The sequence below is a fragment of the Meriones unguiculatus genome, chromosome 11 (genome assembly GCF_030254825.1).
Source record: "Meriones unguiculatus strain TT.TT164.6M chromosome 11, Bangor_MerUng_6.1, whole genome shotgun sequence".
NCBI classification, from domain to species: Eukaryota; Metazoa; Chordata; class Mammalia; order Rodentia; family Muridae; genus Meriones; species Meriones unguiculatus.
Window position 1 is genome coordinate 15,489,716 of NC_083359.1, and position 67,890 is coordinate 15,557,605.

The window sequence follows — 67,890 nt, forward strand, 5'->3', positions numbered from 1 at the left end:
AGTGCCTCGAAGCTCTCTGAGGTTTAGGCTTTCCATGGTGTCACTGACATCCAGATTCTCAGCACTGCAAAATGTGCTGCCAATTCGTCAGGCCCATGCCCTTCCAGACCACACACCCATCCCAATCCCAGTGCTATGATGTGGGGCTGAGGAGCTCCCTAACCAGTCACAAGAAACAGGAGTGTACTGCTACACCCCTACACACATGCACACGCACATATGTGCACATACACAGAGAGAACAGTCAGACCATGGAGACCTCCTTCCCATAGATCTGAGGAAGGGAATGCTTCCTTTTGTATCCCATTCCCACCTCTGGTCCCTGTACCCATCCACAGGCTGCTTTTTCTCCACATCAGTCCAGATCATTCTGCTACCCTTGGTCTCCAGAGGACACGAGGGGCAGCAAGCACCACACTCCCACGACACCTCCACGCCTTGCACTGTCACCTCATCGGGTTTGTACTCTTGACTAGAAAGAACTTCTTGTACCAATGTGTGCCGTTCCAATCTCTCACAGAAGGAATCTGGAGCACCTTTTCTTTGGCTGCCCTTTTGCTGTTTCTAACTTAGTCACCCCACGCAAACTTGTCTGGCCTGGCACTTCACAGACCAGGTTAGCATTGTAAAGATCCATGTGCTTCTGCCTCTTAAATGTTGGGATTAGAGTTGTGCACCACCAAGCCTGGCTCAGTTGTTCTTGTCCCCGTCAGCTTAACATAAACTGGCCTGAAAACAGTCATGTGACTCGGCTCATGCATAAATGCTGCCACTGTTCGTATCTGTGAGGTACTGATAACCTCACACCATTTTAATCCCAACTACCCTTTCTGACAACAAAACCAGAAGTTAGGGAGGAAGACAGCTCTGTGGCTAAAGTATGAAGGCCAGACATGGCAGCACATGTCTGTAATCCCTGTGCAGAAGCAGGAGTCCATGGAAGCCTGTGGCTTATGGCCAGTTAGAGAAAACTGTCTCCAACAGGGTGGGATGTCAGCACTGGCACCCACAAGGATGCTGTGGTACATCCATGTGTGAATACGCACATGTAAACACACAAATGAACACTGGGAAGAGTTAAATTTGACAATTTGGTTGTCCACAAAACCTTCACGGCCTCACACATAGCACTCAACACACAACACTGTGAAGTGAGTTTTAGCAGTCTACATTGGCAGATGAAGTTTTCTTCCAGAAATATTTTAATAAAAATTGGCCTTTTCCAAGAAACACCCACTGCATGTCCATCAGTAAAAGAGAACCATAACAAAATAGAAAATTTACCATATGGCTATGATTTAAAGAAAAAAATGCAAACCCTGGAGCACATTAGCCAAGTCCGATATTCAAGCCAAATCCGTCTTAGGGCCCCATCAGGAACCCAGACAGACAGCAGAGTAGAGCGCGGCACACAGGGCCACTGAGGGCAGAGGCCTCGCAGAAGCACCTTCCTCACAAGCCTTCCAGTCTGAGGCGTGATGGAGGATAAGGCAGAACAATGTTAACACAACACATACACGTGATCAAAAAAGTCTACAGTTCCCCCACATACTCTGAATCTGAAAACAAATCTAGAATCTTTATTACTTTTCTTTAAACAATTGCCAGGACCAGAATCAAAGATAAATAGAAGGCACAGTTTTGCTTGGTTTTGTTATCAGATTTGGGCATTTGTTTTCTTGTGGGGATTTTTTTGTCCTTTTTGTCCTTTTTTTCCTTTTTTCTTTTTTTTTTTTTTTACAAATACAAATAAAACATGAAAAACTCTACCTCAAAAAAATCTAACAGTTCAACAAAAGTCTTTAGCTGTGTTCTAGACATTGACAGACTACATCACAATTTAAAATCCAATGGTAAAAACGGAGGTTTAGAACTGTTTGGTAATCACATGTCAAAAGAACAAAGTTCTGGAAACACCTTTTATTCGGTTAGCCACACCAGCAGGGACCCAGCGGCAGTCACCAAAAAGGCAATTTTTCCACACCAGAAAGGAGTCGTGACTCTTGATAGATAATATGGATTTTTCCTGCTTCCAAAATGTTTATCAAATCCTGTGTCTCCCAACAAATGAACATCCACTGTCAGTGAAAACTGAGACACGCTCCTTTGCGGAATGGCTGTTAAATTCCGGTCGGTATACGCAGCGTGAGCAGGAAGGTCAGTCTTTCCTCTTCTTTAAAAATCTATTCCTCCTAAAGATTCATTCCGGAAAACTGGAAGTGAAGGACTAAAAGGTCAGGGGGGAAGGGGGGTGGGGGGCACACACCATGAACACAAGAGAAATTAAAGTTGTACAAACTCCAGCAGTTTATAACAGACTACTCCGAGACACCAAAGGCTGGTTGAAGGAATTCACCATTCTGCAGGAGTCAGGGCTGTGTGCTGTGTGAAGATCTGGGCCAAGCAATTCACTGCCTTGGAGTTGTAATTCCCCTGCCCACGCCAAAGCCTGGTTTCTGCACCATGCCTCCGCGGGGAGGGCCTCTCATCCCACCACTTGGCCCACCACGGGGGCCTCCGGGTCCCCGAAGGCGGTTGTCCCTGCGGTCACCTTCCCTGGCAGCTCGAGTCTTCTTCTCTTCCACATTCAGACGGACCGCACCTCGGAACATGATAGGCTGTGAGGACCAAGGAAAGAGACACTCAGATTGGCCCCTGACCACAACTATCAAGTGAGCAAAGCCACTCTGAAGAGCAGTCTGTAGACTAGCCTTCACAGACCTGCTGAACTCACTAAACAACTTTCCATGTGACTAGTGCATGCATTATGTGGAGAGCTCTTCAGGAAACAGAAAAGAGCCAATTGAAACCGCCCTGAAGCACATGACTCAGTGTGCTAAGAACTAAAGCAAATTCAAGTAAACAATGATAGAACAAAGCCTTCACAGCTGTGGGGATAAATCCTCACCTTCTTCTCACTTAGCCAAAACACTGGTACCTCTCAGTAAAAACGTCATAAAAATGACTTAAATAAAACTCCTAGGGACTAGCAGATCAGGGATGAGAAAGTAAGGCACTTACAGAAGAATGAACCAGGGCCTCCTGGCTGGAAAGTGACACTCAGCTACACTAGTGTGTGATCACACCTCCGTCACTCAGTAAGTTAGTGCTAAGCGCGCACGCGCGCACGCACACACACACGCACGCAAGCACGCGCGCACACACACACACACACACACACACACACACACACACACACACGACTGGTATGTACAGCAAACTTTTCTTGGCACAGCAAGATGGAGAAAAGGCAGAGCGCCACCGGCAAGCACAATTTCTAAGTCAACCTGCAGGGCCAGAAGCCTTGGAGTTATCAAGACAGACAACTCAGGTCCGGGGAATGTTTCCTTACTCCTCTCACTTCTGAAGGCACTGCACACACATACATACATACATGCAGTGTAAAAAGCACACACATAAAATAAAAACAAGTCTTCAAACACACACACAAAGAAAGAAACGCAAATTTGCTCACCCTATTGTTAAGGACCTTCTGAACAGGCTCAGAATCATCAAACACAACAAAACCGAAGTTGGGTAACTTCCCGCCACTGTTAATGCGCAGCTCCACGACGTTCCCATAATCTGCAAGTGCAAAGGGCTCATAACTTCTCTGCAGAGACCCAGCTCACCCAGCACTCAGTTCTGCATCAAACAATGATGGGCTCTAAGTTTAAAGTGCACACTTGATTTCAGAGGTGTCATATTTTAAAATATTCAAAGCAGGGCTGAAATGTTCCTTTATCTACCTGTATGTACACCCGAAATCGGATCCCAGTACAGATGGTCATGAGCCACCATGTGGCTGCAGAGAACTGAACTCAGTCTGGAAGAGCAGTGCTCTTAACTGCTGAGCCATCTCTCCAGCCTCTCAAATGCTCCTTAGATGATTGCTAAGTACTTCAAGCTATGGGTTTTTGAATTTCAGAGGTTAGGGAAAGGACCCAAGTCTAAAAGACAATGAATTTCATCTCACATGCTTCTTAGACACCACCAAGGAGGAATTTTATCCAGCACTGCAGCATGCCTGCATGACAATGAGGTCAGGATGGAATTTTCCACTTGGGTGTCACATTCATGGGAAGTGCCAGTTATTTTGAAGTGAACGATCAGCCCAGAACTCACTGTTTGCAGAAGCGGAGCTTATGGGAGCACAGTATTAAAACAGACCATTAAGTCTCTGTTCCCTTTTCCCTTTTACTAGAAGACCTGACATTACACCTGTGCCTCCACTAGGTGGCGCTGCCTAGGAACGCAGGGCCATATGGAGACTCGGCACCTACTTTGGAAAAAATCCTTCAGTTCCGACTTGTCAACCTCATGTGGCAGGTTCCCGATGAAGAGCTGGTGACTGTCAGGGTGCCTCACCATCCTTCGAGGTTCCACATCTCCTGGTTCACCAGCCTCTCGGACTTCAGAGACAAAACAGACTCAGGGACTCTTCACATACAAGCTTCCCTCCGCCCAAAACCAAGTCCTCCCACTGCACCAACCAGGCCTCAGATAAGCTCTCATCCCAAACCACCCAAAGCTGGAGAAGTCGCCGGAGCTCTTACTTGGCCGGGGTCCCCTCTGGGGGGGGATATTGATCCGCTGCTCTCGAACTCTCTGATCTCTCTGAGGCCTTTGCGGTGGAATCTGAGAATCAGGCTTAGATTCTGGTCGGGGCTACGAAAGGTTACAGATTACCCGTTTGAGAAGCCAAACTAGCTTATCTGAAGCTAATTTCCTTTTAAATTTTTAAAATTGCATTTTTTGATGTATGAGTGTGTGTGTTAGTGTCTGCGTGTGTACACGTGTGACAGGCATGTGTACACGTGACAGTGAGTTCGCTCATAACCATCCCAGTTGTCAAGCTGAGTAAGAAGCAGGTGCCTTTATCCCCTGGGCCATCTCACCAGCCCTGTCATTTGTTTTTCACTTTTCTTTCTAATCCTACGTGTGTATGTGTTTTGCCTTCATATCTGTGAACCACAGATAGGCCTTTTGTTAAAGAATGCAAGAGGGCATTGGATCTCCTGGAACTGGAGTTATAGATGGTTGTGAGGCACCATGTAGGTGCTGGGAATTGAATTCAGATCCAGAGCAGTAAGAGTTCTTCATCACTGAACCATTAATCCAGCCCCAGCCACCCACAAACATTTTTTCAACCTAAGTGTGGGGGGGGGGGGCAGGAAAGATAGCTCAGAGTTAAGAACACTGGAAGTTTTTCCTAGCTGTTAACTACGGTCACAGGGAGTCCCTATGCCACCTGCTGGCCTCCAAGGGCAGCAGAAATGCGTGCATCTCCTGCAGAAGCCAGAAGACAACCCCGCATCCCCGAGGACGGAGTCACAGACAGTGTGAGCTGCCACATGGAAGCTGCAAGAGCAAGCAACGCTCACTCGTAACAGCTGAGCCATCTCTCCCACCTCCTATCAATTTTCTTAATGTGTCAAGCTAGAAAATAGCAACTCTGGGGCTGGAGACATGGCTCAGCAGTTTAAGAGCACTGGCTGCTCTCCCAGAGGACCTAGGTTCAATTCCCAGCACCCACATGGCAGCTCACAACTCCTGTCCCAGAGAATGTGACTACCTCACAATATAGGTAAAATGCCAATGTACATAAAAAAAATAAAAATGACAAAATAGCAATTCTGTCTCCAAGGAGGTGAAGACAGCCCACGACCGGAAGCTCCCTGGCTGGCCATGGCCAGCCTTACCTAATCTGAAAGCTCCAGGTCAAAAGACACCTTGTCTCCAAAAAGAGACTAAGTGTACAGCTCCCGAGGAGCAGCATCTGCGGTTGGCCTCTGGCTTCCACATCCAGGCACCAACCTGCACGCACACCCTCGCAGGAAGTGCCACTCTACCACCACCCTGCGCAGTTTGCCGCTCATCCATCCATCCCTCTTCCCTGTACACCAGGCTCCCTCCATTCGCTAAACCTATTGAGTCTCACTTCCAAAGCATAGTTAAATCTGCCCAAAGTCCTAGATTCAGATCCTTACCTGTGAAGGTGGCACCTTGACCACATGAGGCGGTGTCCCCGTCACTGGAACAGCCCCACTGGGAGGAAGGTTCTTACTAGTCACAGATGCCCAAGAAAAGGTCTAGAGAAGAACAGGACATGTCAGAGCTGTTAGCACGGGGCCATCAACCTTTGCTTCCCATGCATCTCTGCATCACTCACAGCCAGAGTCAACAAACATCTGCCAGCTCACAAATGGAGTACTTAAACTGTCCTGAAAGCAGCCAAGCATACTAACCCTGTAATCCCAAGACTTAGAGGACTAACACAGGCCCGCCTGGGCTACACAGTGAGACCATCTCGAAGTCAACCAAGTAATTATAATGAAGAAAACAGATTTAAAAATAAACTAGCAGATGGCCGGGTGGTGAATGGCATATATGCCTCTAATCCCAGCACTTGGAAGGCTTAAGCGAGCAGATCTGAGTTCGAGGCCAGCCTGGTCTACAGAGCAAGTTCCATGACAGGTAAGGCTACAGAGAAACAAAGAATCAAATAACAAAAACCAAAAATTAAATAAATGAACTAGCAAAGAGTGGGAATGTGGCTCAATTAGCAGCTTTGCATAAAGCCCTGGGTTTAGTTCCCAGTGCCTTATAAATCAAACATGGTGACACAAAACTACAGACCTGGCACTCAGGAGATGAAGGCCAGAGGATCATGCTCAGCTTTATATGGAGCAAGGCTGGGGTACGTGAGAATCAGTCTCAGAAAGAACTCTGTAGCAGCCAATGCCCGCACATGCACACCCACTCATGGCCTGGGAATGATCTTCAGCACAACAACAGATAAGAAGACAGCAATACAGTACTAAGCCCCAACAAACCATACCCTCAAGTCCTCCTGTGCTGGGGCCACATCCGCTGGGGCCGGGGAAGCGCTCTTCTGCACGTCCTCAGGAGCAGCTTCCTCCAAAGCAGGCTCAGGCTTGTCCTCTTGGATGTCAGGCACAGGTTCTGGCTCTGGCTCTGGCTCCGGCTCTGGCTCCGGCTCCACAACAGTCTCCTCTAAATGTTCCTCCAAGTCGTTACTGTCATGGGAGAATGAGAAATGTTGGCCTGTCTCTAAGACTCACCCAGACACTTTAAGCCATTCAGTGACTCCAGAGAAAGTTCTCAGGACAAGGGCTTGTTTGGTAAATTCTGGTGAACATAAGGATCAGAAAAGAATTGAGTGGTTCTCATTCAGTTACTACTAATCAGCTCATTTACATATATCAAAGAACCCTTGTATAGAATGGGCTGAAGAAAGACCAAACTCTGAGGCCTGGCACATGCCCAGCAAGGCTAGTGAGGACAGCTAATCTCAAAATACTCAAGACAGTAAATGATATCTGTGGTGAAATACTCTTCCCTCGAAGCCCAGAGTGGACAGGTCTGGTCGACCGCACCTTGATAAAACACTTGAAAGTAGCTCTGAGCAGGAGTGACACATGGACTACCCGTCAACAGTGCATGTTTCTACCCTAGGAACAGGGTGTTCGGTAATACAAAGAACAAAAACCTAAGACACACCACACTCATTGTTTGTGGTCATGAGAAAATAATTTTAACTATGGGGTTTTACTTATGTGGCCCAAAAACATCCTTTTAAAAAGATACTTTTATGTCTATGTATGTTTCTCAGTGAGGCCAAAGAACACATCACATCCCTGCAACTGGAGGTAAAAGAAGTTCTAAGCCACCATACAGGTGGTAGGAACTAAACTCAAGTCTTCTCCAAGAGCAGCCAATGCCCTCACCACTGAGCGCTCCCCCAGCCCCCAGGACAGCCTTAAAATTTATTTGCGTTTACTTATTGTGGGGAGGAGGGCTGGGACACGTGTGTCCTAGCACACAGGTGATGATCAGAGGATGACTTGAAGGGAGTCCCAGGAATCTAGCTCAGGTCATCCTGAGTCATTTCAGCTTTCTCTGAGCCGTGTGCTGTACTGAGCTAAAAATGTTTCATTTACTTAGTTTACGGGTTTGAAATTTTATACTCTAGTTAAGTAAACTCTTCTGACACGTGTGCACGTCTGCAATCCCATCATCTGAAGAGCTGGAACACGTTCCAGGCTAGCCTCAGCTAAGGGTGAGATCCTGTCTCCAAAACAATTAGTAACCTGAACCAGAAAAGTACCTCATAAACATTGAAAGTTTTCACAGCACATCCTATAAAAATAAACAAGTATTGCTATTTAGTCAGAAATAACACAAGTAAAATCTTTTCCTAGAAAATTTCCATTGTTTTGTTGCTTTGCTCTTTAGAGACAGTCTCATTCCAAAACCTACTCATAGCAATCCTCTCCCCTCAGCCTCTGGAACACTGGGGTTACAGCATGCCCCCCACACCTGACCTATGCAGTACTGAGGATCAAACCCAAGACTTGGTGCATACTTGCCTACTTCTCTACCCGCTAAGAGACACCCACACCCTGCTCATCTCCTGAAATTAGTCTCTCCAGCTCAATCTAACTTCTTGTTACAAGCCTGGGCATGTATAGAGAAGTTTCCTTACCTGACAGTCTGATCATAGAAAGTACCGGCGTCATCAGGCACCACCTCTGGTGTCTGCTGTCTTTCCTCAGGTTCTTCTACTTCTTCCTCAGATTCTAAGAGAGGAAGAGATGAAAATAATACAACTGGTCTAAATCCACAAGTTCCTCACTTTACAGGTTCTACTACAGACACAAAGAAAAACATAGTGAAGAAAGCAGGACTTTAAGGGGTTAAAATAAGCATTTTAATTAAGAAGACAATCTTTAAAAAGGAAAAGGCTCTAACTCAGTGTAATGAGCCAGCTTCCTGCGTCTGCCTCCCCACCATGACAGCCCTTATCCTCCTTTAACTGTGAGACAAAAATAAACCCTTTCATCCCGAAGTTGGGCTACTTTATCAAAGCAACAGAGAGAAACTAAGGCATCTGCCACAGGAGTCTGTGAATCTGGGGTGGGGCTGGGGGAGGCTACTCTGCACTGGGCCCACCAGCCTCACATCTGTGTTAGCTGAGAAAATCAAGTACACAACAGGAGTGAAGAAAGAGCACCTGTGTTTACTACAAAGGCCAGCCTTTGCAGCCAAGCAAACTGCGAAGCTAAACAAGCTGGCGTGTGAGTTCAGTCCTTGCCACACTGCCATGGCCACATGGTTCTCACCAGAGTGACAGGATACTCTCCCCTGGGCCTACACCCCAGAGAAAACAGTGGGTCTGGGGCTCTAAAATCTACACCCTCAAAAGTGACTCTCTTTCCTAGGGATGCAGCCAACAATAACAAAGACTGATGTAAAAAACAATTTCTTCTCATAAAGAAAATATCAGACTTTGTGAGGAACATTGCAGAGAAAAGCTAAGAGACGAATAAAAGCAAAAGCCACAATCTTAGATCATACATCGGCAGCAGGCCCTCCCACCTGCTGTTAGCTGTGGTACCCAGCCTACAGGATGGAGGACTGCACCTAACAGGTCTGACCCTACACTGTGTCTGCCTTTTGTCCAGCCGTCGCCTACACTTTTAACAACAGAAAGCTCTACGACAGCATTCCCTGCAGAGCAAAGACAGGAACCTCTAATGCCCAGCCTACAGAACTGGGGTTCCCTAGAGGAAGGACTCATGCCACTCACCAGCTCAGTACAGCACAGGTATGCCAGTAACTAACCATTGACATTAACTAGGGTATTCCCTGCAGACCTTTCATGCACTGGCAGTTCATAAACTACACAGTGTAACAAGAAACCTTCGCTTAAGTCAATCTGGTGTCACTTACAAATTCCACACAAGTAGCCACGTCTACAGCTTCACACTTACCCTCCTGAGGCTCTGTGACAAAGCCACCAAAGACCTCATCTTGGTATCTGAAGATGTCGTTGTGAACATAGAACTTGTTGGCAACAGAGCCCTGCAATGTTAGCAACAAGTTTTCAGTTATTCAGACTTATAAAAAAACCGAATCATGAGCATTCACTGCTTCCTGCTTCTGATGCAATGGAGCCAGCTGCCTCACACGCCCGCCGCCTGTCTTGGTGGACTGTACTATCAGAAAAAGCGAACCAAAGCAAACCCTTCCTTCCGTTAGAAAACAAGTCACTACACTAGTAGTTCTAGCTAAGGGAGATTGTGTCCCCAGAAGACATCTGGCAAAGTCTAGAAACATTTCTGTTTCACAACAGGGGCTGGCCTCTGATAACTACTGAGGGAAGAACAGAGAGTGCTGTCAATAGCACGATGTCATCTGTGCCAAGATTGAATGTCCTACTGTGTGAAATCTTGCTTGTACATTTGTGAAGAATCACATAATAGTCATCCTTACCAGACGGGCACCCACAGAAAGAAAGAAAGAGAGAGAGCGAGAGAAAGAAGGAAAGAAAGAAAGGAGAAATAGAGAAAAAGGAAGGAAGGAAGGAAGGAAGGAAGGAAGGAAGGAAGGAAGGAAGGGAGGAAGGAAAGAGGAAGGGAGGGAGAGAGGGACAGAAGGGAGAAAGAAAGAAAGAAAGAAAGAAAGAAAGAAAGAAAGAAAGAAAGAAAGAAAGAAAGAAAGAGGGAGGGAGGGAGGGAGGGAGGGAGGGAGGGAGGAAGGGAGGGAGGGAGGGAGGGAGAAAAAGAGAAAAGAAAAACAACAGTCTTGCATAGAATGCCAAAGACAACCTTTACAACCATTTAGAGGCATTGTATATAGTCTCAAATCCAGCAGGTCTTTAAAACACCCTCTTACGTAAAAATATAAATCCAAGTATTCATGGTGGTATAACTCAGAGATTTCTCATGTGTGTTTAGACACACTTGAGCACAAATCCAATCATCTCATTTATTGTTCAATTTCTAAAGCTGTTCCCTCATCCACAAAAAAGTGTGAAATCAAAACATACCATAACACTTTCTGTATTGAAATGATTTATGCAACAATACATTTTCTTAAGAGATAAATGTTTCCCTTGAAAGACAAAAGGGACCCATGATGAGCCTGAAATTAGCAATATAGGCTGGGAAATCCTCCCCATGTGGAAGTCATCAAGTCTTTGGTCATCATCATCTTCCTCCTCCTCTTTGTTTCTTCAAAGTCATCAAGTCTTTCTTCTTCCTCCTCTTCAAAGACATCATCTCTTCGTTTAGTGTGTGCTGGCCTTAAACTTGCAAACCTCCTAACTCAGCTTCTCAAAAGCTAGAATTTCTGGGCTCAGCAGTTTAGAGCACTGGCTGTTTTTGCAGGAGACCCAGGCTCAATTCCAGGTACCCACATGGGGCCTTACAGCTATCCATAACTCCAGTCCCAGGGAACCCACTGTCCTCTTCTGGCCTCTGAAGGCATTACATGCATGCAGACAAAAACACCCGCACATATTAACACAAATATAATATATATTCCCCCCAAGACAAGGTTTCTCGGTGTAGTCTTGGCTACCATAGACTCACTTTGTAGACCAGGCTGGCCTCAGACTAATAGCAATCCACCTGCCTCTGCCTCCGAGAGTGCTAGGACTACAGGCATGTGCCACCTTGCCCTGGCTTAAACTTTTTTTTTAAGGTGGGAATTGCATGTATATACCACCATGGCTGGCAAGTATTTTACACTTTAATGTAAATCTTCTTTCACAAATCTTGACTACACTCTCCATGGTGGTACATACCTGCAATTCTAGCACTTGGGGGAAGCCAAGGCAGAAGGTTCACTGATGTCTAGAACAGTCTGAGCTATACAATGAGGTTCTATCTCAAAACAAAAACATCCAAAGGTATTTTTTTTAAAGATAGAGATAGTAATTGTACTGTCCTAAGTAGTTATTTTTAGGTGAATGCTGGAGAAAACACTTTTGCAACAAGTCCTTAAGAGTGAATTCATACTTGTGCAGCTTCCTGGCCCTGCTCTCCAAAGAAGTCACAGGAGATGCCACCCCTTAGCTTCCACCAGTGTTACCTTCAGAAGCCTAACTACAAAGAACCATCATTGAAAGGAACACACAGCTAACTCCCGAATGAGGCTTGAGCAAGGCCAGTACCAGCACAAGGGCTGTGCCCACACCAAAACAGGACAGCATTAAGGGTTCACACTAACTAGATCCAGGACATGAGGGATATGGCAAACAGTTATTAATGAATCATAACTCACTAAATATACTATAAATGAATGATGGGGTGGGTGGATTATAAGATAATGCCAGTGAATGAACACAGGGTAGTGCATGAGATCAGACATTCCCATCTGTCACCCTTCCATTCAGCCAAGAACCTCAAATGAAGACCAATATAATAGCATACAAAACTCTGTTGAAGAGCAGCATGTCTATACAGGAAGCAGAGATTGGTCACAGTTTACAAACCAGATACAAAAACTACCTGACTATGCAATGGCAAGATCTGTACATATGTTTTACCTAGGTTTCCAGTCACTAAATGGCATAATGGCCACTAAATGATGGGTAAAAGAAAAACACACGAAGTGTGAACAATATGTGACTGTGCTCTTCAGAACTGTCAATGCCAAGCAAATAAAAGTCAGATACTACAAATGACAAGGACCAGACACACTACCAGAGCAACACAATAGACAGTTATATACAGAATCCTGGAACAGAAAAAACAAACTACTGTGCACAATACTCGCATATTTTCTGAAATTTAAGTATGGGTTATTGAGTGAGTTATACTGAACAATATTTCCTGAATTTGATAAAAAGAGGATGCTTATGAGACAGAATTCCTTGTCCTTAGGAGATGCCAGCTGAATGGATACAAAGTCTCCTTCCTTTCAAATGGTTTAAAAGGAAGACAACTCCCAATAATACATCTCTCTGGGCCGGCAGGACACCACAGCTCCAGGACAGAAGAACAAAAAAACACAGCTCTGCCCCTGTGGCCATTCCTACAACCCTGGGCAGCCAGGAATCTAGAGCCTACACAGCTTTTAGTCTGTAAGTGCTCCATCACTACAGACCCAACAGCCCACATGCAACATACCTCAGGAGCAAGGACAAAGGTCTGCATGAACCTCCGAAGAGCCTGGTTGTTGTTGGACAGTAGCCCCATCACTTGGACCACCACCCCATCATTCAGAGTGGCGTGAGCATCCACGTGGCGGATCTTGGTGTGGCAGTTGGTGAAGTTTTGTGACATCACTTTCCTGTGGATTTCCTGAGGAATGGAGGCAAGAGTCAATCCCTCGGGAACTCACCAGTTCAGAAACTGAAACAGCAGCCGCCAGCGTCAAGAACAGGCCCTGACTGATCCTCTGGCTCCTCCCTGTGTTCTCACAGATCTGGTCCTTGACACTCAGCCCTACCTCCTGCTCCTGTGAGCAGTTATTAGCAGTCTCAAAGGAATCTGAAGAGCAATATAACAAGCACACTGAAGGGAAGAAACCTGTTAGGTACATGCCAGCTCATCTCCTAGGAACCAAAAGCATGGCTGAGAGGGAGTTTCTAGACCTAGGGTAATGGTGGCATGAAGACCAATCCTAATCATGGACCAACCCTCAACAAGCTAGGGTCCTGTACGGTATAAAAAGGGGAACTAAGCACCAGCACTCACCTCTGCTCCCGCTGCCACACCTTTCCTACCTTGGACTGTGCCCTCAAACTGTGACTCTGAACACCCTCCCTGCCCAAGCTGCTTTTGTCAGATATTTGTCTCAGCAATGAGAAAAATCAACACAAAATTTAGACAACATCCTGCTTGAAATATAAATAAATAAATAAATCCATGGCTGGTGAGGTGGCTGAGCAGGTAATGGCACTTTGCTATGGGCCTGAAGATCCAAGCAAGACCTATAAGATGGAAGCAAAGTGCATACCGTGACAGCCACACTCACCCCCAATAACTAACTGATATATAAATAAATAAACAAACAAATAAGTGGGCATAGGCTACTTCAGAGCTGGAGAGACGGTTCCATGGTTAGGAGCTCCCACGTCTCTTGCTCTTAGAGAGGACCTGTGTTCAGTTCCCAGCACCTACACAGCAGTTCAACCACCTGTAACTCCAGTTCCTGGGAATCCCGAGCACTCTCTGACCCCCTCAGACACTAAGGCATACAACAGGGTGCACAGACATAGATGCCAGCATAACACTCATACACAGAAAACAAAATAAATGTATCCTTAAATAAAAACATTATTGACTGTGTGGCTCTAGTTTCAGTGTTCACAACTCAGCCCCTTAAAAACAACTGTCCTGGAGCACTGGCTGCAGCTTTGATTCCCAGCACCCACATGGCAGCTCACAACTGTCTTTAACTCCAGTTCCAGGGGCTCCAACTCCCTCACACAGACATACATACAGGCAAAACATATACAATGTACATATAATAAAAATAAATAGATAAAAAGAGCTAACTAAAACAAAATAAATTTAAAAAAAAAAACTGTCCTACCACATGTATGTGTGATCCAAGCACTTGAGAAACTGATGCAGGAGAATGACCAGACATACGTAGCAAGTTCCAGGACAGTCAAAAACATGTATCAAAATAAAATATGTCTCAAACAATAAAAGAACCAAGTTTAGAACTGATGTTCCTATGCTGAAGCCAGCTATCTAACAGAAAATGTACTGTGGCAACACACAGGCATTTCAGCTCATCAAGGCCTTACACAGGCATCAGCTCCCCAGGCGCCATTAGGCAGGAAGCTGCGCCCTCTGCTGCTCCACAGCACCCACCTTCTGCCCGTAGACCGCATCTGCTGGTTTCCCGTTGGAATCCAAGCCCCCGTGGGCGTAGGAAGAGTTCTTTCCATAAAATCTGTACAAGAGAAGGCAATTTACTTCTCATCTTCAAGGACCCGAAGAGCAGGGACTTAGTGTTCAGGCTTGGTACCTAGCCACCTCACTGGCAGACTCACAGCAGGGACTCTGCTTATGTTTGTACACGACAAGTCCATTGCACACGCCAGAGCGGGCACAGTCTCAGTCAATGAGGTATGACCATGAGTGCAGTTTTCAAGTCCCGACTTCCAGGTTTCAGGGTGTGATGATCATGTTGGCAAGGACCTTGGAGTTTGTCAGCAAAGCCAGGCACTTAAAATCAAAGTCAAGTTCCTGCTTCGGCTGAAGACAGCTGCCCTGCCACCGCCCTGAAGAGTCTGTGCCTTCCACCGAGGAAGGCAGCAGGCCGTTGTATTGTGCCTGGGTGCTATGCAGCTGACTCAATCCCTTTAGCTTTTCCTCATCTACACACTCAAATACCCTGTTTTCATTAAAAGGACAGAGAGACATACAGCAAAATACTAACCAAAGATCATGACAACAATGGAGGTCAGACCAATAGACCGTGAAATAAGTGAGCCCGTGCTGTTGCTGTCTATCTATCCTGTTTCCATCCACCTTACTCCCAAAGGGCACTAACTTGCTACTTTTTTCTTTTTTTTGGAGACAGGGTTTCTCTGTGTAACAGCCCTGGCTGTCCTGGAACTCACTCTGTAGACCAGGCTGGCCTCAAATTCAGAGATCCACCTGCCTCTGCCTCCTGAGTGCTGCGATTAAAGGCGTGCACCAACGCGCCCAGCACCTTGTACTATTCCAGCTATTAAAAGGACTCACTTTGGCGGCCTCTGCTCTCTCCACCGCACCCTTGACGGGAATGGAAATGCAGGAAAAGGAAGTCTTGGGATAGAGCAGCATCAGCAAGACAGGCGTGTGTGCAGGCTCTTCCAGCTCCAGCCTGGGTTTGTGCTGATGCAGACTCTGACACCACAAACTTAACTAACTTCCAAGGCAGGGAAGAAAACTGACATAAACCCCAGCAAGAACTAAGAAAAAGGAAGAAGAGTTAAAATGTGCAGAGACCGTTTCTGCTGCTCAGAGGTAACTCCAGAGAGCTGTAAACCTGAGCGCCAACAGCTACAAGATAAAGCCAGCTTCTGGACTGCTTTACCAAGAAGTGGTCCAGAGAAGCAGAAACTGTTCCAGAAATAATAAACTTCAAAAAAAATATTCCAACCTGACTAATGTAGAAAATATAATGCTCTGACCCAGCAAACATATCTTACAACTTTGTGTGAAAAAGCATCCTAAGGCCAGCTAACTTTACACACTGCAACATTAAAAATGCAAGATTCAAGCCACCTCCCTAGCGAATTAATACAGCTCTATAAAGCACATCCATGTGTGCTGGGCATGGAGGACACCTTTCTCCCAGCAAGGCAGAGGCAGCAGACCTCTAGGAATTTCAGGCCATGCCGGAGCTACATAACACGGTGAGATCTGCGTCTAAACCTTATTTATAGGTGCTTACGTGAAGAGCCACCCCACAACACCCCTCCTTGGCATGTGAGGGCACACCTGTGCAGCATGTCCGGGGCCTGGTTCAGCAAGGTGTAGTACTGTCGCACAAACTCCCGCCCGACCAGCAGGGGACTAGGCTTCTCCATAACCATCGCTTTGGTCGAGTCAACCTGTAAAACAATACCACAAGTCAGTCGACCAATCACAGGAGCTGCGACTCACCCCGGGCTAAGAAAACCAGGCACAGCGTAGCTTCAGCACTCACTCTCCAGCCACCCTGGACCTCGCTCTGCGGGCCAAGGACGGCATCAAACTGCGAAGTCTGCCCACCTCAGCCTCCTAAATGATGAAATTAAACACAACCACACCCAGTAATCTTAAAGGAACAGACATCTTAAGAACAAACTAAATGCAGTTTTTACACCCCAGTGTATTGTAATCAGATGAATACATGAGGGAAAAAGGTATAAAATACTCCAAATATTCAGTTCTTAAACCAGAGATAAAACCCCAACAGTGCATACTTCCAGCACGAGGCAGCCCAGTTATTAAGTTCCTAGGCAGCTCACTCAAAGGGCTCCGCTCCTCCTCCTTCTTCTCTTTCTTTTGGGACAGCTATGGCTATCCTGGGACTAACTCTGTGGCACCAGCCCTTGCAGCGCTTCTCTGAGCCCATCCTTGCTTTCACAGCTGAGGCGCAAGCACCACCACCTCAGGAGACGCAGCTGATACCAAACCACTTACCACATTCTCTAGTCTACATGGACCACACAGTTCTGCCAAATTTAAAACAAAACAAAACAAACAACACCAAAAAAAAAAAAACCGAAAAACAACAATAACAACAACAAAAAACTATAGGCCAGGTGGTGGTGATGCACGCCTTTAATCCCAGCACTTGGGAAACAGGCAGATCTGAGTTCAAGGTCAGCCTGATCTACAAGAATGAGTTCTACAGGGAGTGGAGAGAAGGTTCAGTACTTATCAGCATGGCTGCTTTTCCAGAAGATGACGTGTGAAGTCCCAGCACCTACACATGGTGCCAATCATCTAGCACCCTCTTCTGGCCTCTAATAGGCACTGCACACACACCTGCTCCACATACATACATACTGGCAAACACACGTGAAAGAAAACTGTAACTGGGGTGGTGATGCATGCCTTTAATACTAGCTCTTAGAAGGCAGAGGAAAGGCCAACCTAGTCTACATTTCTATCTCCAGGCTAGCCACAGCTACATAGTAAGACCTTGTCTCAAAAAAAAAAAAAAAGAAAAAAAGAAAAAAAATTTCAACCCCTACAAATAATTAGCATATTTACTGGCTCATTGTTAAAAAAAAAAATCAAAATCAAATAGTATATATAATTTTAACAGTATACTTTACTAAAATTAACAGCTCAAAAAGTTATGGAGAGTAATAGTTCTGTTTATAAATCCTCAACAGCCTCGGACATATATGGTGCATATAGCAATCGCCTTCTAAGTTGAAATATAGTATCCTGTCTATTTTCTCAACTATTAGTTCCTAGATCAGGCGATGGATGATGGAGCTACCAACAAGCTCACTGATTCACCAAGGCAGGTATTTGTTCACCTCTCCCTAAGAAAGTCACATAACAGATAGTCAATCTTATTTAAGAGATAATTTACTCAAACATGCAAGCAAAGCAAAATGTACGCAAATCTAATTACACTATAAAAGGAGATCATTTTAGTTCAGCTTTTTGGCCATTTTTTAAAGTATAATATATGTTATCAGTATTCTGCTTGCATGTGTGCCCTTGTAGATACCAGAACTGGAATTATAGATGGTTGTGAGCTGCCATGTAGGTGCTGGGAATCAAACCCTATCCTGTGCTCTTAACCTCTGAGCCATCTCTCCAACCCTATTTTAGTTTTAATCTGTGTATGTAACAGTAGCACAGCATCTACTAGAGAAGAAATCAGCATTTATTCCACTAATTTAGGAAGGCACAAGTATCTTACAATTATCAAACCATTTCTTCCATGTACATTTCTAGTAACATTTGGGTTTCCACTGACATAGCACATTGCTTTCCTGTTTAAAATATGGGAGGGAGCCAGCTGGCAGTGGCAAAAGCTTTATAGTTCCAGCACTCGGGAGCCAAAGGTAGGCAGATCTCTCTGAGTTCAAGACCAGACTGGTCTGCTGAGTGCGTTTCAAGACAGGGCTACATGTGAGGAAAAAATCCTTTCATGTTCATTACTCAAACTTTGGGTTTTAATACATGTAACAGTCAATTGTCATAAGCAGTGGTTTACTGTCCTGCCATTTCATATAGAGGGAGGTCACTGAAAAGCCCTCTCTCTTCAGATCACGGCACTGTTTTAATCTATCCCATAAGCATAGCCACCATAATCTATTATCAGGAGACAATGTGGTAGTCAAATGGGACATCAGGTCTTTTGAGCAGGGTGGGTAATATGGACTGGTTCAATCAGGTTCTCATAGTAATTTGTACCCTATTCTGGCTCATGCCTGCCCTTTCTTTTTCCTTTTTTTTTTTTTTAGCTAGAATCTTGTTGTGTTGGCTCCAGCTACCCTTCAAACTTCTTGGCTTGGGATAGCCCCCACCCCCAAAAAAAATCGTCATTGCTCAGACTAATGGTGCTTACACCATGCATGGCTGCTGTACTGTTCTCTCTCTCTGAGTATGTGTGTGTGTGTGTGTGGTTTTATGAGACAGTCTCACACTATGAGCCAGGCTGGCCTGGAACTCAATTCTCTGCTTCAGCCTCCCGAGGGCTAAGCTGCAGCCTGGCCCATTTCTTGCACTATTCTTGAATGTGTGACCCACTTATTTTATTTCACTAAAACCTAAATTACCCCCAGCGTTGTTCCTTTTCCAACTATAGCCATGAGATCAGAGGTATAGAATCTCAGTCGGGGAAGTTCGGAATGGGGCCCAACAAACAGTCACAAATTTATTTAAAACATTTTTTAATGTATGTGTACCACATGTATGCTTGGTACTCATAGAAGTTATGCATGGCTTGTGAGTCACCACGTGAGTGACAGGAACTGAACGAGGGCCTCTGGAAGAACACTTAGTGCTCTCAATCACCGAGCATCTCTCCAATCTTGGGATTTTTTGTTAATTCAGCTGTGTAGTTCTCCAACATGAACTTGGGATGATGTGGCCAGAAACCCTGCCCTCCACTACGCTCCAGGTGGCACCGGAAAAGCAGTCTGCTTCATGAAGGCTCAGAACCAACTCTGACCCTAAGTCAACAAACACCACAAAGGTGGACCAGACTTCACATCTGCCCGTTTACCTACAATAACTTAATTCAGACTCTGACTCCAGTCTTCAGATCTAAGATAACACTGTAAAATGTTCTACCTTCTCCTTAGAAACAGTCTCCATGCCGTGAATGCAGAGCGACCCATGAAGCTCCTGAGGTACGGATCAATGATCCGAAGTCCCCTACAATTTCAGCCATGGTTCTTCTCTTCTTCAAGAGACACCAGCAACCCTTGTTACATGACAGAAGGTACTGGAACCCCACTCCAAACCACTGAGTAAACATCCAGCTCCTGCCCGCTTTCCTGCCCTGACTAACCTCCCAATGGTCTGTGACCTAGAAGTTAGTAAGGCAAATACTTTTCTAAAAAAAAAAATAATAATAATAATAACAACATCAAGGATCCTCAGACATCACAGAAGGCCATGGTGGCTCACACTTGAGAGGCTAAAGGATTACTGAGTTTATGGTGATCTACATTTTAAATTGCTGTCCAACTAATTCCACGCATTTCCTGGCTTAACCGTGAAACCATGGGTAACACAGCGACTGTTCAGAAGGTTTTTATCTCACTCTCAAACTAGTCAACTCAAGTCTTTGAAGCAGATTAATTTTATGGAGCCCAGTCTGGCCCAGCCTTGGCCTCAAATGTTGGGCCTCAATAGGCTATCAACACCCACTTCTGTCCAACCTAAAACAATTAAAAAAAGAAAAAGTCCAAACAGATTCTTTCCAAATACATGTCTGCTCCATAATGACAAATGGAAACTGAATGCAAACCTGCGAAAATGATAGAGTTCTAAGAAAACACAAGCTACAGGCTCCAAGTTTCAGTCAGAGCTTCTGATTATTACAGTGTCCTCTCCAAAGAGCTTTTAGAAATAGCTACAAATATGGACACACACCCCTCCACTTCCCAATGTAACTAACAGGCTAGTGATAAAGCAGGCCAGCTGGATGACTTCAACTGGAAATTGCAAAGTCTCCCACACCCTGAGAGGGCCCGAGGGAGGGAGTCTGAAAGCACAGACACCCTGTCCTAAGCTCAGTAAACACTCTAAATGGCCTGCCTGGAGGTCACCTCTTCTTATACTGGTTCCCAGGAGGATAACCTCTGGGGTAGGAAATAAATCCTACCCTTAATTATTATGAGTATGGTGCCACACGCCTTTAATCCCAGCACTCAAGGAGGCAGAGGCAGTCAGATCTCTGTGAATTTAAGACCAGTCTGGTCTACAAAGAGTCCAGCATAGCTAAGGCTACAAAGGAAAACCCTGTCTCGAAAAAAAAAAATCATTGATTTATGGAAATCAAAAGTGAAAGAAAATTAGTTAGGAAAAGGGGAGGGTTAAGCCATTCCCACATCCCAATGTTTACAACTTGTTATTTCTATTACTGTGTGTGAGAGAGAGAAAGAAAGAGAATTCTGTGAATGCCACGGCTGTGCAGGTGCCCTAGGAGGACAAAACCCCCCAGAGATGGAATTACAGACGGTTGTGAATCACCTGATATGGGTGCTGGGACTCAAACTCAAGTCTTCCAAAATAACAAATACTCTGAAATGCTGAGCCATTTCTACCAGCCCCTAAGAAAAACAAGGACTTCTAGACACAACAAAGCTGACTATGGCGGCATACATAGGGCCAGATGGAGCCCCAGTGTTGAGGAAAGAGGACACAAGCCCTCAGCCCCAACCCAGAAGCTATCTCTGATAATCACACACACACACAAATTAGTTTTCTCTAACAGAGTCCCACTTAACCACACTGTGCCCAGCAGTAGATGGCCAGTACAAAACAAATTCAGTGGCATTTTTGGAGTTTTTTTGTTATTGTTGTTTGAGATGCCTGTTTGTATTCTAATGAAAGAGAAAGAAAGGGCGTGGATTTGGCTGGGTGGGTGGGAAAGCAGAAAGGCTCTGAGAGGATTTGGGGGAGGGAAATTGTAATCAACAGATACTGTATGAAAAAATATTTTCAATAAAAGAAACTCAATCATAAAACATACAGGCCTGCAGTGGTGGCAATCAGAAGTAGGGTGCTCCCCTTGCACAGACATAGAGTCAGCCTCAGAGCCACAAAAATAAAAGGCAGTAAACACACTCAACATCACTGATTCCTCAATTAGCATCTATTTCCTACTGGCTGGACTGGCTGGCTTGCGAGATTCTACACAAATTTTCAAAACTTCTCACTTGACCTCAGGTTGCTAGGTCTCGTGGCTATCACGTGAGGGTCCTCTCCCTAAGCCCAGAAAACTAGAAGTGTCCACGCCAGCTGACACATAGGGAGCAGGGACTATAAAAGCCAACCACCCGCTGCCTAAGTTTCAACAGCTCTGCTACTCTGTCCAACAAAATCAAATAGGATGTCAACAGCTCACTTTGACAGCTTTAAGGTTTGTTGTTGTTGTTTTTTTTAAGCAAAATGATATAGTAAGCTACAATGCAGAATACTACAGTGTTGAGAAGCAGGCCCCTGGTTCAATCCCCAGCTGAACTGTCACTGTCAAAGACAGAAAATTACTAAAAACAAAACAATCACCTTGGGGATGGAGCACTGCCTAGAATGCACAGGACTCTTAAGTCAGAAAAGCAGAGCACATGATCAAAGCAGAACTGGCAAGTCCTAGGAAGTACCAGTTTGACAACAAACAAAACATTTAAAACCTATCACTGAGCCAGGCACACACCTGTAATCTGCACTCTGGAAGGCAAAGGCATGCAGATCTCTGTGAGTTCAAGGCCAGCCTGCTTTACAAAGTGAGTCAGGACAGCCAAGGCTACACAGAGAAACCCTGTCTTGAAGCAAACAAACAAAAATACCAAAATAATAACAACAACAACAAAACTATCACTGCTCGGGCAAGATCCCCAGGCATGCCACCTCAGTCGGCAACAAGCAGCAAGAGTGGAGGCTGGGCTACTAAGATGCAGCCCCAAAAGAATAATCTAGAATTCTTTCCTGGGCCCTGTCTACAAAGAACTTATCCATGAGCATAAGACAAAAACAGACATAAATGCTGCCCTGTCTGTACAATGTAAGATTGGTATCAAGGAGAGACCACGTGTGCATTTAAATGACTGAAAACTAAACTAAAGAAAAATAAAAACCTTAAAAGCATCACTTACAAGCCTGAAAACCAACACAGACTGTACCATATTAACTGGATGTAAGGGCCAATCTGACTGTCCAAGAGTCACACTCTGCATAATAATCAGGAAGCTGGGGCTGGAGAGATGGCTCAGAGGTTAAGAAAACTGGCTATTCTTCCGGAGGTCCTGAGTTCAATTCCCAGCAACCACATGGTGGCTAACAACCATCTAAAATGAGATCTGGCACCTTCTGGCCTATAGGCACAACATTGTATACATAGTAAATAAATAAAACCTTTAAAAAAATAATAATAATAATCAGGAAGCCAACACAGAATGCAGACACAGAAGCTCACACCTGCAATGCTGGTTCTCAGCGAGCCCCAGCAGGAGGATTCTGAGCTCAAGGCAAGCTGGGCTACACTGTGAATTTGAAACCAGCTGAGGGAGATCTAAAAAGCAATTCAAACAGGCCAGTTGTCAAAAAGGCACAGCATGGTAGTGAGAAAAATGTCTCAGCGCATTTTCAATACCTGCAAAGTAAAGCCAGATAAAGTCTTAATAAATACAAATGCAAATTGATTATTTTAACAAGGCAGCTATGGAAACAGACAAACGGATTCATGAAACTTATCAAGACAGTGTGTGAATGGGGGTTGTGGCTCAGTGGTTGAGTGTCTGACTAGCATGTAAATGGCCCTGGGTTCAATTCCCTGTACAAAACAAAAAAGTCCAAGGACACACCCACATACATATGACTAATTCCCAAGAATAATACAAACTACCTCATTCTTTAAAAAGAGGGCAATACAATTTAACACATATCCCCAACAGCAAACTCCAGGGGTTGGTTGAGAGATGGCTCTATGATCAAAACAAACAAACAAACAAAACAACAACAACAAAAAAACCTACTTACTGCTCAATCAGATCTAGGCTTACAACTGCCTGTAACTCCAGCATCAAGGGGTTGACAGTCCCTTTTGGCCTCTGTGGATATGCACAAGTTCACCACACACACACACACACACACACACACACACACTCAACCTTAAAATGGGTCAAATAAAATCTGCAGAAGCCAATCTTCCAGAGAAAAACTACATGACATTAAGTTAATCAGAGATCTTCCCCCAGTGTTTGGTTTGAACACAGTGCATGCTAGGGAGGCAGGCACTCTCTTCCCGAACTGTACACCCAGCCCTCTTTCATTTTGGAACAGAATCTCACTAAGTTGCCCAGGCTAACCATGAACCTGCTGCCTCAGCTTCCTTAGCTAACACACGGGCGCACTAGGAATATTTTTGGGGGGTAAACAATTCACCATCTTGATCGTGGTAATAACTACACAAGCATAAACTTCAGACCACTCCCTTTAAATGTATGTGACCTCCTGTCCAATTAAATCTTGACAGAGCCATCCTTAAATTTCCCCCTATGCTAATAAAATAGCCTAAAAAGATATGCATGCATGCATGCCCGTGAGCGCACGCACCCACCCACCCACCCACCCACCCACACCCACACCCACACCCACACCCACACCACATACAAAGCACCCACGAACATGGAGATCAGAAGACAACTTGCTGGAGTCTGCCCTCCTCAGGAATTCTTTAAAAGCAAGGCAAAGTATTAACTAGTCTCTGAATAGTGTCAAAGTGTCATTTTGAAACTAATTTACAAATGTATCAAAAAACACCAAAGAAAAAAAAAGAAAAAGAAACACTGTGCACCCTAACACTAAAAATATAAAGTTATCTGTGTTTGAAAGTTATACATTGTATTTCAATGTTTAAAATCAGATTTGGGGAGTGGAAACAATGTGTCTTTCCAGGACCAGAGTAACTTTGTTGCCACTCTCTTCCACAGAAGTTTAGCCCCAGCACTGGCTGGGACAGTCTGTCAATCTGTCACCTAAATCCTTTGGACTGACTATCTGCAACAATCCCTCCAAAATTCTCCCTGGTAAAAGGTTAATGTTAAGCTGGGTCAGGCAAAATGCCACATTAATTAATGTAAGGAAGAAAATACTTAACCAACTACAGAGAACCAGCCAGGCCTCAGGGAACGTGAGCCCAGCTACTTGGAAGACAGCAAGTTCAAAGCCTGCTAGACTCCAGAGTTCAAGACCATGCAGATCAAACAACTCAGAAAGAGGACTGGGAACACAGTACAGTCAATGATGTCCTATCATGTCCAAGACCCTAGACTTATTGCCCAGGAACACATACACACAAAAGAAAAAAGAAAAAAAGCGGAGGGAGGCAGAATGATTATATCAACTAAACATTAACATACAAATAATTAAAAATTTCTTAAGATAGCTGGACACGGTGATACATGCCTGAAATCCCGGCACTCCAGGAGGCAGAGGCTTGTGCCTCTGTGAGTTCAAGGCCAGCCTGGTCTATGAAGTCCAGGACAGCCAAGGTTATGCAGAGAAACCTTATCTCAAGAAAAATAACACCTGGGTACAACTCAAAGAAAAAAAAACACACCTGTGTATAACTCAAAGAATAAAAACAAAACAAAACAAAACAAAACAAAAAAACACAAGTTCCCATCAATAAAATAAAATCACTGATTTAACATAGGGAGCTGGGTTGCTGGAATCCCAGCATTTCTTCAGGCTTATCTCTGAGCTGAAAGTTTCTCACACACACTAAAAAAAAAAAAAAAATTAATAAATCTTAGCAGCCTTGGTATAAAAGCCTACAGACTCAACAACTCTCTGAAAGAAAACAGTCCCATTTCCCTTCCCTTGGTTATGAGCTGGATGTAATAAACAGAATGTAAAGTGAAACACAGCTACCTTCCCCTCCTCACACCATAACGGAACCACGAGATCCAGTGCTATGGATGCCATGGGAGGCTGTGGTACAGACCCCTGTGGTCCACCCCCAGAGCCATAAACCCAACCTAGTCACAAGACACACCCAAATGAGATCCTAAGTGTCAAGGTCATGAAGGACAAAGAACAGAAACTCACAGATGAGAGGTGACTAAGGAGACTAAAGGATGAGGTATTTGGAGTAGATCCTGGAACAGAAAAAGGAACCAAAATAAAGCCTATGTCAACAGGGTTTACCAGTGTTCATTTGTTTTGATAACTATATACTGACTGCATCGGATAAGGTAAATAGGCCTGTGCTGCAGTTCTTCTATAAATCTAAAACTATCTTAAATATTAACTTTTCCAGGAAGAAAAACTGCAAGTATCAGAAAGCTGTACAATTTGGTTTTTTCTCCCTTAACCCATATCCAGCAGCCCACACCTCAATCCCAGCCTCAGGAACCCAGGCAGCCTGTGCTAGACAGCAACAGCTCAGAGTTGAGGGATGTAGCTCAAGGGCAGAGCATCAGCCCAGCATGCACAGGGTTCTAGTCCTGGTTTGGTTCCAAGCACCACAAAAGAGAAACTGACTAGATGAAAAGGTACATCACCTTGGCTACCCAGAGGCTATTTAAGCTGTGGGCTGGCTTTCCCCGGGGTCCGAGGATTGTTCAATGTTCCTGAATAAACTGCATTGAAAAAATAAAAAATAAAAAATAAAAAAAAAGAAAAGGTACATCACACTCAATCCTGAACAATAGCACCTACTCCTTGGCTCCCACAATGTACAGATGGACATGCCAGGATTTTTTTTTTCTCAAGATGGAGCTTCATGTAATCCAGGCTGACCTGAACTCCCTATGTAGCTGAGGACAGCCCTGAGACCAATTTCTAAAACAGCAGACATGCCTGCGGTTCATCCTGGATCCTGGTGTGTCTGCCCCACGGCAATAACCACCTAGTGACCGGCAGCCACCAGAAGGGGATGCCCACAACGACACATGCTAAAAAACAGCATTCCAAAGCCAAGACACCCCTTCGGAGGAAGCAGTTTCTGCTTTATAACGCAAACCATGCATTGCAAGTCTTCCTAGCTATCTGGTGCCCTCTTCTGGCCTGCTGGCACACATGCAAGCGAAATACTGTATAAATAAATAAATCTTAAAAAAAAAGTATTCCTAGCTCTGAACTCTATCCCCTGGCTAGCAGATAGTTTTACCAGATAAAGCTGCACATAAAAAAAAAGAAAAAGAAAGAAAGGAAATTAAAAAAAAATCCTTAACTACAGAATAGTAAATATTTCTAGCCAACAGCCACTGGTCACTAGCTCCAAGTGGGGTGACAGCTGCTGAATCTATATTTAACTCCTAAACATGGGCAAAGGTTTCCCCACTAACTGTGACAACTACAGGAGAAGATATGACACTTATATATTTTTTTTTATTTTTGAGACAGGGTCTTACTGTGGAGCTCTGCCTGGCCTGTAACTTACTGGATTGACCAAGCTTGCCTGGAACTCCGAGATCTACTTGCCACTGCCTCAGAGTGCTGGAATTAAAGGTGTGCACTATGCCTGGTCTAATCTATTTGACAATTAACCCCTCTGTAAGTCAACTCTAAAGCATTCAACTCTATTTGAATAGTCTAACTTTAAAAAAAAAAAAAACTTTTTTTTTACATTGACAAAAAAAAACAGAAGGAAAAAATTTGGTTTGTGTCAAATTCTGAGCTTTCTATTACATCTGTTAGTACTAGACTCACTCATTTAAAAAAATAAAATAAAAAAAAAAAAACGTATGCAGCCAGGTGTTGGTGGCACATACCTTTGGTTCCAGTGTGGAGGCAGAGGCAGGCAAATCTCTGACTTCAAAGCCAACTTGGTCTACAGAGTGAGTTCCAGGATAGTCAAGGCTACAAAGAAACCCTATCTCAAAAAATGTGAAAAAGAACACATATTTCCAACATCTAATGCTCAGAGGCTGAGCTGACAGCTGAGAACTGAAAATTACACTGTGAGCTACAGAACAAAGTAGCTGCCCAGTTTTCTACCTGTTACAACTGTAGCTCAAAGATTGAACTCGGGGCTGGAGAAATGGCTCGTCCATGATTAAGAGCACACCAGACTGCTCTTCCAGAGGGCCTGGGTTCAATTCCCAGCACCCCCATGGAAGCCTGGAGTCACAACTGCCTGTAACTCCAAGATCTGACATTCTTGCACAGGCATACATGCAGGCAAATCATTAATGCACATAAAATAAAAATAAATAATTAAAAAAAAAAAACAGACTGCACTCCAAAAGTAGTAACTCTGACCAGCTCATCAAAAGGGAGCAGCCCAAAGCAACTTTCTGTCCTTGTGCTTCAACTCACTTCTTTCTGACATTAAGCTAGGAAGTCAGTTCCCTATTCCTCCCCTCGGAAATACCTGCCTGAGGCCAAGAGCATAGCTCTTTTGAACATGAGAGGGTGAAATTAACAAAAACTCCCCTCAATTAGATAATTTCACCTAGATATATCTGACCTCAAGCAGTTAATAAAACTTCCCAGGTTAAATGCAGGTCACTCTCTTATTTTAAAATGTGATGAGCCAGTGCGGTAGCACACACCTGTAATCCCAGCACTCGGGGAGGCAGAGGCAGGTGGATCTCTGCCAGTTTGAAGACCAGCCTGGTCTGCAAAGCGAGTCCAGAACAGGCTACACAAAAAAGGTATCTCAAAAAAACAAAACAAAACAAAACAAAAAAAAAAACCTAACATTGGCCTACCACTATCTGCAGGTTAACTGAAGCAAGTTCCAAGGAAACAATGTTATATTCACAAACAAGTCAACAAGTTCAGCACTCATTCTCAGTGTTTGGTTCTTTATGGCCACTTTGTATTTATTTGGAAAACAGAAATACAACATTAAACTTCTTTGGCTTTTAACTTTTTGCAAGGATGTACACCTTGAGAGCCAGTCCTAAAACTTTCGTTTCCATAGACTTGTTTCAGACAGAAAAATCTGTGAAGACTTGGGATTTATAAACTAGAATGTTTCATAAAACTGGGAGTAAAGGTGATCCTACACATTCAAAAATAGTCAGCGCACAGAATGACAAGAAGACCACAAGTCCTTGAAAACATCTTTGCAAACCCTAGGAGTCCAGCTGAGTAAGGGCTAAAATAAATGCATTGAGCTGGCCTTGGTGGGACCCACCTTAACTCCTGGCACTCAGGAACTCCGGGCACTCAGGACTCCGGAGTTCCAGGCCAGTCGGAGCTCCTTAGTGAGAATTTGAAAAGTTGATCGCAAATAGTTTGGCAGGAGACCTAACGGCTGTGCTTGCCAACAAACCCCATCAGTGATTGTGATCCAACTCACAATAACTGGACACTGGACACCATCCTTTCCCCAGCAATTTCTGATGGGACTTATTTTTGTGGCTCTGGTATTTGGACCTGGAGCTTCCTGTATTCTATGCCAAGGGCTCCACCTCTGAGCTGGATCTCGGGTCCGTCCTATCCAATTTCAAACTTTAACCTCAGCTCTGGAGAGAATTTCAACTCTTTTGTTTCCTTGAACTTATAATCTTTTCGGAGTTTTTGTTTTTTGTTTTTTTTTTAATGTAAGTTTGTTCTGTCTCAAAACTAAAACATGAAAAGTTAAAAGGGGTCTGCAAGAGTCAAGATCTAGTGTCAGAACTTGACTTCCTGCTGGCGGGAATTTCCCATTACCTCGCGGTGCGTTTCGGACCTGCTGAGGGGCACACATTACACTGGCTGTATTTGCTTCTCTATTTCCCCCAGAAGCTAACCTAGAGGCGAATCTATCTATCCGTGTAGGCATCTGTGCGGTTTCCAAGAAAGCCAAGTCCTCCTTTGTCATTCAAAGCCCCACTTGCAACCTCCGTCCTCTGCAGTCTCCCACTGGCTTTTGCACAGATGCCACCACGAGTCTTCTCACGCTGAGGTTTGAACCCCAGGTCCAAGAGCTCATTGGTCAAGGGTGACCCGCAGCCACGAAGCCTGCACGCGCGCCTGCCCCTTCAGACTGGGACGGTCCAGGTTACCCACCTCCGTCTCCGGGCCACTTGTACCTACCGGACTGCACCCAGGTGACCGGGAAGGGCGGGAAAGGAGGAAACTCTCCGCATAGCGCAGGGGCACACGGCGGGGTTTGGAGAGATCGCGCCTTAACGTGGCTGACCGTCCCTGCCCCGGGAAGCCCTCGATCCCGGGGTCGCGCACCTCCGCTCTGCAGCTTTGGGGGGCGCGATCGCGCTCCCGGCGTGGGCTCTCCCCACCCCCATAGCCGAAGGCTTCCTTAGGGTCCAGGCCCAGCTACATCATCCCGGGGAGCCGGCGCGCGCCGGAGGATGCGCGTGGAACACGCGGGCCGAGCGGCCGCGTGACGTCCACCGGGGAGGGCCCCCATAAGGCCGTTGGCGCGGCGGACCACGCGCGGGGCCCAGGCAGGAGGCCGCGCCGGCCGTTGGTGGGGGTGGGGACGCGCCGCGCGGCCTCCCGGGGCTTCCTGCTCGCGGGCCCGGCTCAGCTCCCGCCCGGCTGGCATCCGCCCAGCCCCACCCGCGGCCCACGTACCTGCGCGGCTGAGCGGGAGGACACGGCTGCTGCGTGGGAGGAGGTGGCGGCGTCCCTCGCGCGATGCCGCGGCACGCGTGCCCGCCGCCCGCTATATAGCCGCGCTCAGCCCAACATGCTGCTCCCGGCCGCACGTAAGGACCAATGGCCGCCCCGCCGCCGCGCTGCTTAGCCGCGATTGGACAGCGCCTCCGTCCAGGGGCCGGGCTCCTGAGTGGCTGCTGCATCTGCCTATGACTGCAGGACCCAGAGCCCAGATAGACACAAAGCTTCACCAATACTTCGGGGGACTGTGAAAACGAGGGCGGGAGGCCCTCTGAACGACACTCGGACAAGCCAATAGCTGCATGCACCCGCTCTCATTGGCTTACATAGATTTCTCTGGGCGGAAACCCACTCCCCAGGCAGGAGCGGTTGATCCACAAGGTGGGGCCCGTGTACTTTGGGGAAGTAAACCCCATGCAACTAGGAGGTAGGCGCGGGGGAGCAAGAGAGCCACCAGCCAATCGCAACACCGGGTGGAGCTGATTGACAGGGAGGGATGGCCCTCTCCAAAGACAGCCTCAGGGCCGTCGTGCCCTCTGGGGCGGTTAAGAGGATGTGCTAGCTGCCCCTTCCGTTCCCTTTTCTTTCTCTTCCTCCTGGGTCGGGTCCTGTCTTCGAGTGCCCTCTCCCGCCTTCCCTGGCGACTTTGATACCCGGAATCTAAGGATCTAAGTAACAAAGTTTCTCGTTCTCTCTTTCTCTCTCTCTCTTTTTTTTTTTTACTCTTTACATCAAAACTTTTTTTTTTTTTTTGCATGCGTTTCGGAAGAGCGCTCGCTGCATTACTCAGCGCGATTGCAGTGGCCACAGAGGACAGCGAAAAACTGGCTTGGGCAGGAGACCCCAGAGCATTCCATGAGGCAGCCTCGCTGGCGTTTCCGAACACACGTGTCCCCCCCGGCGGCTTCCAAGCTGGTGGTGCCCGGGTGGCCCACGGGTGGCCCATGGTTCGTTTTCAGAAGGTTTTTCCTTCTTGTGATTACAGAGACAAGATCCCCGCGTTGATGACCCTCTGGCCTGCCTGCGCCAGCGGGTGCGTCCCTACCAGCCATTGTCACATGCTTCTCAAATTGAAATGGGAACTTAACCGACTCCTAGGCAGACACGCCTAAGGGTCCCCCATAAAAGCCCCGGGGACCAAGCCGCACGTCGGCGTGCTGCTGTCCAAAACTTGCGGCTTGGGGAGCCCTCTCTTTGTTCACCGTGAGCATTTCATATTAAAGAGCTGTGGTCCTAATGCTAGACACGAACAGGACTCTAGTCTGTGTTCCCTTGGATTCCTGGAGGTGGAGGCAGGAGTAGAATTTCAGGTCATCCTGGGCCACATAGCAAGCCCAAGAAAATCCTGAGTGACACGAAACCCTGAAAACAAGCTAAACTAGCATTAATTCGGTATTATTTTTCAGGGCTTTTTGAGACAGGGTCTCCCCTTGTAGCCGATGCTGGCCTGGATTTACCTTACAGCCTCGGCTGACCTCAAACTCAAACTAGGCGATCCACCTTAAATACTGGAGTACCTACGGGCATTAAAAGTGTTACAGCAAGTTCCCGTAAGAGAACACGTGGACAATCCCCTAGTGCAAAGAAAGACCCAGAGCTAGCCCAGCACAGGGAAAGGGGAACCATGCAGAACCTGAAGGCCAGGAGTCACGTGGAAACTCTCTAGTTCTCCGGCAGCCAGCTGGAGTTGTCGGAGTGTCTGTGAATTGGCAGCGGGCGCTGAGCCCTGATGCCGCGCGAACCTTCCCGCACTGAGAACCTTCTAGGATTGCTTTGTAGAATCGAAACCGTAGGATTCTCTCTCTCTCTCTCTCTCTCTCTCTCTCTCCATTATCTCTCTAAATAGCCTTGGCTATCTGTTTGTGAAGCCAGGCTGGCCTCAAACCCAGAGATCCCCCTGCCTCTGCCTCCTGAGTGCTGGAATTAAAGGGATGTGCCCTCATGTCCTTCTGGAAGCCTTTCTTTAAAGGATAAACCAGGAGATTCGCTTCGGGTCTTGCAGAAATATGTAATACTTTATTCAAAGAACTTTGACAGATTTTCACAAGGATTTTTTTGTTGTTGTTTTACAATTCTCTTATTCCTGGCTATCCTCCACCCCTTCCCCTCTCTCTCTCTCTTTATATATATATATATATATATATATATATATATATATATATTATATATATAATATATATAGTTTTGTTTTTTGTTTGTTTTAATAAAGTCTTGCTTCATAGTGAGACTTCCACTTCCTGGCCGGCCTGGAACTCTTAAAGCTCCTCCTCACTCTTCCTCTGCAGGGATTAAAGTAGAGCACCACCACAACCAGCTTCAAAAAGACAAAGTTTTAAAGATGTCTCTATAAAGGGAGAAATCTGTAAATATGCATAGCTTTCTGTTGTTTGGGAATTGTATACATGCATGTGACCTTTCAGTCAAGACCCTATTCCCTCTCCTCCAACCATGGGGTTGTTTGTCTGTTTGTCTGTCTGTCCTACTGGGTCCCCTTAGTGCCGCCTGTATTCACGTGGGCACAAGGCCATCTACTGGAGCAACAGTAACCCCTCTGATGCCATCCCCCAGAAGAGGACCGACTCCCTCTCCTAGTGACCGCTGATTGCAGAAGCTCTTCAGCTAAGGGTGAAACTCATGCCAGAATATCTTCTGGCTTGACTTTTCCCAGGCTTTGTGCATGCAATCCCTATCACCTGGCCAGTCCTTCTGCACCTCTTCTACAAAGGACCCTGAGCCGTGGAGGTGAATGCCATCATCTCAGCTGATCGAATTATGGGTCTCTGTGTTCATCACCATCTCCTGCAAAAAGAAGTTTCTCTGAGAGTAAAAAGATTTACACCTCTGAGGGTGGCACACACCCTCAGGTCCTCGGGTCATGGGGTTGGCGTTCGGGGGTTGGGGGTAGGGGGACAGTCCTCTATAGACTTCATGATATTCTGTAAAGAGAAGCGTTCTACTATAGTCTTCTTCAGGGCAGCACTGTGTGTAGGCTGAGGGAGGACTCCCACCTTAAGCGGACTACCATGTAGGAAGACCGCCTCAAATCAAACAACAGAAAACAGTCCCACCCAAACATCTGGCTACACAGAAAAGTCAGGCATAGTAACACTGTAACAGGGGCTAGAGAGATGGCTCAGTGGTTAAGAGCACTGTCTGTTCTTCCAAAGGACCCGGGTTCAATTCCCAGCACCCACATGGCAGCTCACAACTGATTTCAAGGGATCTGACACCTTCACACTAATGTACATAAAATAAAATAAAAAAATAACACTGTAACAGACACAACACAATCTCCATTTCCAAGGGACAGTCATCAAAGCATCCAGAAGATGAGGGCAAGTCTACAGGCACACTGTAGAGCTGGTCAGAAGACAGCCAAGAAAGGGAAGAAGGGGAACATTATGCTGGGCATGAGGTGAGACAACATGGTAGAGGCTGACACAGAAATACTCTGAGTTCAAGGCCAGCTCTGATCTTACAGAGCAAGCCCAGGACAGCCAAGGCTACACAGAGAAATCCTGTCTAAAAAACAAACAACAAACACTGAACAGCCTGAGCTGTCCAGGACCATCTGTGTCTTTACACTGGGCTTGCACTGCTGGGATTGAATTCGAGTCACAAGAAGCTGTTAATGATTACTGACAGTGGGATGAACTTTGTCCCAGTGGAGAAGACAGACTTAGTTTTTGTTCTGTCCCTTTGCTACTGTAGGATTTTCCCCCCTCTGTTGAAATTTTTTGTTGTTACTGTTTTGTTTGAGCCGGGGTCAAACAGTCTGGCACTTAACTTCTGATCTTCCTATCTCCACCTTCCAACTGCTGGGATGACAGGCATGAATTACCATGCTCAGTTGTTGGGTGCACACACATCACGATCGGCCCTTGAAAGGCAGAGAACAACATGACATAAATAGTTGTTCTGTCCTTCCACCATTGGGGCCCTGGAGAGCAAGCTGCCTGGCTGCCATCACCTAGGCCCATGATATAAGGCTCTTTTTGTTTTTGTTTTGAAACAAGATCTCACCATGAAGCTTTGGCTAGCTTGGAATGTGATGTATAGACTATGATGGTATTGAATTCATAGAGATCTGACTGCCTCTGCCCCCTCAGTAATGGGATTAAAAGTGTGTGTCTTCACTTTGGGGCTGGGATTAGAAGTTTGAGCTCATTTTGAGCTACATAGTAAGATCTTGTCTCAAAAAGAGGGGGAGTGTTAGGAGAAGAAAGAAAAGAAAAGAAAGCCAGGTGGTGGTGGTGTGCTCTAATCCCAGCCCTTGGGAGGTAGAGACGGGCAGACTTCTATGAGTTGGAAGCCAGCCTGATCTACAGAGCAAGATCCAGGACAGCCATGGCTACATAGAGAAGCCCTGTCTCAAAAAAAAAAAAAAAAAAAAAAAAAAAAAAAGCCACACAAAGAAAAGAAAAAGAAATAGAAAAGAAAAGAAAGAAAGAAAAGAAAAGGGGGGAAAAAAGCCAGGATGACAAGAGCTCTTTCCACAGTCTAATGATGGGAATTTGATTCCAAGAACTTATATCATGAAAGAACCACTCATGCAAACTATCCTCTGACCTCCAAACACGTGCCGTGGCATATAAATATGAGAATTCACGTACACAAAGTCAGTAAATGTAACCTTTAATAAAATTTTTAAATTTTTTAGTTTAAAATTAAAGCCTGACGGTGGTGGCACATACCTTTAATTCCAGTGCCCTGGATGCAAAGGCAGGGAGATCTCTTCGAGTTCCAGGCCATCCTGGTCTAAAGAGCAAGTTTCAGGGCAGCCACGGCCACACAGAGAAACCCTGTCTTGAAAAAAACCCAAAACTTCAAATGACAGACAATTCCTCACATACAAATATATTCCACTTGGAATCTTAGGGAATTACGCGTGGTTTCATTGCAACAGGAACTGCATCAAGGCCAGAAGAAACCCGTATGTCCGTTAGGTGGGGGCTATCAGTGAGGCATGTCAGGGCAGGCAAAGGAAGTTTGACAGCAGGAGGTGAAATAAAGATGGCTTTATTGACGTATCCCAGAATACGTCTGGGGGCATCAGTGCTTGGCACTGGCTCCGTGGCTTTTGCATCAGCCTTTGCGGCAATTCTGTCGTGAACACATAGGTGGAAGGTCCTTATTCCCGAGAGGGCTAGAGAGGCTCTGGAAGTCTCCAGCTGAGTTGGGGTAAGGAGGTGGAGAGTGCTATTGGTTCCATTCATGTGGGACACAGGTACTTTCCCAGAAGCTAGACTTCTCAGAAACTTTCTGCGCTCAGCAGACCACAACTGTGCCTTTTCCAAAGAGACTATGATATGAGCTCAGTCTGGGGCTGGAGTACGGAGGGAGGGCCTTTATTTCCTGGGCACCCCTGTCTCAGCCTTCTGGACACTGGAATCTCCTTTTCTCTTTTAATTTTATTTTTATTTTATGTGCGTTAGTGTGAAGGCATCAGACCCCTTGGAATTGGCGTTGCAGACAGTTGTGAGCTGCCATGTGGGTTCTGGGAATTGAACCCAGGTCCTTTAGATGAGCAGACAGTGTTCTTAACCACTGAGCCATCTCTCCAGCCCCCGCAGTGGACTCTTCTTACAGCCACCACACATTTATATCAGGGTGAAGGGTGCTTGGGACATATAATTATGTAGTCCAGGCTGGCCTTGAACTTTCAGCAATCCCCCTGCTTCCAGTCCCCAAGTGATTGGCTCACCAATGTTCACCACCATGCCCTGTTATATTTTTAACATCTATTTTATTTTAGTTCATTTAAGACAGGCTTTTATGCGGCTCAGACTGGCCTCCAATTCATGCCTCCCCTGCCTCAACCTCCAAGCGTAGGGGGAGGATCTGTTTAGAGGCGCGTGTGTGCCCCGCCCAGCCACCATTCAAGCTAGTCTTGGATTGTTCGGCTTTTTCCTACTAGCCAGGAAAAACTTCTGTGTTCAGACTGTAGCACGGTTTCTGACTGAACGCTTCCTGACACGCAGAATGACAAGTTATGGATCTTCTCCGAGCCCTTCAGCCCAAGGACACACTCGGCTGATGGTAGAGACAAATCTAGCCAATGGTTCCTTCTGGCACTGCTGAGGAAGGCCAGTCTTCCTCATGGGTATCAGAACTATCCATGAAGTAACTCAGTGTACTGGGGCTCCATGATTGGATGTGAACATTCTCACAGATTTTTCTTCTTCTTAGGGTGAGCGTGCTGGTTAGATTTTTGTATCTTGACGCAAGCCAGAGTCATCTTGGAAAAGGGGCAGTAACTGAAGAATTGGTTCCACCCAACTGGCCTATAAGTAGGTCTGTGGGGGTATTTCTCCCTCCTGAGTGCTGAGGTTAAAGGCCCCAGCCACCTCTGCATCCTCCTGCCTCAGCTTTTGTTTTGTTTTGTTCTGAGACAGGATTTCTTTGTGTTCCTGGCTGTCCTGAAACTTGCTCTGTAGACCAGACTGGCTTTGAACTCAGAAGTCTAGCTGCCTCTGTCACCAGAGCGCTGGGATTGAAGGCGTGGGCCATCACCTGGCCCAGTTCTGCTTCAACTTTTCTTTTTCTTTCTTTCTTTCTTTCTCTTTCTTTCTTCCTCCCCCTCCTTCTCCTCCTTCTTCTTGAGACAAGGTTTCTCCGCATGTACCTTGGCTTCCCTGGAACTCACTTTGTAGACCAGGCCAGCTTCGAACTCACAGAGATCCACCCACCTCTCCCTCCCAAGTGCTGGGATTAAAGGCCTGTGATACCACGCCTGGCTCTGCCTCAATTTTTCAAGTGCTGAGATTACAGATGTATATTGGTATGCTCTGGGCCTTTAAATTTAGAATATATATGTTTTTTCAGGGCAGAGTCTCAAGAAATCCAGAATGGCCTTAAACTTTTGCAGCCCAGGCAAGCCTTGAACCCAGAATCCTTCTGCTTCAGCCTTTTTATTAGCTGGGATAACAAGCCTGCGGCCCTAGGCCCAGCCACTATAGTTTAGGGGTGAATGGTTAAGCAAGAGAAATGGTCCCTTTAGAGAAACGCAAGGGTCTTGCCCAGGAGCCTTAGCTTTGCATTCCCTAGCCCGCACTGAAAAAAAAACGACCCAGGACAGGGTACAGCGCAGGTCTCCACAAGAAAGCAGAAAGCATCGGACCGGCCTCAAAAAACAGCCTTGGCGGTCCGAGCCCGGATGGCGCTTGGCTTGGTTCCAAAGAGGCGGAGCCTAGTGAAATAGCCAGGCCAGAAAGGGGCGGGAACCAAGTGGAGGCCAGCCCATGGGAGGAGCCTGGCCGTATCTGGGCCGGAAAGGGCGGGGCTAAGCGGAGCCCAGCCCCAGGGCGGGGCCTGGCCGGAGGCTGGGTCGGGCTGAGGGTGGGGCTTTCAGGAGCGCTCTCCGGAAGCGCCGCGTTGGTGTCCGGGAGAGGCGTTCCAGTGGTCGCCGCCGTCGCTACCTGTGCTGCGTCAGTCATGCCGGTAAGTGGCCGCGCCGCTCCGCCGGCGGGAACCGCTGTCTCCGACCCGATGCACCGTTTCCGGGCCAGACGCCGCTATCAAGGCGCAGGCCGTGGCCGGAGCAGCAATCGTTTTACAGTCTACCCTCTGCACCCGCCCTCCAGCCTCGCGACCCTCGGGAAAGCCGCCGAGAGCGGTGTGATGGAGAACACAGGCCTAAGGATCGTTCTGCAGAGTCTTCGAGGGGCGGTCCCATCCTTCCCTGCATGACGGGGAAAGGGAGGCCGGGAGGTAGGGTAGAGAACCCACACAGGGACTCCGGTACCTATCCCTTCCACGTGCATGCCCCTGCCGCGGTGTTTTCAGAGAAGCATACACTTCTCTACTTCTGCCCACTCTGGCCTGCTTCCACTTGAGCAGTGAGCGAGACTGAACGGACAGGGTACTTTTCTTCCTTTCCAACCAGGAGTTCCCAAAGTTCAGAGCAGAGTTGGAGGAGCTGAGAACAGTGCTTATCTTGCCTTTGAACTCACCCCACTCCTATGCGTGGTGGCTTCTAACCTCATTGGTTAGTTAAATTAAGGCTTTTCACGAGGCTCTGACACATTACACAAGAAGAGAAGGAAAAACCTGGTGTTTCTTGGGAACTAGCTAGATAGGATCCAGGATGAAGCCAGACCACTTGGGAAGTGCTGGTATAAAAACCAGTTATACCTGCTTGGAAGAAAGCTCTGATCCCAATTGAGTTCCTGAGATACTGGTTAAGGTCATGGAGTGGGGAGCATTTTCCTCCTTGTGCCTCCGAACCCGGAAGTCTCCCGCGGGTATTCTGTATTTTAGCAGCTTATTTTCTGGGAGTGAACCCGAGGCTTACTCCTGGTACAAAACCTTAAAGCTCAGGTATCATTTCTTGCGGTTTTTGCCCTTTGTCTGGAGACCTGTCTTCTGATCACACAAAGTACAAAGGAAAAAAAAGAAAAAACAAAACTTGATAAAATCTATCCTACCAGTCAAGCTAGTCGGCCCTGTCGAGCGAGACATTCTTTATGACCCTGGGATTCTAGCGTGAAGGCTGCCAGGCTCTTCAGGGAGCAGCAGTGAAGAAAAAAAAATTGAGGCTCTCTCTAATTTGTGTCTGCCTCTGGGGACATTGAGCAAGAATTTTGATGGTGGGAGTGAAGCATACAGTTAGCACCTTATCAAGACCAACAGCTAAAGGTGTTGGTCAAGTGCTGCCTCCAGTCTAGCCAGGGAAATGAGTCTTAGCCGAGATGGTTTGCTGGCCAAAGCTTAACCCAGAAACCTGAAAGTCTGTGCTCTTGGCTTGCCAGCTGGGCAACCTCAGGCAAGCTGTTCTGCTGCTCGCTACCGTCATCTCTTCATCTAGGGACTGATGTGGGGCTGTGGTTGGTACTAACTGGAATCATATCATCAAATATATAACACAGCCAGTGACCCAGCTGTTTAAGTATCTTTTATTTGCCCTAATGTAGTTGTCATCTCTGAGGTTTACTGCTAACCTAGATCCAGTTCTGGAAGCTTCTAGCCTCCATATCATCTTATCTAGGCCTAGAACGTTTTCAGCCTCTGAGACCTACTACTGAGTAAGCTCACCCTTTCTAGTTCTTTCTGAACTCTGGCTGGCTGGTTCAGCTCAGCTATTCTGGTTCAAACTCAGCTCCAAGCTGACTGAGTCAATCTGGCTTTTCTGTTAGCATCTGACTGAATTGTTCTGCTTGGCCTCATACTAATGTTGGCAATCTATTCCAATCTTCTGGCTTCTTCTCTGACTCGTTCTGTCTTTACCTGTGTCTAGCTTGTTCTCTCTTCTAGTTTGTCTCTGTAAAACCATTACGGTAAAACTGCCTCTAAAAAAAAAAATTAAAAAAAAAACTGCCTCTAATTTCATGAACTAAACTGCCACAAACTCAACTCTACTGCATGACTCAACTGAACTGCCTGAACAGAACTGGCTAGACCCCAGAGGTCTGCATGCCTCTTGTCTCCTGAGTGTTGAGATTAAAGGTGTGTACCACCATACCTTGTACCTAAGCTTTTCTTTACCTGAAACTTGCTCTATACCAGGCTGACCTTAAGCTCGAGAGATCTGCTTGCCTCTGTCTCTAGAATTAAAAGTGTGTATGCATTCCAGCCTGATCACACATACCTAGAAGGGTCTTTGGATGTGATCTCTTGCCAGAGAAGCCATGTTTCAAATTAAAATGGCTCTACACCCATCTGTCCCCAAGGAGTAGTGACTCTTATGAAGATGTAGGTCAAGTTGAGTAGAACTGGCTTCCACCCCATTTTAACATGGACATCACTGGTTAAAAGTTATCAAGTTTTGTGTATTCTGTCCAACCCAGGCCTCATGAGCTGTGTCTCTGTGAATCAGTACCTAACCCCAGAGCTTCAGCTTTCTCATCTCAGAAGGAATAGTAAGAGGTTCCCAGCTTACAGAATCATTGTAATGGTCAAAGGAGACAGTGTAACAAGGTGTTTAGAAAAAGGCCCAGCACATCAGAGATACATAGATACTAGTAATGAGGAATCTAGACGCCAGTGTTCAAAGACCCAATGGCCTTCTCTAGAAGAACAGTATCTTCTCCATTCCCACCCACTCTTCCAGTTCTGGAGAGTTGTTACAGAATTGTACCACCTACCGAAGCAATATTATATATAATACATAATAATACAACAATATGTTGCCATATAACATTAATTTATACATTATACTTAAGAGGATTCATTTTGCTTGTTTGTTGTCCTATCGTCTTACACTATAGCCCATGTTGGCCTATAAGTGAAATTGTAGGCCAGGCTGATCTCTTTTTCTTTTAAAAGGTTTACTATTTATACATCATTCTGCTTGCACACCAGATCTCACTCTAGATGGTTGGTGAGAATTGAACTCAGGACTTTTGGAAGAACAGCCAGTGTTCTTAACCTCAGAGCCATCTCTGCAGCCCCCCCCCAAGGTTGATCCTTAAACTCATAGCAATCTTCCTGCCTCAGCTTCTCAAGTGTTGATCTTACAGAAGAAGTAAGCTGTTAGACCCAGCTTAATGCTTTTTTTGTTTTGTTTTGTTTTGTTTTGTAGTGCTAGGTCTTGAATCCAGGGCCTATGTATGCTATGTATATGCTCTGCCACCAAGTAGCAACCCAAGACCTAACGGATCCTTTTGTAAGACACAAGGCAGAGGTCTAGAGGCATTGGGGAGACATCCAGGAGTGAAGCAGGTCTAGGGATACCCTTGTGAAGGCTAGATCACTCTGTCCCTTAGGCAGACTCTTGTCACCCTCGTGTTTAGTTGCACAATTTACAGGGGGAGGTGGAGAGCTCTGAGTTGGAATGCTCGCTCTCCCTGGGCAGACTCCTGACCTCTGACCTCTGCACTGTGAAAGAAAGACTTCCTTGCTGTGGTCACTTCAGTTTGGAGTTCAGATAAATGCCTACATTAGGACTTTAGCTCCTTGGGCAGCAGAAACTGTCCTCTGAAACCCCCTTTCAGAGCTTCTGTTGAGAGTCAGATTGTGGTGGCTAGGTACTCCATTGTGCTAAGATTTCCCTGGAGCAAAGAAAGCCTCTCCCCTCAGGGCTTTGGCACCCATGACACCGTCACCTTAGTGACTCCTGAGCAGGAGGAACTGAATGCTTCTCTTTTCAAGCTGGAAAAATACTGCAGAAAAGAGCTATGAGATTGGGTCAGCTGGTCAGGATGCTAGCTGCCAAGCCTGGTGGCCTCTGACATCCACACGTAGGCCATGGCACACACTCCGTATGCACATAGGTGAATAAATATAAGTTACTTACTGCTTACTGTCTTTTAGGCTTGTTTTTATGTGTAGAGAGCTTCAGTTCCCTAGAGTTAGAGTTACAGGTATTAACTGTAACATCAGACTTGGTTTGGGGTCTTCAGGAAGAGAACAAGTAACTACTGAGGTATCTCTCTAGCCCCCCCCCTTTTTTTTTGAGACATTGTTTCTCTGTGTAGCCTTGACTGCCCTGGAACTCACTTTGTAGACCAGGCTGGCCTAGAACTCACAGAGATCTGCCTGCCTCTGCCTCCAGAGTGCTGGGATTAAAGGTTTGAGCCACCATTGCCCAGTTGTTGTTTTTTTAAATTATGTGTATATACCTGCGTCTGAGGTGCAGGATATGTGCACATGATGCAGGTGCCTGTGGAGTCCAGAAGATCCCTGTGGAGTCACATCCCTCTGGAGCTAGAGTTACAGGCTGTTGTGAGCCTGCTAATGTAGGTTCTGGGATTCAAACTTGGGTCCTATGGAAGAGCAGTATGTGTTCTTAATTGCTAAGCTGTTTTTTGTTTGTTTGTTTGTTTGTTTCTGAGACAGGGCTTCTCTGTGTTGCCATGGCTGTCCTGGATCTTACTCTGTAGATCAGGCTGGCCTGGAATTCACAGCAATCCCCCTGCCTCTGCCTCCCAAGTGCTGGGATTAAAGGTGCGCGCCACCACACTCTGCTCCCCAAATGCAATTTTCAAAAAGGAATTTGTGATCTCATGTGCTTGCAGTGGGTTTAGCCTAATTTATTAATTTGGTAGTGCTGGAGATTGAGCCCAGGGCATTAGGGCATGGCAGGCAAGCTCTCTACCACAGAGCTCCAACCCTTCAGCGGATCAGAGCACTAGCTGCTCTTGCAGAGAATCCAAGTCCAATTTCTATCACCACAGAGCAGCTCATCGCCACCTCTAGCTCCAGTTCCAGGGCATGCTACATCCTCTCGAGTCCTACACATAGCACCTACCTGGTATGTACAAACTCACAAAGGTACACACATATACATATAAAAATAATGTTATTTTTAAAAAATAATAAAAAGTCATGGTGAAGCATGACTTTGATCCCAGCAATTAAGAGGAAGAGGCAGACAAATCTCTGAGAATGTGTGGCCAGCCTGGTCTATACAGGAAGTTTCAGACCACCTGGGGGACTGATGCCTCGAGTGGTATGACAGGTGCCCAAACGTGGTTCATTAAAAACATTACATGAAATCACCTTTAGTCTGTGTGCATAAATACGATTCATGTTTAGACTCATCCCATCCCCAAGATACCTCATTATGTGTATGCAAATATTCCCTAATCAGGGATGTACCTGCTCCCAAGGACATAGATCAGGCACACTCAGCCCGTCCTAGAAATATTTAGATGTTCTTGAGGAGGAAGGTAGGCTTTGAATGTGGGTATGCTGTTGGCCTTCTGTTTGTATAGTACTTGGGTTTCTGAAGCAGGGAGATAAGAGTTTGAGGACCAGTGTGGACTGCATGGTGAGTTCCAGGCTAGCGTGGGCTACATAATGAAACCCTGTTCTCAGAGTAGTAACAATAACAACAACAAACCAAGCACCAAAAGGGTGAGGAGACAAGACCACTCTACAGCAGAGCAGCCTGCACCTGAGTGAGGGTACTCAAGTGTCCTATTTATTGTTTGGGGGCTTTTTATATGGTTCAAGAGGAGGAATTTGGTTGCCAGGAGTGTAATTTGGGTACTTACCTATATTGACTGATGGGCTTTGTTCACTGTGTGTGTCCTCTCCCATGATGCACCTGCTTTTAATCATATGCATACCCAATTATGCATAGACAAAAGATAGAAAATAAAGAATTCTCCCTAAAATTTCACTTTAAGGACATTTTGCCTCATTGTGTATCTACTCCTCCAAAACAGTGTAGACTTGATCAGCCCATTCCCAGTAGTTCCCAGGTTGTGTTTTAGGATGTTTGAATAGAAATGGGGAAATTGGGGGTTGCTGAGGTGGGTGACTTATTTCCAGTGCTTAAAGCAAGGTGGGGCCCGGGTTGGGGAGCAATCTTGGGTTGCAAACAGGGTGCTGGGTCCATTATCAAGAGACAGGTGGATAGCCCAAGCCATTCCTTATGCTTGGCTGTCTCAGTACTGGGAAGTAAACCCAGGACCTTAGCACAGCAATGTAGTGAATTGTATTCCAAGGGCTAAGATGTTGTTTTTCAAAAGGAAGAGAGAAATAGAAGAAAATAGTTATCGGAATCCAATAACTTTCACCTAGAGGCATCTAATCCATGGTCTAATTTTATTAACATATTAGCTATCTATTGCCCTTTAATACTTATCCCCAAACCTAGAGTCAGGACTTGGGAGTAGCTGAGCAGAGTGACTAGGCTTGGCTTGGGACCTGAGGGAGCAAACAGTGCAGGCCAGAGGCTTGCCCAGCTGGTGCACTCCCTGGAGACTCTTTCCCACCAGGTAGACCTCTGTCTGCATAGATACAGGAGTGTCCTTTAACATGGCAGTGGGCTTCCTCTAGATCAACAGTTCTCAACCTGTGGGTCGAAATCCCTTTAGTGGTTGCATATCCGATATCTTGCATATCAGGTATTTACATTAGGATTCATAACAGTAGGAAAAAATACAGTTATAAAGTAGCAACAAAACAGTTTAAGGTTGGGAGTCACCACAAGATGAGGAACTGTATTGAAGAGTCGTGGAATTAGGAAGGATGAGAAGCACCGCTCTAGAGCCACCCCAGAAGGAGCAGGGCAGAAGCTAGCACCATGCTCAGTTTAGTCATCTAACAGGGCTTTAGCCTTATGTTCAATACACACAGGCTTACCCTTTGATGTTATGGAAAGAACTCTCAGGGGTATAAATACCAGGAGGCAGAGAAAGTTCATGGGGTTCATGGTGGAGGCTGGCTGCCACCTATCAAATGCTGCATTTGTCTCATTCTTCAGCCTGGAGAAGTGACTGGTACCACATAAGTTCAGCTACTTAGGACATACAATTTGCAAGGGTTGGAGCCCAGAGGTTCTCATTTCCAGATTGTGAGGGAAGGGAGGATTATCACAGTCCCTTTCAGAAAACAGCTCAAGACCCAGAAGTTAGGCAGTGATGTTTTAATGGGTTAGGCACCCCTCTGTGTCCCCTGCTGTTCCCAGTATTTTGGGTACTTGCCTTGACTTGTTAGATATCGGAGGTTGCAGGACTTCAGGAACCTGGGATCCCTTCCCATCTGCCTACAGTGCTCTAGGGAGCTTAGGAAGCCCCTCCCCTTCCTGGAACTCAGGTGCTGCCTCTGAGCGCGAGGTGCTTGGATCAGAGCAGTGGTGGTCACATACCAGAGCCACCTGTCTATTGACATAATCGATGTTTCTGTCCAAGCTGCTGAGCAGACCTGCAGCGTGTGGAGAGTCCCCGGCAACTCCAGTGTAGAAAATAATGTTCTAGTGAAGAATCAGGTCCTACATCAGCTCTGCTGGGAGTGGGGCCACCCATGGCTGTGTTCCCTGGTCCTGAGGCAAAGCCCACAGCTCACAAAGCAGACCTCAAGGGTGAACTGGAAGAGAGCATCTCAAAGAGACCTTGTCATCGTGGAGATTGCCTCTGTGGGTCCTGCCTGTGTTACACAGAAGCCCTGTATCCCCTCTTTCACCTGTTGACTAGACTGGGTGCACAGACAGGCTCCCAGTGAGACTGTGCCCACTCTACCTGCTCCCTGTCGACTTTGGACAGTGTATGGGTCTCGGCAGGGCCTGGCTCATAATCTCCCTTTCTTGCAGAAGCACGAGTTCTCCGTAGACATGACCTGTGAAGGCTGCGCTGAGGCGGTCTCCCGAGTCCTCAACAAGCTGGGAGGTAAGAGGCTCTCCATTGGAGGTGGGATAGGGAGATAACTACACGGGAGACACGTTCAGATGCATGAAGCCGAGAAGAAGGATCAGCCACAGCTGCAGCTCAGCTGGTACTAACAGTGAAAATGAATGTGCGGGGCCCTTGTATGCACTTTGCTTACGTGGAGAAGCCTTTTTACGTCACTGTGGCCACCTCAGGTTTCTTTCATTCACTATACCCCCCACCCCTCCCTCTTCCTTAGTTTATTCTTGTTTTTGAGACAGAGCCTTGCTAAGTAGCCCTGACTGTCCTGGAATGTACCACATAGACTAGGCTGGTTCTAAATTTACTCTTTCTGCCTCTGCCTTCCAAATGCTGGAACTACAAACATGTGCCACCATGCCACCACACACAACTCCCTTTTGTTGGTTCTTTCACCTGTTTCCTCCCTCTCCCCCACCTCCTTCTGCAGGGCCTCCATGTGTAGCCCAGGCTGGTGGTCATGGTCTCCTTCGTCCAGCCTCTGCTTGAGTTGTTGGCATACAGACCAGTGCCCAGCGACTGTCTTCATTTTATGAAGGTGGGAACTGTTTAGAGTTCAATGGATTGGCTGGATTCACAGAGCCAGCAGGGCAGAGCTGGTATTTGGTCACACTGTCCAGTTCTGGAGCCCTAGAGGTGCTGGGTAGTAAACTGGTGATCTCCAGGGTGACAATATACTGAGTAACAGCAGCCAAGCCTGGGGGTGCATGCCTGTAAACCCAGAAGCCCAGGAGGATCAAAAGCCCAAGGCCAGCCTGGGTAATTTAGGGAGACCTTGTCTCAAAATAAAAATGACCAAAGAGGCTGGGGTGTCACTCAGCAGTAGAGTGTTTGCAGAAAATATATGACATTCTGGATCCAATCCACAGTACTACAATAAAATAAAATGAAACACATTTATAAAAGCAAAGCTGGGTTTAACAGCTCACAGCTGTAATCCCAGTACTTGGGAAGCTGAGACAAACAAGGCATTGTCCTGGACTTGAGGCCAGCCTGGACTACAGAGTGCTACCTTGTCTCTACAAATTATAAATAAATACATCCTAGGGTAACAATACCAGGGAGTGCTGAAACAGCCTACACACTGTCAATCCACTGAGTGGGACTTTCCAAGGTGGAGCAGGACTGACGACACCAGTGCCCAAAGGGAAGTGCCTTGCCCAAACCCCACAGCGAGCGTGAGTCAGTGACTTGCTTCTAAGCCCTGTGAGCTGGAATATCTTATTTTATTTTACTTTTTAAAAGATAGGATTTCCCATGATAGCCCTGGCTGGCCTGGAACAGTACCCCCTGCCTCAGTTGCCTGGGTTCTGAGATTACAGGCATGAGTCACCATGCCCAGCTACACTGAGAGGTCTGTTTTCAAGAATCTGAGACTCTGGAGAGAACCTGGCTGCTGACTTCCCACAGGCCAGTGGCTTTTCTCCCCAGATATGATCTGAGAATGTCAGTCCCTGTCGGCATGTGCCTGACAGAAATAAAATGAAGGATGCCCAGTGGTTGGGAGCACTGACTGCACTCCTAAAGGCCCTGGGTTCAATTCCCAGCACCCATTTGGTACCTCACAACTTTCTGTAACTTTTTGTTATATGTAGATTCAGAGATTGCAGCCATGTGCTAAACAGCCGTGCTAGTCCTGAGGGCCTTTGCCTTTGATAAGTTTCTCCCTGCGCTGGCTAGTTTTATGTCAGCTTGACACAAGCAAGAGCCATTTTGGCAGAGGAAACCTCAACTGAGAAAATGCTCCACCAGACTGACCTGTGAGCTAAGCTATGGTAGATTTTCTTGGTTGATGATTGCTATGGGAGGGCCCAGCTCATAATGGGTGGTTCCATCCCTATTTTTGTGGTTCTAGGTGTTATAAGAAGTGAGTAAGCCATGAGGAACAAAGCAAGCCAGTAAGCAGCATTCCTTCATGGCCTCTGCTTCAGTCCCTGCCTCCAGGGAGGTCCAGCCCTGACCTCCCCTTCATGATAGATTGTGATGTGGAAGTTTAATAAAGCTTCTTCTCCCCAAGTTGTTTTTGGCCATAGTGTTTTATCACAGCAATAGAAACCTTAATTAAGGCGCTCCCTATGCCTCTCCTGTTGAGGACAGTTGAAGAGTTTGAGTTGCTTAGGACCTGGGTAGTCAGACTAAGGGCTGACCCCAGCCCCTTTATGACAGCTGGGAGAGCCAAGGCCTGTAATGGTCCTGACCGGCCTTTTCACTGGCACAGCATTTTAGAGGAGTGCATCGTGGGTTTTCTGTTTCGGTGGGAGTATGGCTTAGACAAGGAGAGCAGTTTGGCAATAGTGTTAGTGTTCCACATGTGCCAAGCTGTTGCCGAACACTTCTACTCCAGTCCATGCTGTGGAAGCACCACACAGGTGTGGCCTGGCAGGCTTGGGTGACAGTATTGGGCTGGCCTGGTGAGTAGATGTCAGGACACCACCCTGGGAAGAGTGGAGAGCTCTCGGAAAGCAAGGGACAGCTGGGTGGAGATGGTGCACGCCTTTACTCCCAGCACTCCAGAGGCAGAGGCAAGTGGTCCTCTGCGAATTCAAGACCAGCCAGCCTGGAAAACAGAGGGAGTTCCAGGACAGCCAAGGTTACAAAGATAGACCCTGTCTCAAAAAAGGAGGAGGAGGAGGAGGAAAGGAAAAGGAAAGTCAAAAAGAAAGAAGAGGAAAGCAAGGGACAAAGCCAGGCCAGTCATCACACTGAGTGGGAAGCTGAGACAAGAGACTCACAAGCTCAGGCCTCCCTGGACTATAGAGTGAGCTGAAGGAGTTCAAGGCTACCCTGGTAACTTAGTGAGCCCGCCTCAAAACAAAAGAGGCGAAACTCAGTGACAGAGCGCTTGCTTGTCATGTTTGACGCCATGGGTACCAGTAGCATACACATACACTGGTATGGAAAGGTTGGAGCCCCAGGGCTTCAGTGATAGAATACACACGTGAGGCCCAGTACCATATTGAGGGCTGGGGCCACACACAGGTGCTAGACACCCAGTGGGAAAGGGTGCTTCCTGTCAAGCTTGAGTTTAATTCCCAAGACCCACATAGAAGGAGAGAGCTGACTCTAAGTCATCCTCTGACCTTCACACACATTCTCTCACACACCCTCGACACATGCTCATTCTCCTCACTCACATGCACTCACACATACTCTCACCATCTCACACACATACACACCATGCTCATATAGATTCTTTTTACACACTTGCTCACTCACGCTTGCTAACACAGACTCACACACGTTCTCATTAAAATGTAATAAAAATTTGAAAGGAAGGAGCTGTAGAAATAGCTAAGAGCACTCGTTGCTCTTGCAGTGGATCTGGGTTCAATTCTCAGCACCATATAGGGGTTCACAACTATTTGCAACTCCAGTTCCAGGGAATCTGGGGCTCTCTTGTGACCTCCGTGGGTACTTTGCACTTGTGGTACACAGCCACAAAAAGATAGCTCAGTGATTGAGACTACTTTTTTTTTTCTTCCATTTATTTTTTTACTTAATCACTTTATGGCCTGATCTCAGCCCCTCCTTCCTCTTCTGCCAATCCCACCTTCATTCCCCTCTCCAGTCCCCTCCCCCTCCATCCCTCTGCTTCTCAGAGAAGGGGAGGCTTCCTAGGGGTACCAACCCACCCTGGCACCTCAAGTCAGAGCAGCACTAGAGTGTGTGTACTTCTTTTGCAGAGGACCTAGCACTCACCTCCAGACCTCTGACCTTCAGGGGCACCTCCACTCATAGGAGCATATCCCCACACAGACCAAACATATACATAATTTAAAGAGCATTTTAAACAAAATTATAAAGAAAGGGAAGGAAGGAGGAGAGCTCTGTGTTGCTAAATTGGAAGCTTAGCTTGGGCAAAGGAAAGTGAGGTACTAGTGATGACAGGATTTGTGGGAAAAGGAGCTGGATGTGAGGAGGGAAGGAAAGAGGGGTAAGAGAAAAGAGAGAAGGAAACTCAGAGAAAGAGCTGAGGAAATAGCTTAGTAGCAGAATGCTCTCCCAGGACTCAAGGCCTTGGGTTCAGTCCCCATCCAAAACTGCTTTCACACAGAGAAGAGCCTGCCATGCTCACAGTGCCTGAAGCAGAAAGAGCTTGCTGCTCCCTGGCTCTAGGACAGGGGCCTGGCGTCACAGGAATAGCTAAGGAGGGTGACTTCTTTGTTCCAGTGGGTGGAAGGGTCCTGTCCCACCCCCCACCCCACATCCCAGTTTCCTTCTTCCTGTAGGAGTGGAGTTCAACATTGACTTGCCCAACAAGAAGGTCTGCATCGAATCTGAGCACAGCACAGACACCCTGCTGGCAACCCTCAACAAAACAGGAAAGGCTGTTTCCTACCTTGGCCCCAAGTAGCCGGGACCCGGGAGTCCCTCCAGATGTACTGAAGAAGTAGGTAGGTGAGGCCCCAGCCTTTGTCCCACAGGCCTGTTGCTTCTGCAGGGATCCCATGGGATGGAGGTCCCTCCTCTGAAAGCCTTGGGCCCAGAACCAGTTCAGATTTCAGTGTATCTGGGGTTTGGGATCTTTGTCCAACCAAATTCACCCAGAGGGCGTCCATAATAGGAAAACACCAAACCTTTTCATCATCAAGTTGGTACTTGGGAAGTTCTCATTTTGGAGCACACTGTACCTGGGGTTCCTGGATTTGAGGTGCTCAGCCTGAACTTGGGCTTCTTGGGTGAGGTAGGAGGGGACCCTGATGTGTTCAGCCCACTGGCCCCTCTGGAAGGGTCACAAGCACATCAGCATTGTCCAGTACAAACCAGGAGCTCAGGGGTCTTGATGGCCTCCTGTGAGCAGACAGAACTCCTGCCTTATGTTCCCACGGTCCTGTGGCAGTTGAAGGGCACCTCACGTGGTCAGTGGGATTTGAGTTGAGAGTGTCCGACCCTCCTGGAATGGTGAAGTGACCGTCCCTCCAGAGTTGATGCCTCTGCTCTGGGTCTCACATCCTGGGCATGAGTTCATGCTCACCCTGCCTTTTCTTCCGCTTGGAACCGGATGCCCAGTGCCTGGTGCCGTCAGTGACGCATCTAAGCTGTCTTCCACTGTACGGGTCCCAGCGAGGCAGGAAGTGACCCCGTGCCTGCGCCCTTCCCTCAGGAAGCAAGGCAGGCCTCACTTGTCCACTCAGCAACCCTCCCACTGTGCCCAGCAGTCTCATTTCCTCTGCAGTCCATGAATTATGATGGTCAGTTTTATAATGGTTTGTGTCCTCGGTGGAGCTGGATAAAATGAGGCCTGGTGAGGGCAGGTGACCTGGCCAGAGCCCCACACAAGTATGGGGCCGAGGAGGGAACGAGCCAGGCATCCTGTGTGGGCATGTGCAAGATAGTTGTGGTAGGTAGCGCTGGCCCTGCCGGTGATCCGTGAGAGCCCCTGGCAGAGGGCAGCTGTAATCAACTTGGGGTAGGAGGGGCCCCTTTGAGTAGGGCCTCTTCTTTCCTCAGTGTGACCGTTTGGAACCCAAGCCATGGGTTCTGTGTGTATGGTGACATCCCAGCAAATTAAAAAAACGAAGATGAGCGAGTTCGAAGGAGGCTGATGCAGGAAAGGAGGAGCAGGACTTCAAGGCTAACCTGGGTTACACAGAAAAGACCCTGTGTCAAAAAACAAATTTAAAAATAACAGGGACAAAAGATGGTTCAGCAGGTAAATATGCCTGCCACCGAGCCTGATAACCTGAGTTCCGTCTCCGGGACCCACGTGGGGGAAGGAGAGAACTGAATTCCCTCATGTTGTCTTCTTCCTCCACACATGCACATTCAACACACACTCACACACTCATACACACTCACTCATACACACTCATGTACACACATACACACTCATTCACACACTCACACACTAAATTTAGATAGATAGATAGATAGATAGATAGATAGATAGATAGATAGATAGATAAAAGTCACTGTTCCCCATGCCTCTTCTGGCTCTGGATTTGATCCATGGCCAGGAATGAGCCAACATGGAGTCTGGGGTTCAGGTTCCAGCCCTGCCCTCATTCCAGACTGTGCCTTGGACATGTTTTATGTACCTGAGATTTGATCTGTGAGGTGGGCAGACCCCTCTACCCTGCCTTCCTTTCCTGGTCGCCGAATGGCCCCTCATCCCTGGGTTTTACAGCTTGGGTGAGGGGTGAGTCACTGGCCTCCATCTCTTCCAGACAACCCCGCTGTGTTTTAGACCGCCATGTCAAAGTTTTCTTTGCGTGTTTTATTTTTTTATAACTCGTTTTTGAAATAGGGCCTCACTGTGTTGCCCGGGCCTTCTGGACTTGGCAACAATCCCTCTGCCGTGATTACACCTGTGAGCCCCCGTGTCCAGCTTCCCCAATAAAGTCCTATTTGAGGGCCCGGAAGATGGCTTAGTGGGTAAAGGCCCCTGTGTGACAGCCTGGCAACCTGAGTTTGACCTCCAGAACCCACATAAAGGTGAAAGGAGAGAACAAACCTGTCCTCTGACCTTCACACACACCATATTAATAAAGATGTTTTATTCGGCCAGGTGGCAGTGGCACACACCTTTAATCCCGGCACTCAGGAGGCAGAAGCAGGCGGATCTCCGAGTTTGAGGCCAGCCTGATTTATATAGGGAGTTAGGACAGAGCCAGGGCTATGCAGAGAAACTCTGTCTCAAAAATAAATAAATAAATGAATGAATGAATAAATAAATAAATAAATAAGTTTTGTTTAATTTTAGAAAACAAATAAAAAGATTGCATTTGATAAGCATGATCTCTGTGGAGAAGGACTGGCAGGAAGGGTGAGTGAGCGGCCTTTGTAACCTTTGAGTCCTGTTGTGCCCTGCTATGGCGGGCAGTGTGACACTTGAGCTTTACTCCTTGTGGCTTTTTTTATCAAGATGAAAATGACGTGTGGTAGTTAGCCGTGTCCGTTGGTGCCGTCCTAAGCGCCGTGTGCATTTGTAGTGAAGCACATCCACACCGTTACCTGCTTGAGAACATTTTCATCATCTGGGAAAAATAGCTCACGTCCATCAAGCAATGGTTTCACCCCCACTGTTTCCTCTGACAATGCTAGTCTGCTTCCTGCCACTCTGGGCTAGCCTGGATACTTCCTAACAAAGGGGATGATACAGTGTGTTTATTTGCTTGCTGGTTCATTTGAGTGTCTCATGTAGCCCAGGCTAGCCCTGAACTTAAGATTTAATGAAAATGACCTTGAATTTCTTATCATCCTATCCCCACCTCCCTAGGCTGGAAGTACAGGCATGCGTCACTATCATCATGCCTGTTTTGTTATTGTTTGATTTTGTTTTGTTGTTTCTGTTTTTTTGAGATAGGGTTTCTCTGTTGTAGCCTCAGCAATACTTGAACTTATTCAAGTACTCAAATTCAAAGAGCTCCATCTGCCTCTGCCTCCTGAGTTCTGGGAGTAAAGGTGTGTGCCACCACTTCCACACAATACCTATAAAAATATGTATGTGTATTTTTAGATTTCATATAGCTCAGGATAGTCTTGAACTCCTCATCCTCCTGCTTCTACCTCCAGTGTTGGTCTTACAAAAGTCTGCCAAGCCCAGTTCTCTGACTTCTATTCTGGGGTTGTCAGACATGTATAAGCGCTGTGTAGAAGGAGCCGGCTCCTGACTCTCACCCGGAGCCAGAGTTAGCAGGTCTGGTTACTTTGTAGCACCTGTACAGACTGCCTTCACCGTGGGCTGCAGGAGACTGAGCTGCAATTCTGCCCATCCACAGTAGGTGGCGCCATTCATCTGCCTATTTTCCCCTCTCTCCTAGGTTGTTGATCTGGTCTCCCTGCAGATCTGGAACACCAAATGTCCAGCTCAGCCATGGAATTTCTGCCCAGACAGGCTCTCCCCTGCCTGCTCGCTGCCAGCTTCCCTGCAATAAAGTCAAGCTGCATTTGTTGAAGAAGTGTCTGTTGTGCTCTCGTACTGCTTGCTCACCCACAAGATGCTGCTGTGCTTGCCTATGTCACTACTATGACTCCCACCTCCCCCTCGAGGTCACGTGCCCGTCCGTGCCCATTCTCTGCTGTGTGGTCTTGAGCAGCCCACTGCCCTCTCCAGGCCTCTCTCTGAAATGGAAATCATTGGGCCAGATCAGTGATTTTCCTTCTTCTCACTCTGTAGACTCCATATTGAATTGAATTGAAGAGACAAGACTCGGAAGCAGTTAGAAAGACGGGAAGCCACTGTGAAGACAGGATGCTGCAGGAGGGTTTGGGCGCCAGCGCCTTCCAGCTGGTCTCCTTAACCTCAGGGTCCAAGTCCTGAGAGACAGCAGCATCTTAAGCAAATGACTGCTCATAGGGAGAGAAATGAGCCGAGCGGATGAGTGTGAACTATTTGGAATAGAGTATCACCCAGTGTCCACTACTCACTAACTTTTACATATTTCACAGGTCACCGATGGAGGAAAGGCAAGTCGCTCCCTTCAAAGAGCTGCACTGCCTTTACAGAGCTGCTTGGCGAAGCAAGGCAGTGTTTTTAGTTTGCGTAGCCTTTTTCATTTCGTTTTGTTTGTTTCCAGACAGGGTTTCTCTGTGTAGCCTTGGCTGTCCTGGACGCACTCTGTAGACCAGGCTGGCCTTGAACACAGAGATCCACCTGCCTCTGCCTCCTGAGTGCTAGGATTAAAGTGTGCATCTCCACTGCCTGGCTTATGTCTGTGCAGCTTTAAAAAGTGTCGAATTGCTGCCAAGCTGAGAACCAGATGGACCCCCAAGACCATATAGGACACACTTGGTGTCTGAGATGCTCTTGAACAGATTTCAGATTTCAAACCCTCTGGACCAGATCATGGAGAAAGTTGGTGATCTGGACAGTTATGTCGCCTCATAACCCAAGCTGGGGTGCAGGAACAGGAAAGAGGAAACCAGACCCACCTCACAAAAGACATGGAGTTTTTCTGCCACCTACGCTGAAAACCAGAATTCCATTTCCCCAAGCCAGAAGAAAGCCAAGTGGCTTTCTGCAGCTGTCTGCTGTGCATTGGCAGGCTTATAAAGTTTGCTTGTTGGGTCGCTCGTCTTTGTGAGGCTACAAGGCAGCCCTGTAGAACCCATAGAGCTCCGCCTGCCTCTGAGCGCATTGGTAGCATAGCCTTAAGAGGACCCATTTATGAGTGTGTAGGTCTATCAGAGAGTGTGTGCCATGTGTGTGCAAGTACCTGAGGAGACCTGAAGAGGGCCTTAGATCTCTTGGAGCTGGAATTACAGGCAGTTATGAGATGCACCAGTCAGTTCATCTCTCCTAGGGAAGTTTGCTCATCTGGATGGTCACAGTTTCTTCACTCCAGGGAGCCTGGTAGCCAGCACTGAGACATCCTTTCACAGCGAAGGGAGGAGAATTGGAGCCCAAGGCCTGCATAGACAGTTTGAGGCTTGCTTGAGCTGCATAAGATCTCTTAGTCAACTGCCTACTAACCAAGTCTAGGGCCAGTTAAACCTTTGTGGTCCCTTAGGGGCACCAGGCTTCTCTTCCCAGGCCTCCTGGTGGGTAGGTTTTTATTTTTACCACTAGATGGCAGTGTGCTTTGGAGTTGGTCATCTTAAAGGCCAGAACTAAGGGCTGAATGCACTGATCCCAGCTAGAGCAGAAGCAAGGACCCCTCTAAGGAGCCCCCAGTCCTAAAGGCACTCAACCCTGGATATTTCCAGTGGAATAGGCAGCCTGGACTGGTTCACCTCAAAATGGAAGCCATACCCCAGCTTAATGTCTGGTGTCTTTCTCAGTCCTCATCTTCATTTGAGACAGGATCTCTCACTGACCCTACAGCTGGGCAACTCCAGCTACAGTGTCTACACTGTGATCCTCAGTGAGGCCCACCCTCAACCCCAGCCCAAGTCTTTGATTTGGCTTGGGTTTTGGTTAATTGGGGTTTTGTTTTGTTAATTTGTTTGTTTGTTTTGTTTTATTTGGGTATTGCTATGCAGATGGTCTCAAACATCCCCAGTTGCTGTTATTTAAGGTTAATTTCATATACGGATAATGGTGGCTAACATTTTAAATCCCAGCACTTGGAAGGCAGAAGCAGGTGGATCTCTGAGTTCGAGACCAACCTAATCTACAGAGCAAGTTTCGTGACAGCTAGGGCTACACAGAGAAACCAAAAAAACAAAAACCAAAGCAAACAAACAAAAAAAGATTTAAGTGTGTCTGTCTGTCTTCCTGTCTCCCTGTCTCCCTGTCTGTCCATCAGTCTGTCTATGGAGGTGTGCCATGAGTGCAGGTTGCCCTGGAAGCTAGAGGCATTGGATCCCCTGGAGCTGGAGTTAGAGCCACCTGATGTGGGTGCTGGGAATTGAAAGTCCTTTAAAAGAGCAATATGATCCCGTAACCACTTTTGTTTTTGAGACATGGTCAAGGAGCACACAGTCAAGAATGTGGCTTTGAATTTCTAGACCTCCTGCCTCTACCTCCTGAACGCTAGTATTGAAAGCACGTACCACCTTGCCTGGTTTATGCAATGTTGGGGAGAAAATCTACAACTTTGTGCATGCCAACCTGACCCAGCCCAGTTTCCAGATTTTCAAACTGCTCAAGGTTTCTGCAAAGTTTCCCCAAGGGCATAGGGAGACTCATGTAGAATAGACCCTTCCAATCTGATGCACCCAAAACATGCAGGTCAGAGCATCTTGACTTGTTTGTGTTGTTGATCTTAACCACCAAACCAGGGTCCTAGACAAGCACTCTATCATGGAACTGCTCCCTGAGCCCTATTTGTGTGCATGCATGTTGCTTGTATGTGCATCTATTCATGCCCATGAGTGCATGAGGAGGCCAGAGGAGGATGGCAGGTGCCATGCTGTACCACTCTATGCTTTTCCCTTAAGACAGTCTCTCACTGACTCTAGGTCCAGGCCACAGCTGGTAAGCCTGCACCACCCTGTCTGCACCTCCCATAGCACTAAGATTACAGACACATGCAGCTACACCTCACATTTTTTAATTTTCATTTTTATACTAATTACAGTTTATTTACTTTGTATCCCAGCTATAGCCCCCTCCCTCATTCCTTCCCAATCCCACCCTCTGTCCCTCATATCCTCCCATTCCCTTCTCCAAGTCCACTGATAGGGGAGGTCCTCCTCCCCTTCCATCTGACCCTAGCCTATCAGGTCTCATCAGGACTGGCTGCATTGTCTTCCTCTGTGGCCTGGCAAGGCTGCTCGCCCTCAGGGGGAGGTGATTAGACAGCCAGCTACTGAGTTCATGCCAGAGACAGTCCCTGTTCCCCTTACTAGGGAACCACACCTCGCTTCTTCTGTGGGTGCTGGGATTCCAACTCAGATCCTCGTGCAGCAATCACTCCTATCCGAGGAACTGTCTCTCCAGCCCCAATTGTTTGCCTTTTAAGGAAGAATCCCACTGTAGCCCATGCTGGCCTCTCGGGTCCAGCTTCATCCTCCCTGGTTCTGGGGTTATAGAGGTGTGCAACTCCACCCAACGTTGATTGGTTTATGGACTGAGCTTCCACCTGCAGACAGCTGTGTTCCGGACTTTGTAGCCAGCGTTGGCTACCTGTGTGTTCTTTCTTCCACCCCTTTTCTTCTTTCCTTTCAACCCCCTAAAACTACATAAGAGAGAAAAAAGGATAGAGGGGAAAGGAAAGAGATCTCCGAATAAAGTCAGGGTTTGTAAGGGTGTGTGTGTGTGACATGAATGTTAAGATTATTGCCTGCTGATGAGGGATATCGAACTCCTTAGGGCAAATTTTATTTACGACGTCAAGATATCTAATTTCTTCTTCTTCACGAAGGACGACTTAACAAATGACCAACAGCAACCAACGAACAACCCGTCTATCAGGGCTCTAGCATTTATATACCCTCTGAAAAGACCCCAGAATTCCAAGCCCAGAAACTCTCTGCAACTGCCAAAATTATGCCCTCAACCAGAGCATGAAGCAAGTCATAATCAGCTGCTTCGAAGTAGCCCCGTGTCCATACACCTGGGATTAAAATGAAAACATATTCTTATATTTCTGTGTTTTTAAAGAAACCGAAATTCCAGAATTCTCCCTACAGGACTTCAGCATTTGAATTCTTCCCCTGCTTCTGGGTAGCTGTGGCCTGCAGGAGGTGATGGTTTCTTTTGTGAAACTCAGTTTTCTTATCTCGTCACTGCAGTGCCTGTGACAGTGATGATCATCCATGATTCCTCATGATGCCCCTTTTACAAAGGAGAGTACTGTCAGTTACAAAACTGAAGGTTGATAAGAGCGAGACTATGAAAAAGGAACACTGGGGTCTTGAGGGTTGTGCCTGTGTCACGTGGAAGGGGACCGGTTGGCATCTCCTTTAATTACTGCCCATCTCTTGCACAGCCCTAGCCTGTTATTTCTTGGGAGTGTCCATCGGGGCTGCTTTTAGAATTCTGTGTTTCTGGTGGTGGCGTCCACTTAGTTTAAGTAAGTTAATCAGGTTTCCTTATTCTGCTGCTTTAAATTTTATCATGAGTGTGTGAGCATATGGGTATGTGTGTGTAAGAGAGAGAATGCATCTACATGAGGGTTGCTTACAGTAGCACAGGAAGGGTTGTTCATAGGAGCATGGGCACCTTACTAGTGGCTACCCCACTAAAGAGAGTGCTACTTCCTCCCCCAGCCACCGCCGACTCCCTGTTGTTCCTCAGGGAGAAGTGAGCTCTCCACCACTGAGCTATCCAGCCCTGTACTCCCTGCTTTGAATGAAGTGGGGATAACTTGCCTGAAAGGTGTTCCATGGGGCTGTTATTGCTGAAGGGTGCCGGAAATGGAGTCAGTGGAGGTGGGCATGTACCCCTGCTTATGCCGAGTGGCCCCCAGCTTTGGCTGGTGCAATGTCCCTGAGAGGCCTGGAGCACTTACCCTGCTCTGGACAGCTGGGGCCAGTGGTACCTGTATGAGCCCCACACCACACTTCAGCCTTCACACCTAGGGCTGGTAAGTTGTAACACCTGGAACATTAGCCTAGCTGTCCCCAGTGGTGGTGCCATAGGGAGGGTCCTTTCTTTCCCCTCTCTGCCACCCTCTTTATCTTCTGTCCCCCATGAACACCATCCTCCATAAATATACCAAAGATATAAAAAAAAAAAAATCCTGAAATAATAGGAGCCTCTGTATGATAGCCTCTTTCTCAGTGCCATTGTTTGTGACAGAATGTCAAGTGCTCCAGGCTGGCCTTGAATTCTCTTTGTAACCCAGGATAACCTTGAACTCCTTCCTGATCCTCCTGCCTCCACCTGCTGAGTGCTGGAATTACGTGTGAGTACCACTGTGCCCAGCCTCCTGGATGTCTTTTTTATAAGGGACACTGAGAAAAGGTGGAAGAGGCCAAAAGGGACTGGGCCTCATTGAGCCTACTCTAGCTTGCGGAGTCCCAATATGGCTGGGTGAGGTCCCCAGAGGACTGGGGAACACTCAAGAAGGGGCACTCCCTGATCCCAGCACTCAGGAGGCAGAGGCAAGCAGATCTCGGTAAGTTCAATACCATCTTGGTCTACAAAGACAGGACAGCCAGGGCTGTTACACAGAGAAAGCCTGTGTCAAAAACCAAAACAAAAAACAAAAACAAAAAAACAAAAAACAAAAAAACAGGGCCAGGGGGGGTTCTTTGTGGATCCAGGTAGAGCAGATAACCCCACAGTCTCTAGCCTGGTAGATGCGCCACAAAAACCAGCTTCTAGGCCCCACGCTTGAGAACTCATCTCCACATCTTTCCACAGTGCAAGATCACTGACACCACACTCCAGGCCTGGCTCCTCCTCTGCCCTCAGTCCAGGCTCAGTTCGGAAATAGCCCTCCCGGAGGAAGCTGTTTATGGCCCACTGGCTCCCGTTTTACTTAAACAGAAGCTGTGGTCCCTGTGCACACCCAGTAATTAGAGGGCCAGAGATGGCAAGGAATGACAGGAAGGAGAGGCCAGAGGACTAGGAGATGAGCAGCCTGCAGCCCTCAGTGGGCTAAGATCCTCCCAATGCCACTGTGCCTGCTACACACCAAACCTCCTGCAGTGGCAGGTGCATTCTGGACCTCGACAGAGGTAGCTTCCACAATCTGTTTTCTTGCTCTCCCAGCTCCAAAGGGGTACATGCTATCTCTGCACATTAGTTCCCTGGCAGTTTGACACAGGATCCCATGTAGTTAAAAGATTAGCTGGGCTTTCCCATCCTCCTGCTTCCTCCTGCTTGGGATCACAGGCATGCATTGTCGTTCTCAGTTTATACGGTACTGGGGGTGAACGAGACCCAGGACTTGAGGCATACTGAGCAAGCACCTCCAGTTGAGCCACAACCCCAGCCCTCACTCCCCATGTTTCCTGTTTCTCCTTTTGCTTTGATGCAGTGTCTCACTTTCCACTTTCGAAGAAGACTGGCCACGTATTTCATAAGCTGTCTCACTAGCGGCATTGACTAACATGTTCCCCGGATTACACTGGAGCTGGAGGAGGTCACTCTTTACTGTCTCAGAGGAGCTTCTGGTGTCATTTGACCTGGCACTGGCATATTAACCTGAGGACATCAAGATTGACTGCACCACTTTCCTCCCCTATAGATTTTTGTGTTTTTGTTTTTTGTTTGTTTGTTTGTTTTTGTTTTTGTTTTTCTTTCTTTTTTTAAGATTTATTTCTTATCTATAGTGTTTTTCCTGCGTGTACCTCAGCAGGCCAGAAGAAAGCGCCAGACCTCACTATAGATGGTTGTGAGTCACCATGTGGTTGCTGGGAATTGAACTCAGGACCTTTGGAAGAGCAGCCAGTGAGCCATCTCTCCAGCCTTGTTCTTTATTTTTCAAGACAAGTTTTCTCTGTGTAGCTCTGGCTGGCCTGCAACTCGCTCTGTAGACCAGGCTGGCCTCAATCAAAATCACAGAGATCTCCTGGCTCTGCCTCCTGAGTGCAGGGATTAAAGGCATGTTTTTCTCTTCCATACTCTGTTTTCAAGAGGGAGAGTCACCTGTCCAGCCTCACTCAAGGGGGATTGAGAAATAAGTCCCCCTTCCCCAAGGAGGGAGCGGGGAGTCCTACAAATTACCTGAAATAAGTTGGTTTGTCCCTTTGTGTTTGTTTGAATGGCTGGGTGATGTTGTATTGTGATTTGTCTCACCAGCCAGCCTGGCAAGTCTAGCACAGTGAGCTCCAGTGTCAGTGAGAAACCAGGTCTCAAAAAACTAAGTGGGATGCTGACCTTGGTGATGCATGCCTTAATCCCAGGTCTCAGGAGGCTGAAGTGGAGGGTCAAGAGTTTGAGGCCAGCCTGGATTATGTAGGGAGACCCTATCTCAAAATAAATGAGCACGGAACTGGAGAATTCGCTCAGTGGCTAAGAACGCACTGCTCCAGTCGAGGATCTCAGTTTGGTTCCCAGCATTCAAAACGGGATGCCCACAGTGGCCTGCAACTCCAGCTGCAAAGGATTTGACACCGCTGGCCACCTCAGGCACCTGCACATATGTGCACATACCTACGTATATACACAGAATTAAAAATAAATCTTAAAAACAAACAAAACACCCCAAAACCATACAACTCTGATAACAAAAGCATGTGTTCGTGTACACTCATGACTACGCTGGCTTATTGACATGGGCTAAAAGTGTTAATCCTCCATCTATTGTTTCCAAAGTAAAGTTCCATCCAGGCAGGGTATGGTGGTGCACACCTTTAATGCCCCAGCACTCGGGAGGCACAGGCTGATGAATCTCTTGTGAGTTCAAGGCCAGCCTGATCTACCTTGTGAGTTCTAGGCCTGTTAGGAATAAATAGTGAGGCCCTGCCTCAAAAAACAAAAAAAAAAAAAATAAGTTAAATTAAAATATAATATTCTGGGGCTGGAGAGATGACTCAGTGGTTAAGAACACTGGTGCTCTTCCTGAGGACCTGGGTTCAATTCCCAGCACCCACATGGCAGCTCACAACTGTCTGTAACTCCAAGATATGACACCCTCACACAAGCATACATGCAAACAAAATAGCAATGCACATAAAATAAGAATAAATAAAGTATATGTTTATTTATTTATGGTTTCTATTATAGGTGGTGGGTGGCACCTATCTCATTGCTTGGGATTTTCTCAGGTTTAACATTTAATGTCTCAAGACTTTATATCCCAAGAAATCTTTGAATTTGGGATAAAAACAAGATGTTTGGTCACCCACCATATTTAAATATGGAATAAGCATTTTAGGAGTGTAAATAAAAAGTGGTCAGATTTAACAGAATAAGCAGTCATCTTGGCCTTTGCTCAAATATGGAACTGTGAAACAAATATTGTCCATAGAAAATGAAGATTTTTTTTCCCCTCAGAATATTTGCTGTTCTTGGGATATGACTTGGGATTTTAGGTGACTGAATAGTATTCAGTGCTGTAACTTTACTGTGATTTTATTTAACCTGGTCCCCACAGATGGAAATTAGCTTTCTTGCCAATATTTGGCCATCATTAACGTCTGCCATAAACATCCGTATTTATCTCTTCTGTAAACTGGCAAACTCTGGGTAATAATTTGTTTGGAAAACAAGGTTTTCCTGCTAAAAAAACGAAACTTCTGGGACTCCCTTTTCTTCAGGTGGACCAGGGATGAGTTAACATAGGTTCCCAGCCAAGACCCCGGGAAGGCAGCCCAGATGAGGGGAGAGGGAGGCATCCTGGGGTGCAGGAGGGAGAAAACAGCCTCCCACTGTGGTTCCCAGAGGGGAGAGGGTTGTTTATCAAGGCGGGTGGGAGAGGAGCTGGCCAGACACGGAGGGGTCCAGTGCTGGCTGGGGCAGGACAGAGAGACTGGGGCCATTCAGCCAGGCTCTAAAAGAAGCAGAAAAAGGGCAGGAAAAACAAGTCCAGACGCACACTGGGTGGCTGCTGGCTGGCCAGCCTCTTGGTACACCAAGTCCTTCCGATGCCAAGGGATGGGACCCAGCCAGCTCTACCCGGGGATCCACCCCAGACTGGGCAGGTCTCAGTCAGCTCCACACTTGCTTCCTGGGGCTACAAGGAATGGATTCTTACAGAGTTTGGGGTAGTTCAGTACTTTTCCAGAAAGATGGGCATCCTGGGCCAGGAAGGTGATTTCCCAGCCACTTGTGCACTGTGTCTGTGTGCTGGATACAGCCTTACCTACTCCAGGAACGGCCAAACACTATCCATCTGTTCTGTTCAGAGTGATGTTGGTGTGACACAGGCCTCAGTGTCAAAAAGGAAAAAAAAAATGACCTGTCAAAGTCAAGCAGAAGGAAAATGCTGGGCATGGTGGCTCATGCCTGTAATCCTAGCCCTTGGGAGGCAAAGGCAGGAGGATCAGAAGTTCAAAGTTATCCCACGCTTCGTAGTGTGTTAAAGGCCAGCTTGGGCTACAAGAGATCCTGTCTCCCAGACCCCAAAACATCCAGAGTTAGGGGAGATCCTTTAAAGTTTCTCTCTTTTTCTTTCTTTCTTTGTTTGTTTACTAATGTGTGTGGGTATTTTGCCTGCATGTATGTCTGTGTAGCATGTTCAAGAAATGCCTACAGAATCCAAAAAAAAGGCATCAGATCCCTTGAAACTGGAGCTGCAGTTGGGAGGGTCCTGTGGAGGAGCAAACAATGCTCTTAACCGTGGAGCCATCTCTCCAGTCCTCCTTAGAAGGTTCCTAAATGGAAGCTCAAGGAGGAAACTGAGGCGAACTAAGACCAATGCTAGGAGGGTTATTAACACCATAGGTAAGGTGGCTGAGATGCGGAAGAAAGTTCAAGCCCACGAGGCTGGGCCCTGGCAGTGGGAGGGGGCCTGAACTCACAGAGATTCACCTGCCCCTGCTTGGGATTAAAGGTTAGACACCACCATGCACCCATGCACGGCTCTACCTCATTTTTTGAGACAGGGTCTCTCTCTGAACCTCTAGCTCCCTCATCCAACTAGACTAGTCACCAAGTCTTCCTGTCTCCACCCAGGCAGAGCTGTGATTACAGCCATGCATTGCCATGCCTGGCATTTTACGTCATCAGGGCTGGGGGTCAGGACTCAGGTCTGCACGCTTCTGTGACAAGCTCTTTACCCCCTGAGCCATCTCCCCAGGCCAAGCAGGGTGTTCTAAAGGGAAAGTTGTTTCACGGTAATAAGGCAGTGTTTATTTGCTATCCAGGGCTGGCTGCCTGAAAGGAAGGAAGGAGATGCCTGTCTGCAGAATTCTCTTTTTCTTTTTTAAATGTTTCACTAAGGGGTGGGGAGATGGCTCAGGGGTTAAGGGCACTTTCTGTTCTTCCTGGAAACTTGAGCTCAGTACTCAGCACCCGCATGGAGACTCACAACAGCAAGCTGTGCTCTATTCTCTGCTCCTGTGTGATGGCAATGCGTTCTCCTCACCAGCAGTAAAGAGATCTCATTAATAATTCACAGACACCTATTTCGTTTCCCATTTCCTCACTCCTGCTGTCCAGCTCTCAGGAAACACTTCAGAACCTGACGGCTTCTGACTCTCCTCCCCTTCTTAAAACCTTTTTTGAGAACTTCTTATGATGAAACAATTGTGTGCTTGCAAGAACTATAAAAGACATAGAACACAGGACATTAGCTTGCTTTCTCTAATAGCAACATGCTTTATAATTTTTTTTTTTTTTTTTTGGATTTTTGAGATACAGTTTCTTTGTGTAGCCTTGGTTATCCCAGACTCACTTTCTAGATCAGGCTGGCCTCGAATTCACAGAGATCTGCCTGACTCTGCCTCACTAAGTCCTGGGATTACAGGCATGAGCCACCATGCCCAGCATTATCTTTCTGCTTGACTTTGACAGGTCTGTCATTTTTTTTTTCCTTTTTGACACTGAGGCTTTGTGTCACACCAACATAACTCTGAACAGAACAGATGGATAGTGTTTTTGCAGCTCCTGAAGTAGGCTATATAATTCTTTCATAGAAGATCATAGAAGATACTATTGTGGGGTTTTTTATTTAATTTATTTTTTTAAGGATTTATTTATTTATTATGCATACCGTGTTCTGCCTGCATGTACACATGCCCACCAGAAGAGGGCACTAGTTCTCACTATAGATGGTTGTGAGCCACCATGTGGTTGCTGGGAATTGAACTCAGGACCTCTGGAAGAGCAAGCAGTGCTCTTAACCACTGAGCCATCTCTCCAGCCCTTAATTTATTTTTTAACTTACATTTATTTAGTTATTGCATGTGAGGGTGGTGCGTTCATGGTACAGCATACATGTGGAGATCAGAGGAAAGCTTAATTATCATCTTCTACCATGTAGAGCCTGGGAATTGAACTTGGTCTCATCAGATTTGGCAGCAAGCACTATGTGCACTGAACCATCCCTTTGACTTTTTTTGTTTTGTTTTGAGGCAAATTCTCACTAAGTAGTCCAGGCAGGCCTTGAATTCACAATCCTCCTGTCTCAGCCACCTGAGTGCTAGAGTTATGGACATGTACTGCCACATACAACTTTTTCTAGCAAATTTCAGTAGCTCATGTAATCCTCGAAACAGCCCTACCAGAATACTATTATACGTTATGGTACAAGAAATTGCTATAGAATCAAGACCGACATTTAGATCTTGTCTTCTCCCCCAATGCCTCCCTGCCCCTCTCCAGTGAAGAGGAAGACTGGGAGGCTGAGCCCCAAAAGAATGTCAGTCTTCTCATGCCTGGGAGGAGGCAGAGCCAACCAGAGCTGCTGAATGGAGGAGAGCCTCCCATGCACAGCTTGGCTGAACGGTCAGTGAAATTATTTTTGTGACCCAGACAGCATCCGCAGACACAGCTTCAGTTCCGTCAGGAGCCAGAAGAGCTTTCTGGCCCACCAAGCCCCCTCTGTGTCCCCTTTTACAGCCGTCTTCCTCTTTCCATTTCCTGGTCTGAGGTTCCTCTTCATCCCTGGGGTGAATCTTCTTGTCACCCACCTGGCTGTAGAGAGCCAGACAGCAAATATTTAGTTGGATGTGCTAGGACATGCCCACAATCCCTGCACGTGGGAGCCGGAGGCAGGAAGATCAGGGGTTCAAAGTCATCCTTGGCTGCATGAGGCCCAGGGAAGGGTCATAAAGTGGGGAGAGAGGAGAGAGACAGAAAGAAATACAGACGTTGATTGTCTTCTATTGAAAACACACACAAAAAAAGCCGAGCATGGTGGCCACACGCCTTTAATCCCAGGCAGAGGCAGGCAGATTGATGTGTGCTTGACGACAGCCTGGTCTACAAAGGGTGAACAGGACAGCCAACGCTATACAGAAAAACTCTGTCTCAAAAAAAAAAAAAAAAAAAAAAAAGAAAGAAAGAAAGAAAGAAAGCTCCACTCAAAACCGAGTCTCAAATTCTTAGTATATTTTAGGGTAATCTTCTTTTCAAAAAGTTGTAAAATATTTGTTTACTTTTGTTTTATGTGTGTCAGTGTTAAGCCTGCGTGTATGTATACCGCATGCATACAGTGCCTTTGGAGGCCAGAAGAGAGCATCAGATCCCTGGAACTGAAGCTACAGACAGTTGTAGCTTCGTGTGGATGCTGAGAGCCCAACCCCTGTGCTCTTCAAGAGCAGCGAGCGCTCCTAACCACGGAACCATCTTTTCAGCCCCACCGATTGTTATTATTATTTTAAGAATGTTACTCTTAGGGGCTGGAGAGACGTCTCAGAAGTTAAGAGCACCTGCTGCTCTTCCAGAGGACCCAAACCCCATAAGGCAACAAACAACTACCTGTAACTACAGTTCTAGGGCAGGCAGTGCCCCTTTTCTCGCCACTTCAAGCCCTGTGCACACATGATGCCCTTACATATGTGTAGGTCAACCACTCATAGACTTTATAATAAAAATAAATATTAAAAATAATCATGAGAGTATTCCTTAAACTTTCAAATCAGGGCTGGAGTGGTAGCTCAGCAGTTAAGAGCACTGGTTGTTCCTCCAGCGGACCCAGGTTCAATTCCAGCACCCACTTGGCAGCTCGAAACTGTCTGTAAATTCAGTTCCAGGGGATCTGATGCCCTCACACAGACATACATGCAGGCAAAACACCAATGTACATAAAATGTTAATAAATACATTATTAAAAAAAAAACTTTCCAATCTTGCTACCCTATAGGAATTTTATTTTGGGGACATAACAAAGGCAATGAAAATTTCTCTCTTGTTCTCGCTCTCACTCTCTCTAGGAACCGGCTGTGTAGCTCAGACTGGCCTGGAAGTAGAGGTACCACCCTGACTCCACACCTCTGGCCTCCTCCATCCCACCAAGTCCTGGATTTACAGGCAGGGCCACTGTGCTCTTTAGTTTTTGTCTTCTTGACACAAACTACACTCTCCTGGGAAGAAAGAGCATCAGTTGAGGAATTGCCTCCATTAGATTGGCCTGTGGGACCTTTTCTGGATCGATGATTGACGTGGGAGGGGCTGGCTCACTGTGAGCGGTGTCACATCTAGGCAGATGGTCCTTCCTATTATAAGACGACAGACTGAGCAAGCCTCGAGGAGCAAGCCAGTAACCAGGGTCCGCCGTGGTCTCTCTTTTAGGTCCATCTAGGTTCTTGCCTTGACTTCCCTCAATGACAGACTATTACTTAAGAGTTTAGGATGAAATAACCCCCCCTTTTTTTTCCCATTGCATTTGGCCAGTGTTTTATCACAGCAACGGAAAAGCAAACTAGACCAGTCCCTGTGCCCAGCCCCGTAAAGTTAATTCTTGATTGGAGAACAATCACAATCAAATAAGGCCACGCCAGTTACTAAGGCAGACAATGGTCCAGATTCTGGGAGAGGGTAACAAAGAAAAGTCAGTCAATAAACATAAAAGAGACAATCGTGTCCTTGTGATGGGTGCTATAAAGACAATAGCTCAAGATAGCAGAATAGAGAAGAAACGGTGGTGAGTGGGGACTGGCTGCTGCTGACGCTTTCTGAGATTAGGAGGATTAAAAGATATAGCTACAGGTTGAAACCCTGTCTCAACAACACAGTGTTAGCAGGCCTGGGATGAGAGGAAGAGGGGGTAGTTTGTCTGTGAAGACCTAGTTAGGGTAGAACCTAGCTGATAGGTCTTTGAATGAAGCCTGTAGACTGGGGCCAAATTGTACTGGGCCTTGAGGGTCAAGAGGGAGAAGCTGAGTTCATTTTACTGAGGAAGAGAAACAGCAGCCTGTCTCTTGGCTGGGCCCTGGGTTATTCTGGAGGCTCTTCATCCTTCCTCTCCGACTTACTATCTCTCTTGTCTCAGACACTAGTCTGGAAAGGTCAGAGGATCTGTCCCTGCTGTGTGTCTGTCTGGCACCTCTGGCATCTCTGTGCTTGCCTCTTCTCTGTCCCCTCCAACTTCCTTTCTGCCTCCTACATAGATGGGTGGCACCTGGCTGTCAGGGTCAGATGTAGAGTGCTGAAGGCTTGGATATAACCACCCTAACTCTGCCCTCAAGAGCTTTCTTCCTCTGCAGCAGGAGACCAATTTCCCAGATTCACACTGTATCACTGAGCTACATTCCCTGCCCTTTTCTATGTTGTTTTTACATTTTTAATTAAGTGTGTGTGTGTGTGTGTGTGTGTGTGTGTGTGTGTGTGTGTGTGTCCACCTTTCTTGTTTAGGATTGCAGAGGCCTCAATTCCTCTGCCTTTACTTCTGTTTCTCTGGTTTCTGACTTTTCAGTCTCTGTCTGTCTCTGTATATTTCTGTCTTCCCCTCTGCCCTTTCCCCCTCCTCTTCCTCTCTCTTTCTCTCCCATTAATTCTCTTCATTTACTGCCACTCATCGAAATACAGGGTTTTCCCGCAAGATAGGGAATCCCTTATCTTTGCTGGTCTTAATTATGTTGCCCAGACTGGCTTTGAGCTTCCAGTTTCCTGCCTTAAGCTTTCAAGT

General features: G+C 46.7%; 2 protein-coding genes, 1 long non-coding RNA gene and 1 other non-coding gene across 6 annotated transcripts; 2 read left to right on the forward strand and 2 right to left on the reverse strand.

The window, feature by feature from the left end:
• Positions 1-1,184: 1,184 nt before the first annotated feature.
• On the reverse strand, positions 1,185-30,121 carry G3bp1 (G3BP stress granule assembly factor 1). 2 transcript variants are annotated; one of them, XM_021634599.2, is made up of 12 exons: positions 29,982-30,121; positions 16,260-16,372; positions 14,640-14,721; positions 12,942-13,115; positions 9,798-9,888; positions 8,510-8,603; positions 6,842-7,040; positions 5,991-6,092; positions 4,557-4,668; positions 4,284-4,412; positions 3,476-3,585; positions 1,185-2,618 (listed from the first exon to the last, which is right to left on the reverse strand). In XM_021634599.2, the coding sequence occupies exons 2-12, from the start codon at positions 16,352-16,354 to the stop codon at positions 2,409-2,411; spliced, it is 1,398 nt and encodes a 465-aa protein (XP_021490274.1). In that variant the 5' UTR covers positions 16,355-16,372; positions 29,982-30,121; the 3' UTR covers positions 1,185-2,408. The 2 variants fall into 2 exon arrangements, with proteins under 2 accessions (XP_021490274.1, XP_060219669.1); XM_060363686.1 differs by lacking the exon at positions 29,982-30,121 and adding an exon at positions 29,481-29,625.
• Positions 18,480-18,621, reverse strand: LOC132646587 (small nucleolar RNA SNORA29). Its single transcript, XR_009584850.1, has one exon. It is a non-coding gene; the product is annotated as a small nucleolar RNA SNORA29 (small nucleolar RNA).
• On the forward strand, positions 29,208-31,276 carry LOC132646297 (uncharacterized). Of its 2 annotated transcripts, XR_009584439.1 has the most exons (3): positions 29,208-29,494; positions 30,225-30,698; positions 30,796-31,276. It is a non-coding gene; the product is annotated as an uncharacterized LOC132646297 (long non-coding RNA). The 2 variants fall into 2 exon arrangements; XR_009584438.1 differs by lacking the exon at positions 29,208-29,494 and having other exon boundaries at positions 30,171-30,698.
• A 6,039-nt stretch (positions 31,277-37,315) lies between these two features.
• Atox1 (antioxidant 1 copper chaperone) lies at positions 37,316-52,998 on the forward strand. The gene is made up of 4 exons (XM_021634587.2): positions 37,316-37,466; positions 45,004-45,079; positions 49,327-49,491; positions 52,861-52,998. Exons 1-3 carry the CDS (start codon positions 37,461-37,463, stop codon positions 49,449-49,451), a joined length of 207 nt encoding a protein of 68 aa, XP_021490262.1. The 5' UTR covers positions 37,316-37,460; the 3' UTR covers positions 49,452-49,491; positions 52,861-52,998.
• The last annotated feature ends 14,892 nt before the right edge of the window (positions 52,999-67,890 follow it).

Bases quoted from the DNA above. Each gene is read 5' to 3' on its own strand.
- G3bp1 (XM_021634599.2), bottom strand. From the start codon at position 16,354: ATGGTTATGGAGAAGCCTAGTCCCCTGCTGGTCGGGCGGGAGTTTGTG. The intron at 9,889-12,941 runs GTATGTTGCATG...CTAACATTGCAG, and splicing joins CCTTTGTCCTTGCTCCTGAG to GGCTCTGTTGCCAACAAGTT. The intron at 3,586-4,283 runs GTAGGTGCCGAG...TTGCACTTGCAG, and splicing joins ACTGAAGGATTTTTTCCAAA to ATTATGGGAACGTCGTGGAG.
- Atox1 (XM_021634587.2), top strand. The intron at 45,080-49,326 runs GTAAGAGGCTCT...TTCTTCCTGTAG, and splicing joins AGTCCTCAACAAGCTGGGAG to GAGTGGAGTTCAACATTGAC.